General features: G+C 37.6%; 1 pseudogene; it reads right to left on the bottom strand.

Moving 5' to 3' along the window:
• Positions 1 to 42778: 42778 nt before the first annotated feature.
• LOC130464649 (uncharacterized) lies at positions 42779 to 42879 on the bottom strand (annotated as a pseudogene).
• Positions 42880 to 72089: the final 29210 nt, after the last annotated feature.

Raw genomic sequence — 72089 nt, 5'->3', positions numbered from 1 at the left:
CGCATTTATCTCTTTGTGTGAGACAACCTAATTTTTCTTTTCTAATCAAATAAGAAGAAGGTTTGTCGATACACAATTTCAATCACTAATACCTCTCATTATACATTAAACTTTATTTTTTAAAAAAAAATTAGATATTTTAGATTCTAAACAAGATTTCCCTATAAATATATTTTTCCTTACATATAAATCACAAAAGATGGACTATACAAGAGTATGTGAATAATGTCAAAATCCAAATGATGCAATAGTAAAAAATAAATAAAAAACAAGAAAGTGTAAACAAAAAAAAAAACTAATTCTTAATATTTTACTAACTCAGTTTCAAATGATCTATTCATATTATGTTATACTCCGCCAACTTTTCTACTTTTGTCTTAATCTTTATGTAAATAGTAAATGTAAACAGCTTTATGAAACGGATGTAGTAGATTATTATCCTGAATTATAAAAGGGCACAAGCTATTTGAGAATTTTATAAAAATTGAGAGTTTAAGTATTTATTACATGAATTGTATCATGCCAAGATACAACCACCGGTGGTATATAAAAATTTCTCACATACGCAACGAAATTAATTTAGAAACAAACAAAATTCTACTTCGTACGCAGTAATCCTAATTACCTTGTATATATGAAAAGTAGAAAAAACTATATATACCATTAAATATTAATCTAAATTATAATTATAAAACATAGATATAACCTATATGCGAATAATTTATATTTTTAGAGGGATAACTTGTACGTAGTATATATTTGAAGGGGGAGAGTTAAATACTGGTACAATAATAAAGGGAAAAGTCAACGGTTGAGTAATTGAGTTTCCATTGCGCATTTGCAGTAACCGTGTTCATCGGAGCAAAGAAAAACGCCACCAAATTGGTTACATCTTTCTTGGCAATTCCCAGAATCCTTACATCCCAAATCAATTCTTGGAGAAAACGGGTCGCAAAATTTATCACTCGAACAATCGATCTTGGCGTGCCCGTACTTGTGTCTTCTGCCCTCTACGCTACTAAACATCAAACCTACCAACACATATACAGATATCTTTCAATTAGGAGATCAAGTTAGGACATCTAAGCTAACACCGAACCATAAACCTTACTCTCTTTTTTTCCCCTTTTTAGGAGATCAAGTTAAGACGATATGGCTATTTTTTTACAAAAAAAAAAAAATCGATATTTGAAATAAAAAAAATCGGAACCTGAGGGGAGCATAACTGCATAAAAAAATATACAATTCATAAAAATAATGAAAAGGAGATAAAGAGATAGACATACCATTGATGAGGATGAGGATGAGGAGGAGCATGAAAACAGAAAAACTGGAAAAAAGTTTAGCCATGGCTCTGTTAATCTGTGTGTAAAAAAACAAGGATTCTTGTAGTGTTTTAATTAATTAACTTGTGTTTGGCTTATTGCTTAAATAAGCAGTTTGCATAGGGCGGGCGGTTAATTTCCTTAATTTTGCGAGTGATTTATTTTGGCAATAATAATAATAAGATTCCTCTCCAGAACAAAACAGCAAGAAATATATTACAACTATGAGATTTTCATATCTTATTTTATACGTTATATATACTACTACACTAATATTATCATATTTATTTATTTATTTATTTGTTAGTATAATGGAACTAGAAGTCTTGCATTATTTCCACTTAAGACTTGTCCACGTGATCAATTTCTGTTCAATATTTAGGAGTAAATGTGTGTAGTTGATTTCGTACTATGGAAATTTCGTTTGACCTTTTAATCAAAGGTCTATGATCGAGAATTTTCTTAAGAAGACCACTATGATCGCAAAGTTTTAAATAAGGCGACTATGCTATGAATATTATAATCGGTGTACTATTGTTTAAAATCTATCTATCTATCTATATTCTATATACTCTACTAAAACACAGGGCGCTCATTCTGGAGTTGACAAGTGTCCCTGTGTTAAAATTTTAATTATTTTTTAAAAAGCTAGATTCTTAATAGATACGTTATAATATAATTAGCAATCTAATATAGAATATTCAGATTATATTTAAATACGAAGTATAATATACTATAGAATATTAAGATCTTATGGTTCCAAATATAGAATACAATCTATTATAGAATATTCATATGATATAATTCAATATAATCTACTATATACTATTAAGATCTTATGGTTCCAAATATATAAAATAAGATCTACTATAGAATATTCATATTATAATTCAATATAATATACGGAGTACGATAGAATATTAATATTTTATGGTTCCAAATATATAAGATTGCAAATTAGTAGAGTATTGTGTTTAATATATAGCGTGCATGGCAAATCATTTGATTCCATAAAAGATATTGCGGATACTAGGATTTTATGCGTACTACATGCTCCCATCTAACTATCTATCTATATACTCTACTAAAACACAGGGCACCCATTATGATAAGTGACCTGGTGTATTTTATTTTATTATTATTTTTATTCTAATAAATTAATGTATTAGTTAATTGCCAATTAAGAAAATTTGTAAACAAATCGAATATGCCATATCTTGTACTTACGCTCACAACCAAAACCAACTATATATGGATATGTATTAACAATATTTTTATTATGGTAAAAATCTAGATTTTACTATCCTAAAAAGAATATCATTATGATAATATTGTATGACAAGTACATACTATAATAAAAGAGGAGAAATTAATGTGGAGATGACAAATGCCACTCTTTGATTTTCCTCTCTTACGATTAAGATAATATATTTGCTTTGTTTCACAAATATCACACCATGATGACTTTTGCACTATTCACGTTGTGCCTTTGACCATATATTGTAACATATACGTAAAAAATATGTAATAATTTAGAATCTTATTAGATTTATATCGATATATACTTTCTAAATATTATTTTTTTAATAATTTTTACTTATGCATAATTCGAGAAATAACGAGTCAAGGTCGTGTTCTAGAATTTCATATAACTATATTACTAATATACATACTTAATCCTTTAATCCTTTATACAATCTCATGATACATTCGCACACATTGTTACAATGGAATTATGAATATCTTTGCATATAAGAAAAATAAGACTTGTGCGATGCTTGGCTTAGACATTTTAACTGTAAGTGCAACGTTAAATTTTTTATGGAAAAATATATAAACCGATTTGACAACTAAAACAATTAGGTGTTAGTCATACTTTTCTATTGGCTACTTTAATTTTTATTATTAACGTTATAAGAAATATGTAGTTATCCAGCTATTTATTAACGTACTGGAAATACATCAATAAGATATGAAAACTGTCACCAAATAAACTCACTAATATATAAAATTTTATGACTTTACGAGTGCAGAACATTCTCAATTCCATGATATTATTATCTTTAATATCTCCATAAAATATTTTATATCACAATTAAAATAATAAAATAGGTGAAGCGTGTAGAATGAACATTTGTCTGTCTCCACGTTGTTAGACGTACAATAATATATAAGTAGTGATTCGACGAGTGATGACATTTAGAGAGATAAAAGTGTATTCTTCGTGGTGATGTGGTATGTAGGTTTTCTTTGGTTTTGCATTTTAGCAAACATAATTTCTTTCTTTCATAAATACTCCTCAAAGTAAAATCAATTATTTATTTATTATTTTGACCGCATATAATAAGTTAGTGGAACAAATAAAAATGGAAGTTGGGTGCGTTCTCTTCAACTTATTTGAAATAAATTTTTTGAATTTATCTGAGTTTATCTAAACTTACTGGACTTGAAACTGATTAAATCTAATGAAATTTATGGATTTGATCATACCTGATTTCAAGAGAATAAACTTGAGATTGGGAGAGTACTTCAAATGGGTACGGGTAACACAATGACAAAAAGAGATAGTATTTGAACTTAATATCGGATCTGAAATGGGTTGGGTTGAACAGGTATAGCTGGGGTACATCGGGTTCAAGTTTATCTCAGTTCGGGTTTTTATTGATAGGTTCTTACATGTGGATAAACCAGTAGTGGGATGAAATGGGTAGATGGTTGCACTTCGGGTCAGGTGAATTCGATTCCAAATTATAATATCACAATTTTTAATACATTTATAAATTCTAACATTTGAGGCCTTAATTAGGGGACAAAGGTAATAACTAAATTTTAAAAGTGTTAAGAATTTAAGATCAATAGCGGGATGAAGCGGGTTATGGGTTATAAACGATTCGAATTAAACGAGTTATGGGTTGTAAACGGTTTGGATTAAGCGGGTTACACGTTAAAACAATTCGTATTGTAAACGGGTTTTCCTCGAGTTCAAACGGTTTGGATTGAAACGGATTGGGTCAGATCAATTCGGTTCGGGTTGAAATGGATCGGGTTGTTGCGGAACGGGTTTGTTATCGAGTTTCGGATCTTAATCAGGTTTATATTTTTTCGGTCGGTTCGGGTTGAATATAATTGGATCGAGTATTGAGTTCCAACTCGCGGGTTACGTTATTAACAGTTTGAGTTCTAAACGATCGAACTAACCCAGCGGGTTCAACGGTCCAGCTTGAGAATTGACGTTTCTCATAATACAGGATGATAACTGATTTTTATACCTAACATGAAACTATAGGTGGTGCATGAAAATGAATAAAAAAGTCTACGTATTTTTCTATGTTTCTTATCTAAATTAATTTAACTTTGCACATAAAGTTAAAATATATAAACCGTGCATCACACGGGTCCTATACTAGTATAATATAGTAAAAGAGAGGAAATCAATGTGGTGATGACAAATGTCACTCATTGATTGACCTCTCTTTTAATATAAATAATTAAGTTTAATAAAAAAAATTATAGCAACAAATTTTTCAAATACAAATAATATCACGTAACTTGTGATTAACTTCCCAAAAAATATGGCTGATATTTACATATACTTATAAAAATATCTATTACATAAAATTTGTAAATTGATTGTGTAATTATTTTGTTAACTTTAAGATTTCATTATATACATGGAGAATATTTTGTAAATTACCTTTTCTATAGTTTGGTAACAAATCTAACAATATAAGATTATCCTTTTTTTATAAAAATGAATTCATTATAAAAATTTAAGTTCCTGTAGTGTACTAACTTGTACTTACATAATTACAATACAAATAACTTAGAAAATCAATCAAATATGAAAAAAGAGTGTATAAAAAAAATTAATATAGTAATCTATACTATTTAACAACTAAATTCGATAATTATAACCGTCATTGATTATACTATTTTATAATATCTATATTTTTTTATACGTCAAAAACACAACTACATCTATATAATACAGAGTATACTAAAAGAGAGGAAATCACGTGATGATGACAAATGTCACTCATTGATTTGTCTCTTTTAATTAAATAGTATATTAAAAAAATCCATATAACATAATGCCTAATCTTACAAAAAAAAAAAACAGTTAAAGCAAAAAATATTAAAATCTTAATTAAGGAGCAAAAATTACAGACGGAGTATATGCATATCGTTTTTCTAATTATATATACGGTGTACTAGCCATAAATAATATTGGGAGATTTTCTCGAATATCATAATTAAATTTTTTCTTAATTAATCAGTTTTATTTTCTATTTCCCTTCTTCTTCTCTTTCTCCTTAAGTTTTTTTAATAAGAGTATTACTAATCTCGCAGCTATATTCTCATACCATATTTTTTAACATCTTTTCAAATATAGTTTCCCTCAGAAAAACAACATCAAGCCTCATCATATCAAGGCAATGAAACAAATTTTCATTCTATAACATCGGGCATTGAGAAAATTATGTGCTTGCTTCAATTTCAAATACATAAGCAATCAATAAATTCCACTTTATCTATTTATATCTACATATACTATATTAATAGAGAGAAAATCTATACGGAGATAGACAAATATCACTCTGTGATTTGCCTCTCTTACTATAAAAAAAATATATTTAAACAAAATTCATCTCTATTATACACTACGTATGTAGAATATAATGTCAAAATCTTAACTATAGAGAATAAAATTACAGCATTTATACTAATAAAATATCTTTAACTTTATTATTAATTTACAAACTAACTAATGTGGAGCCAACACTATTACAAACATCATTTCTATATAAAATATTATCGAATGCAATACGGGGTATACTATATGAATATACTTTAAGCTAGGATTATAATTTAAAGAAAGACATATTTTATAGACTTACATAAAAATTGGAATATTACTAATAGAGACTAGGGAGTACATAACAACGAGTACCTATATGAAATTCAACAAACTTCCAAAATACAAAATACCTATATGAATTGCAACAAACTTCTAGAAAATAAATATCAACAATCTTTGACATAAAATATTGCATTTGTTCCAAAAAAAAACAAAAAATCTCTTATACAATATTATAGAAAAAAAAAGTGTACATCTATATCAAAAAATATTGAACAACATGTGTACTACGACCTATATTCACACTGATATATTATTGCCACTATTATTGTATAGATAGCTGAAATATATTTTTTATAGTTTTTTTTTATTATACCACATAAAAATAGATCATATGAACAATATAGCTCAATATGGAAAGATCCAATTCAATATATATTGCTCCGTATATATCAACCAAACAAAGCCTGTTTAAAGAGGCTATAATATGCAAATTAACAATTTAACTAAAAATTAAACATATGTGAGGAGAGTACATTATGTGATTCGGATTTTAAGTTATATGTTTATATTGGTATTTTTTTCTTTACCTTCTCTGTAAGTTGTGTATCGCGGGACTATGTTGCTAGTTAAAAAATATATATAAGAAATTATGAATTGGATTTACAATTTTTTGTTGTATAACACATAAATTGGTATATTAAAAAATGACACTAAACAGGGCAGGATATGACTTATTCATATTTTAAAAAATATTTGAATCTCCTATTTTGAAAAATAATTCAACTAAAATAGCGTAGGAAAAGTTGTATAGCTTTGTTGTTGGACATGCAAAAAAGAAGAAAATAGGAATGTTAAAGAGAATTTCAAAATCCATATGTATATTTATAATGTTATTAATATATTAATATATTCATGTTCATTAACACTTAAAAAAGTAGATTGATTTTATTTAGTAGGAAGTATATGGACTGATATTAAACTTCTATGAATCGTGTATCAATTTGGAGCTGAAAAGTGTCACTATCTAATTATATTTCTTTGTTGTTTGACATTCAAAAAAGAAGGAAATAAGAGTGCAAAATAGAATTTTAGAGTCCATACTCATATTTGTAGTTTATTAATATATTAATGTAAACATTTCCACATTAGTAAGTAGACTGATTTTCCAGTCAAAAGAATAGTAAATTTATTTTATATAAGTGCATAAATTGATGTTAAATTTTTTTAAAGCGTGAATCATACAAAGTGTTATACTATCTTTGCAAATGGTGGATTCAAATTACTTTATTTTTTGATACAGATGATGAACATGAGTGAAAATAATTTTATATACGTACCCTTAGTGGGGTTTTTTTAAATTTTTAAATAAGACACTGAACGGGTTACGGGGCCATTACATATCTATGCATCGTTAATTTTAATTAGAAAAATACCTATAAGCTTTTTGGATGATAATTGTCAATTGCTATAGTTAGTTTTCATTCAAAATTAATATGTATATATAAACCGTGAATCGCACGAGTACTATACTAGTTGATCACTAAAAGTTACTACGTACGCTCCATTCATTCCTTAATGTTCCTCACTTTTCTATTATGCGTGGCCTCCAATGCACTACTTCGACCATTAATAGTTTTAACTAGATTTTAGCCCATGTGATGTACGAATTCTGGAAACAATCTTTTAGATGTCCCTTCTTGACTCCTGATATTCATAAAGGGGCAAAAGTGAGATGGTGACAAGTGTCACGAATCTCACTTTTTCCCCTCTATAAATATGGGGTAACTCCTCATTTCGGGAAAAATAAGAGATAAGTTCAGTTAAGTTCAGATAAGATAAGTTCAGGAAAAATAAGGGTTGACCAAGTATAATTTATAAGTAAAATAAATTTTGATAAGTTCTAATAAATTCATATAAGATAAGTTCAAGAAAAATAAGTGAAAATCAGGTGAATAGAACGCATCCTTACACGTACTAAAATATGAAAGCTTTTATGCATTAATTGCATTCTAATTCCTTATTTGCAATATGACATTAAATAATCTGTTTTTAGAGTTATTATAATCCAGTTCTTTTATTTAATTTATCTAAATTGTGAACTTATCAAGGGTATTATAGTCTATTATATAGAGGGACACTAAAAGGCCATTTACTAAAATGACGTCAGGAGTTTCCTTATATAATAGAGATAGTTCTATTTGAACCCGATGCATCAATTACGTAAGAAAATTGATATTATATCTTATTTGTAAAATAATTGCATAAACATTATTGAAAATGATACACGATACACCTAAAAATACACATAAATACAAATGTAGAATTTCCTTTAATTTGAAAAAAGAAAATATATATCTATATTCCATGTAAAATAATTAAAATATATCTTTAACATTATATATTCTTTATTATACGGTAGTTATTTATATATACCCCCGATTAATAATGTTCTTCACTTTTTCAGTATACGCGATTTTCAATGCATTACTTTGACCATTAATAACTTTAATTTTACATGAGTAAATATTATAAAAAGTCCATATTTAGAAAATTTACATTGAAAATTTGAAAGGAGTCTAATGAGATCCCAAAAATTAATATTTTTTCAGAGTATTATTTATACTACTAATTACGGTCAAAATTTTTAAACATTGGCAATACAAATAGTAAACATGAAGAACATCATGGGATAGGGGAAGTATATAAGAAATCTTTATTAACTTTAAAAACAAAATGTAAAAGTTGTATTTTTATTTACTTAATACTCCCTCCGTTCCAAATTAGTGGTTACACTTATCTTTGCACAAAGTTTTAGGTAATAAGTGGTTGTTTGGTTATCAATTGTTATTTTATTGAAAAAATAGATGTGATAGGAGTTAGTGGGGTATTTTTTTAATTGAATGAGAGAGGGTGTGGGGACAAAACAATATAGTGGGAAGAAAGACAATATAATAATTGTGGGTCATTCCTAATTTAGAAGTGTAATAACTAATCTGGCACATACGAAAAAGGAAAGTGTAACAACTAATTTGGGACGAAGGGAGTAAAGGATAATGAGTACTCCTTCCGTATTTATTTAAGGGATACACTTGCCTTTTCCGGCCGTATTTAATTAAGAGATACACTTGCCATTTTTAGTAACTTATCAACCCCACCATCTAATTAAATAATACATCTAATTTACCCTATGACCCACCATCCTATTAAATAAATAATTTCATAGACCCATCCCACCTCTCACCCCACCAAAATGACATGGTTCCCACTTGTTTATTATTAAAATATCTACTCAACTCCACTTGCTTTATTATTTTATTTCATTCAATTCTTTTTCTTAAAACCCGTGCCCGACCAAGTGTATCTCTTAAATAAATACGGAGGGAGTATTCCGTAAGGGTACACTGCGGAGTATATTGTTTATTTATATTTTCCTCAGTAACATCAAGCGTTGCCTTTGCAAAAAATTAAAAAATTCACCCAATTAAAATTCTCATATGATTTTCTTTAAAGTAAAGATAATCTCATATGATTCTCTCACAAAACGTTACTTTCGGTAACAACCCGCGAACAAGTTCGGTCAAAGCTCGGCCAAAACTCGCTTATTAATAAATTAATGAACGAGTTTAAACAAAATTTCTTGGCTCGATAAGTAAATAAGTCAAGCTCGAACAACATCACGTTTGGCTCGTTAATGTTCATGAGCATTTGTTAATTTATAGCTCATTAATTACTCGTTTATAAGCTTGTTTTAAGCCCGTTTATAGCTCGCTCAAGCTCGAAAAAATAATTTAATGGAATAGAATATAAGTTTTTTTTATTAAAACTACGACCCTTAAATTTCAAGAAATTTATAAACCGGTAGCGAATCTATCATGTAGTATAATATCCCATAGAATATTACTGTCATACATATATATTGTGAAGTTTCTCCTTGAGTATATGATTTATATCAATTTCACGATTTCTCAAAGCTCGTTTATTAAGCTCGAATAAAGCTCGTTCGTTTAGCTCGAGCTCGAACTCGGGTTCAAGCTCGAGCTAAACGAGCGACCTCGAGACATCCTAATGCTTAGCGAACAAAGCTTGAACAACAAATTGCAAAACTCAATTAAGCCTCATACAAGTTCGAACAACAAATTGCAAAACTCAGTTAAGTTCGAGACAAGCTCGAAAAGTGAAAATCCTTATCAAGCTTAGCTCAAACAAGGTAAAACTCGGCTCGTTTGCAGCCCTATGGAGTACCTATTGTACATATATCCATTTTTTTTGTCATTCATGCTATATAGAAGCTTTCAAAGAGTAAATGAGAAGAAAAAAAATTGCACGTATTATACCGGTATCTAATACTTGAATCAGTAACACTTTGGAAATAATAAACATGACTTTCATTTAATTATGACTTAAAGATATGTTATATTCAACTGATTTTCACTTATTTTTCTTGAACCTATCTTATTTGAACGTATCTGAACTTAACTTATTAGGACTTAATTTAGTTATACTTATGTAACTCTTATTTCCTGAGTTTATCTTGTTTGAATTTAACTTAACTTAACTTAACTTAACTTAACTTACTTGAACTTATTTTCCCTATAATAAGTAGAAATAAGACGAACCACAATTGCATTTTGGACACTATTTACACAAGCTCGTTTGACTTCCTTTTGTGATTTATATTTACGAAAAAACATAGTTGTGTGGAATCTTGTTAAATTCGTCTCAGTAAATATTTTTTAAATATCAACTTTTTCTATGGTGCACATAGAGCATGGTGCACCATGTGCACCAAAAGAACACATGTGCATAAACAAAAGAACATGACACTACGACAAAAGAACATGCAATATAATGTTTTACTTTTTTGTTATAAAAAATCACAATTTATTAAAAATATAAAAAAATATATGTCCATGTTCTTTTTACGTAACCAGATGTTCTTTTAATTATATACTAATGTTCTTAAGGTGCACCATGCTCTATGTGCATCATGGTCCACCTTCTAAATTGCGTCTGAAATCGTACATTGACAAACGTGACTAAATAATCATATCAAGGAAGTAAATAAGAAAAGATGAATTATTTTTTTTTGAAAAAAGAGGAAAACCCTTTACCCTTCCAGTACGGGACAAAGGCTTTTCCAAAAAATTGAAAGAACTAGAAAATCTATTTACTCTCACTTTACCTTTACATTATATTATATCCAACACGATTAGTTTTTAATTCTCATTTTATTTTTACGCTATGGTTCTAACCCGAATTCGAAAATGGTCCGACTGAAAAAAAAATTGACCCGAAATAAACTTGGCTCGAAAAATAAATTAACCCGAGTTAAATGATCAAACTAAATGGACTCCAATATTCGATCCCAAAGTTTACTATTTTTTTATAAGTATAATAATTTATTATTAATCACTAAACAAAATGTTAATACTCATATTTTCCTATTATTATTGAATATTTTAATTAACGACGGCGTGATCAGACCGAAAACCGTGATCCAATATGAAACCATCCGACATAATTCGAACGGAATTGACCCAATCCAAAACCAATCCATATGAATTCGTTTGCAACCAAACTCCAGTACTCCACAGTTAATGGGTTGATCCGCAATGCACGCCATGTTCCACATTTGGGCACGAAGTCAACTACTAACACAACTTTACAAGTCAACTAGACGACCTCTATAACTCTATTACATTTACTAATGCTGGTAGCATTCTTTATTTGAATAAGATGGGGATATGGGATCGCCTTTATTTGACTTGCAAGAAATTTTGAACAACTTCCTTTTCATTTTATCTACACTTCTCAGTTCCCACCCAGGCAACTTTATGTCATGTTAATGGTTAAGTGGATTAATATCAAACTTACTCACTATACTTAAGGATTAATCTAGGTTATCTTATTTTATATGTTTGATACTCCTTCCATCTCTTTTTGTTTTTTACGTTTTCCTTTTTGGTGTTTCCAAATGTTCTTTACATTTCCATATCATCACATAAATGCTTTAATATTCTATCAAAATTTGTGTCAAATGATTATTTAAACCAATTAAATTCATTGGGTAATTTAATTTCTCACACCTTTTTATTAGGACATTAAATTTTTCTCATATTCTCAATATCAGAATTTTGATAAAAGTGAAATTATTATAAATAAACGTAATTTTCCTTGTTTAAATAAAAAAATAGAGGAATTTCAACGCACATTAATTAAGCGTTAAAACGCGTGAAAAATATTAAACGTAAAAAACAAAAAGAGACGGAGGGAGTATTTGCCATCAAAATACAACCTTTTAGTGGCGGTTTTTTTGGGTATAGAGTGCGTGGTCACGTGTTTGACATTTTTCCGATGCTAAGGTCCAGCGTGTCTCATGTGAGACAACTCCTATTCAGTTGTATGTCGTTACTGATGTATGTATCTTGTTGCAGGTTAATATCATTATGTGTTGCTTCCTCTATTATTGTTGTTTTCAATGTTTGTTGCGTATATGGGGTAAGCTGGCTTAGATAAAGCCTTGGGAATTCAGGTGTTGCAAGGAAAGTCAAAAGGCCCGTTCGTGACATACTGACAGCGTGGTCTAAAACTCCGTTTGGTAGGGTGTAAAACGTTTTCATGGGAATCCAATTTTCTCTTTTCAATCATTTTACGTTGTTTAGTTTGGCAAGGGATGGAAAACCATTTTCCATAACTCCCTCAAAGGTGGAAAAACCTTGTCCATTTGAAAGGGAGTGAAACCACTTTTCCACCTTCCTCCATACCTCCCTCCCCCTTCTTCTCCTTAATCTTCACCATCTACTCCCATTTTCTTTTAAATAACCAAACAAAGGAAAACTAATTTGAAATTGTGGCCCTTGAAAAATATTTTTTGTGTAAAATTATTTTACACTGAACACGTCTTACACCAAAGATTCCTTGGGACAACACTTAGACCCATTTCTAATCATACACTTCATCTAGTAATTCTTAGCAAATACTAAACTTCATCTTCATTTCAAAGATGGAGAATGACCAACCTTTGGTTAATTACTTTGGTCATCTCCATATCCTTTCCAAATTCCAACCAACAAAATATGGACATGAATTGTCAAAGATTAGACCCATTCTTTGACCCTTAGCTTTCGTGTTATCATGTACGCACACACAATTTCAACATTTTATACATAGTACGATATACTACTACGTACTCCCTCTGTCCCTTAATACTTGTACCATTTTGACTTTTTGCACTATTCACATAATTCACTTTGACCCTATTTTATTTCTATTATATAAAAATAAATGTTAGTATATAATATATTGTTGGCTTCATCTCAATATATATTTTCAAAATATTAATATTTTTATAGGTTTTGTAATATGTAGTTAAAGATATTGGTTGTCAAAGTTGTGCATTGGCAAGCGTGTTCAGTCAAAACGGTGCGAGTATTAAGGGACGGAGGGAGTAATTAATAACATGACCGATAGAGATTGACAAAGTCGATCTTGGTCATGTCCATCATGATATCAATACGCTAATCGCTAGACACTGCTAAGGAATAACGTAAATTATCTAGGATTATAATTCTATTTAACTTTTGTTGGAAGAGATAGTGAGGAAGATGACAACCCAACATTAAGTTAAAATCATAGAGTAAGTTAAACTTCATTTTCCCCAAGTATCAAAAAGTTAATCCGCATGCCCAAAATTGCTTCATCTAATTTATTAATTCTATTTTAAAAAGACAACCCTCTGGGGCGGGAACCAACATCAGCGTGAACATTCTCTCTTAGCAGCAAAAGTCTCAGCAACTAACAGCGGTAAAGCAATAGTGGCATCACAATGCACCTGGTTGCAAGAGAATATGCAAGCATCAGATGCGTCCGAAACATATGTCTGGGGGCATGTTGTTTGGGCTCCCAATTGAATATTAATTGGGCCACTAAGTCCAAAGTCCAATGGCTCTACACAACAACATCAAACCCACTGTTCGCTCAACATGGCTATTCAGCCACCAACAAGGCCCACGGCCCAACAGTAATAAATGACCTATGTGCACATTTATTACACAAACACTATAAATAGGCCGCCATGGCTCACACCTCAAGGTACGTCCAATTTATCGCCTTAAAACTACTCTCTAGAGAACTTCTCTCTAGAATCCGAGCATCGTTCTTACTTAGGCATCGGAGGGGCTTTCCTCTGAAACACCCCCGAGGCTAGTAACTTTGTCTTTGTGCAGGTGAATTCGGACATAACTCATTCAAGCTAGCAAGATCTTCAACACACACGAAAGGTCCTTCATTCGAAGCACATTGTTTCCACCGTTACAACACCAGAATAATTTGGCGCCGTCTGTGGGGAAGAACACTTCAAAGCCTTGAAAACACAAGCAATATTTTCCTTGAAAATGGTTAACGATAATGTCAACAACAATGATGACGGAATGATAGTACAATCAGATTCAGAATCTGATGCGGAGGGGCAACCTCAATCGTTGGCGAGGTCACAGCCCATCAGAGCTACGGCAACCACGATCGCAAGACCACCAATTCCATCTCGAGAAGAACTCAATGCGGCCATGACCATCATGCAAAACTTCCTCTTCAACGAAAAAGAACAAGGACTGGCAAGGGACCGCAGAGAGGAAATGAGACCCAAGCGACGGTTGAACGAGCCGCCCAGTGAAGAGGTTTCCAGACCCGAACGAGAGCTTCCTGAAGGAAATAATGCCTTTGGTCCAAGTATGCATTCAATGTTAAGTCTAATAAATGCGGTTCAGTATTAATTAACAAGTTAATAATTCAGTGAGATCAAGTGAGCTGAATGCCTAGCTAGAGGCCGCTTCAGTTCAAGTGGAATTAATGATATTAATCCACAGCTTACTCTTGACTGAACCCGTAGGGTCACACAAATAGTACGTAAACGGATCAAGTATTTAATGGCATTAAATACTCCATCTATGGATATTCGGAATCGACGGATCTTGGTTTCAGTGGGAGCTGAGATCGTCACAGGCAAGAAATGAATACTCCGGAAACGATGATATTGCCGGAAACGGAAATATGGATCGTATCGGAAATATAAATATTATCCAAGTCGTAGATGTTGCCGGAAACGGAAACATGGTACGTATCGGAAAATATTATCGGAAATGGAAATATTGCCGGAATCGGAAATATTGCCGGAAACGGAAATATTGTCAGAATCGGAAATATTATCGGAATCGGAAAATAATTCCGGAAACGGAAATATTAAATATTTGTTCGAAACGGAAATTGATTCCGGAATCGGAAATATTGAATATTGTTCGTATTGGAAATGAATTCCGGAATCGGGAAATTAATCGGAAGCGTATCGTACGAATTAGCATCGGACGAGGCCTGCCAGACGAAGGCCCAGCACGAAGCCGGGCCATCGCCCAGCAAGCCAGCGCGCCACAAACGCACCAGCCAAGGCTGCGCCAGGCCCACCGCAAGGCAGGCCCAGCGCGCGCCAAGGCTACGGCAGCGTGTGGGCTTGCGGCAGTGGGCTGCGAGCTCGCGGGCTGCGCGCGCGCGCATGGCGCCCCTCGTGGGCTGCTGTGCGTGCGTGTGTGTTTGTGTGCTACTCGAATCCTAAAGCTGCCGGGATTTGTCATATGATTAAATCTAATCCTAAAAGATTTAGTTTATTTAATTAGAGTCCTAGTAGGATTATAATTAAATAAAATTAGTATCCTAATAGGATTCCAAATCCTTTTCCATAACTCTATAAATAGGTGCCTAGGGTCACATATTTACAGAGAGAATTCAAGTATTCAAAGTGAGTTTTTGAGAGCAAAATTCAGTCATACAATTGCCTATAAAGTACCGAAAATTCAGAGTACCTTAAGGGCGATTCTAGTTGGTCAATCTTAAGGCGGATCCGGACGTGCTGTGGACTATCTACGGAGGGACGACACTTGGAGTCCTAAAGACTTGTTCTTGTTCGGTTCGGGCGCAGTTAGGGAAGGCACGCAACAAAGAGTATGCATCTAAACTATGCTAAATGATTATGTGTAAATAATATGTTTTCCTGGCTTTATGGTTTTTCCGCATGATTTATGAATTGTCATATGTATCATAACCTAACAGTGGTATCACGAGCCTCTTATTATTTTCATAATCTAAATTGCATGAACATGGTTAAATATTACAAATTTGCAAGAATTAAAAGGGGTGATTAATTTTCGTAATTGTTAATTAATTAATTTTCATGGTGTTAGGGAAAAGAGAGAAAAAGAAAAGAAAAGAGAAAAGAAAGGGAAAAACAAACAAAATTAATAAATTATAATGGACTAATGGCAGCATGCCACGTGGGCATATGACCGGCTTTACCGGATATTTTACCTGATGGGTGCAATAAAAGAAGATGGGGTATAAAGGTTAGTTTATTAAATAATAATCGATAGGTTGGATTATTAACGGAAAATCGTCGAAATGTTGGATTATTTAAAGTAATTATTCCTTTATTTAATTATACGTACGCAGTTTTTCGGCAGTTTCTTCGTTACTCATCCAAATCGAGTGATTTTTGTGTCAATTCTGCATGTAAAAGGCATTCTAAAATTTTGACAAAAATAAATATTTTTCTGCCGAACCCAGAATTCTCAAATTCGAAGCCTAACTATGACTTTTCGGAGGTTTTAGTTTTTCGAATGCAAAATTTCGTAAATTTAAGATGTTAAATTAAATATTTGCGATTCTTGTTGATAAATCTTGAATTTTTGATTGACCTACTGTATATGTTTAACAAATTTGAATGCCTAGCCTTGTTAATTATGCAATCTAATTTGTAATTATGATTAATTTGTTGAAAATTAGAATAATTTAGAATTAATTTGATTTTCATAATTAATTATAATTTAATTAGATACATATGATTAAAAACCACCATAAAAATTGTAAATTTATGATAAATTTTAAATTTTTATGACCTAGACTTGAATCCATGTTAATCGGAAATCAATTGAATAATAAATTTTCGATTTTTCGCCCTAAAATTATGAAATTAATATTATTTATTAATTTGTCATTAATTTTAAATATAAATTTTTTAAATTTTATGCGATTCGTTCATATAACTTGCACGCACAAAGCAATGGACGCTACGTGTTACCCTTAAGGGGTGTTGTATAGTGCGGGCATGTGACGACGAGCAAGGGAGCTCGTCGTCCATGCGGCACGAATGCAATGAGCAAGGCCATGGTGCACGAGCACAAGGCAGCAGCCCTAGCTTGTGTCGTGGGCTGTGAGCAATGGACGAATGGGCGAAAGCAAGGCACAACAGTCGCGTGTGGGCAGCAAGCGAGCCGCGCCACAACGCGCACTGCCTCGCGCAAGCGTGCGGAGCCTCGCGCGCAGCGAGCGCAAGCTCGCGTGCCACGAGTGCTATGCCCAGCGTCGATGCCTCGCGCAGCGAGCGATGGCTCGCAGGATCGAGCGCTGGCAAGCGCGCGCAGCAAGCGCTGGCGAGCGCACGCAGCGAGCAATGGCCCGCATAAAGCGAGCGCTGGCGAGCGCGCTGGCGAGCGCTGGCTTGCATGATGCGAGCGCTGGCGAGCGAGCGCAGCGAGCGATGGCTCGCGTGCGTCGAGTGCTGGCGCGCGCAGCGAGCACCATGCGTGATGCCTTGCGATGGTGAGCAGCAGCGATGCAAGGCAGCGCATGGGCTGCGCGCACATGGCCAGCGATGGCTGTGTGCGTGTGGCCCATGGGCGTGCGTTGCGTGGGGTTGTTGCGTTGCGATTAGATCGTTTTGAAATTTTAATTTGAAATTTTCAGTTTACGTAATTTTAATTAATTTTAAAATTAATAATTTAAATTATTTTCTTGGATTTTAATTTTGAATATTGTAATTATAATAAATTTTATTTATTCTAATTATTTTACTAAAATTAAAATTATGAATTAATTTAAATACGACTGAAATTAAATTAAACTTTTTGGATTCAATTATAAATTTATATGAGCTTTAAATTTTAATTAAATTTGTATGTTTCCGGTTAGACTAGAAATACATTTTTATGTTTAAAATTAGTAAAGCATATGAATTTATTGGTTTAAGTGGGAGCCCTTTTTAGTCATAAACTCTTGATTAGGTCTACAAAACCTTAAGGTTAAAACAACTTGATTAGAATTAATAAGGACTGAATAATTGGTAGATTATTGGTGCCCTTGATTAATTGCTGCAAATATTTACGTGATGCATGATGTGTTTTACTAACCAGCTATGTGGGCCATTCATGATAATGAATGGGTGAATGGTATATATTGTATATGTACTGTTTTGCAGGTTATGAAGTGACTAGTATGGCCCAAATAGGATAGAAAATATGGTCTGCGTACCATTAATTTGAATGTAATTGGTCTAAAGTACCAAGTTGTTTTTCAATTCAAATATGGTCTGCGTACCATCAAATAGTTGTAATTAAGTTTTAATTATAGCTTATCCTATTTGAAGAAAATGGTGCCTCCCACGGAGATTTTCAAGACGGACTTTGAAGTTAAAACTTCAAGATGAAGTCGGGCCATACTAGATCACATTTATCTTATGCATGTTTTAAGTTATTTATTGCTTTTAAATATGTCTTAAAATGCATGAGATCAAAAGCTTGATTATGTTGCATGATTAAGGATTTTAGTTCACTTAAAATCTAACCAATATAGTAAGAGCCTTAAGTTCCAAACTTAAAAATTGAGTTAAAAGGTGCCATGCCAAAATATCCACTTGCTTGGATATCCTTTACATCAATCTAGTAATAGTTTTCGCTCAGCGAGGTGTTACTTATTGGTCCTAAAGGGGCAAGGTACACAAATAATTGTGAGTACATGTTAGTTTTGGTGAAACTCAACGATATAAGTAAGGAGTCCTTTTATGTCGTGGCAAAATCGATAGGTTTACCTAATAAGTTCTTAGACGTACCTATCAACCAAGAATAGTTTCTAGACTATTAGCAAAAGGCTTTTGCTTACCTAAGATGTTTTAGGATTAAGTCGACAAACAGTGCTTAGTTCTTCAATGATTTTAGGATCTTGGAATCATTTTATTCACACATGCCGGAACACATAACTTGAATAAAATGCTTAATAAACATTGAATTATGCATGTATGCTAGAATTTAAGTTTATTAAGAGAAACTGTGAATGGTTATTTATTTGTTTATTCTTTTCAATTGTAGTTTTAAATATGGCAAACAACAATTCATTCAACATTCGATCAATTCTCGAAAAGGAGAAGTTGAACGGGAAGAACTTCCTTGACTGGCAAAGGAACTTGCAAATAGTTCTTATGCAGGAAGAAAAGGAGTATGTCCTAGAAGAGGCGATGCCCGAAGCCGCAGGCGACGGGGTCACTCAGGCAGCCCTCAATCGTTGGATTGATGCCAACAAGGATGTGAAATGTCTAATGCTCGCCACCATGAGTGCGGATCTGCAGAAAACGTTCATCAACTCATATGCTTTCACAATCATTAGTGAGTTGAAGAACATGTTCCAAGATCTGGCTCGAGTCGAAAGATTCGAGACTCATAGGCAAATTCTTGAGACCAAGCTTAAGAAAGGCGAGCCCGTAAGTCCACATGTTCTCAAAATGATTGGACTCATTGAGAATATGAGTCGGCTGGATCAGCAATTTTCTCAGGAAATGGCTATAGACACCATCCTCCATTCTCTTCATAGCGGGTATGATCAGTTCAAACTGAACTACAATATGAATAGTCTGGACAAAACGCTCACTGAGCTTCACGGTATGCTGAAGACCGCTGAAAAGACGCTCAAAAGTGATAAGCAGGATGTGCTTATGGTGCGTGGGGGCAAGTTCAAGAAATCTGGAAAGTAGAGGAATGCTAAGAAAGGTGGCAACAAGGCCAGCCCAACTAAGCAAACTGGCGCCAAATCTGTAAAGAGGAAGGCCAGTCAACCCACTTCTGAATCCGAATGATTCTACTGCAAGAAGAAGGGGCATTGGAAGAGAGATTGCTTGAAGCTAAAGGAAGATCAGAAGAACGGAACAGTCGTTCCATCTTCAGGTATTTTCGTTATAGACTGTATACTTGCTAATTCAACTTCTTGGGTATTAGATACAGGTTGTGGCTCACACTTATGTTCCAATCCACAGGGACTAAGAAGAAGTGGAAAGTTAAGCAAGGGTGAAGTCGACCTACGAGTGGGAAATGGAGCACAGATTGCTGCATTAGCTGTAGGAACTTACTATTTGTCGTTGCCCTCCGGGCTAGTTTTGGAACTGGAAGAATGTTTCCATGTTCCAAGTCTTACTAAAAACATCATTTCAGTTTCTTGCTTAGATGCTAAGGGATTTTCCTTTTTAATAAAAGACAATAGTTGTTCGTTTTATTTTAAAGAGATGTTTTATGGATCTGCTAGATTAGTCAATGGACTTTATTTATTAGATCACGACAAACAAGTATATAACATAAATACCAAAAGGGCCAAAAAGGATGATTCAGATCTCACCTATCTGTGACATTGTCGATTGGGCCATATAAACTTGAAACGCTTAGAAAGACTTCAAAAGGAAGGAATTCTAGAACCATTTGACTTAGAGGATTATGGTAAATGCGAATCATGTTTACTTGGCAAAATGACAAAGCAACCTTTCTCTAAAGTTGGAGAAAGAGCAAATGAACTATTGGGTTTAATCCATACAGATGTATGTGGACCAATGAGTACAAATGCTAGAGGTGGTTTCAGCTACTTTATCACTTTCACTGATGACTTCAGTAGATATGGTTATGTCTACCTAATGAAGCATAAGTCTGAATCCTTTGACAAATTCAAGGAATTTCAGAGTGAAGTAGAGAATCAATTAGGCAAGAAGATTAAGGCACTGCGGTCTGATAGAGGCGATGAATATCTGAGCTATGAATTTGATGACCATCTGAAAGAATGTGGAATTCTATCAGAATTGACTCCTCCTGGAACACCACAATGGAACGGTGTGTCGGAACGGAGGAACAGAACCTTGCTAGACATGGTCAGGTCAATGATGGGTCAGGCCAAACTTCCATTAGAATTTTGGGGACATGCACTAAATACAGCTGCACTCACTATAAATAGAGCTCCGTCTAAAGCTATCGAAAAGACTCCATATGAATTATGGTTTGGAAAGCCTCCAAATGTGTCTTTTCTGAAGATTTGGGGATGTGAAGTATACGTCAAACGATTGATTTCAGACAAACTTCATCCAAAATCTGACAAATGTATCCTTGTGGGCTATCCAAAGGAAACAAAGGGGTATTACTTCTACAATACATCTGAGAACAAGGTGTTTGTTGCTCGAGATGGTGTCTTTTTGGAGAAAGATCACATTTCCAAAATGACAAGTGGGAGAAAAGTAGACCTCGAAGAAATTCAAGTCGAACAACAAACTCTAGAGAATGCCCAAGATGACATTCAGGATGTAACTCAGAGATCTTTAGAAGAATCTGGTGAGAATCATGGTCAAACTAGAAATGTTACCCCGCGTAGATCGCAAAGATATAGATCTCAACCGGAAAGGTACTTAGGTATTTTGACCAACGAGAACTATGACGTTCTATTACTTGAAAGTGATGAACCTGCGACTTACAAACAAGCTATGACGAGCCCTAGCTCCAAGCAATGGCAAGAAGCCATGCAATCTGAATTAGACTCCATGTCTGAAAACCAAGTATGGGATTTGGTCGATTTGCCAGATGGCTACCAAGCCATTGGAAGCAAATGGGTTTTCAAACTGAAAAAGGACAAAGATGGGAAACTTGAAGTTTTCAAAGCTAGATTGGTTGCAAAAGGTTACAGGCAAGTCCACGGTGTGGATTACGATGAAACCTTTTCACCAGTTGCAATGCTAAAGTCTATTCGGATAATGTTAGCAATCGCTGCATATTACGATTACGAAATATGGCAGATGGATGTCAAAACTGCTTTCTTAAACGGCGTTTTAACAGAAACTGTGTTTATGACACAGCCTGAAGGTTTTGAGGATCCAAAGAATGCTAAAAAGGTATGCAAGCTAAAGAAGTCAATCTACGGATTGAAGCAGGCATCCAGGAGCTGGAATATACGTTTTGATGAAGCAGTCAGTGACTTTGGTTTCATCAAGAACGCAGACGAATCTTGTGTATACAAGAAGGTCAGTGGGAGAAAAATTGCTTTCCTAGTATTATATGTCGACGACATATTACTTATCGGAAATGACATTCCTATGTTGAACTCTGTCAAGATTTGGCTTGGGAAATGTTTTTCGATGAAAGATCTAGGAGAAGCGCAGTACATATTGGGCATCAAGATTTACAGAGATAGATCTAAAAGGATGATTGGACTTAGTCAAAGCACTTATATCAATAAGGTGCTTGATAGGTTCAAGATGGCGGACTCCAAGCGAGGCTACCTACCCATGTCTCATGGAATGACTCTAAGCAAGAATCAGTGCCCAAAAACACTTGATGAGCGTAGACGAATGAATGGGTTTCCATATGCATCATTAATTGGTTCAATAATGTATGCTATGATATGTACACGCCCGGATGTTGCGTACGCACTCAGTGCTACGAGCAGATACCAGTCAGACCCAGGAGAGGCACATTGGACTGCTGCCAAGAATATTCTGAAGTACCTGAAAAGGCACAAAGATGACTTCCTGGTCTATGGTGGAGATGATGAATTAATTGTTAAAGGCTATACGGACGCAAGTTTCCAAACCGACAAAGATGATTTCAGATCACAGTCTGGTTTTGTCTTCTGCCTCAACGGAGGTGCAGTAAGCTGGAAAAGTGCTAAGCAAAGCACCATTGCAGATTCTACAACTGAAGCGGAGTACATTGCTGCACATGAAGCAGCAAAGGAAGCTATATGGCTAAGGAAGTTCATAGGTGAACTTGGTGTAGTCCCCTCCATTAAAGGACCAATAGCCCTGTATTGTGATAATAACGGAGCTATTGCACAGGCAAAGGAGCCTAGACACCACCAGAGAGTCAAGCATGTACTTCGTAGATTTCACCTTCTACGAGAGTTCGTTGAAAGAAAAGAAGTCGAGATAAACAAGATTGGAACTGATGACAACATATCAGATCCATTGACTAAACCTCTGCCGCAGGCGAAGCACAACTCGCACACTGCAGCTATGGGAATCAAGCATATTGGAGAATGGCTTTGATGACCCTGTTTAATGTTTTAAAGTTTTAGAGTTTAAATCTTTGTAAAACATTATTGGTTAATCATTCACAATAAATGAAAAGAATTCAATTTTCCATTTAATTTGTGGTTTATTAAATGATGAGTCCCTTCAATTTGACGATATATTCAAGATAGACTGTCAGGACCAGTCCTGTGACTAAGAAATGTCTATCAAGTGAACTTGAATGTCAAAGGTTGAAAATGGTCCCTAGTCGGAGTTTTCTATAAAATTGGACGCATAGAAAACGTTAGACGACTAGAATGCAAGATGACTAGTAGTTCTGTTTCTTGAACTATGTGGACATGGCAATGTCATAATCATTTGCATAGATACTTACTTTGGGAAGACTAGTATCGGACAAGACCTATGAAACTTTACTGTAAGAGATGAAAATCTGTCATAAGTAAATTTCATTAAAATTATTAGACACTAAATCCTCAATACCTGAGTGATTTGAGATTACTTGTTTGAGAACTGGTTGCTTTGACGTTGACCAACCGTCGCACCGTAAAAGGAGGCTATAAAGGCAACGCTCAGGTAATCACCTATCAAACGAAGTCTAATCTCAAGATCGCAAGATTGGGATTGTCCTCCCATAAATCGGGATGAGATGCTTAAAAGTTGTACAAGGCCACTCGGAGAGCTAGAAACTGTGAAATGCATGGCCGTGCTCGGATGAATCATAGGCTATGATTATCTGTTTATTTGATCAGTTGAACTCTGAAACCGAGAAACACCTCTGGATATAATAAGGATGACAACTCTTACCTTATGTTCAAGAGCAAGCATCGAGTGACAAAGGAATTAGGAAATGCACACTTGTCCCTAAGGAAAAGTGGGAGACTGAAGGAAATAATGCCCTTGGTCCAAGTATGCATTCAATGTTAAGTCTAATAAATGCGGTTCAGTATTAATTAACAAGTTAATAATTCAGTGAGATCAAGTGAGCTGAATGCCTAGCTAGAGGCCGCTTCAGTTCAAGTGGAATTAATGATATTAATCCACAGCTTACTCTTGACTGAACCCGTAGGGTCACACAAATAGTACGTAAACGGATCAAGTATTTAATGGCATTAAATACTCCATCTATGGATATTCGGAATCTACGGATCTTGGTTTCAGTGGGAGCTGAGATCGTCACAGGCAAGAAATGAATACTCCGGAAATGATGATATTGCCGGAAACGGAAATATGGATCGTATCGGAAATATAAATATTATCCAAGTCGTAGATGTTGCCGGAAACGGAAACATGGTACGTATCGGAAAATATTACCGGAAATGGAAATATTGCCGGAAACGGAAATATTGTCAGAATCGGAAATATTATCGGAATCGGAAAATAATTCCGGAAACGGAAATATTAAATATTTGTTCGAAACGGAAATTGATTCCGGAATCGGAAATATTGAATATTGTTCGTATCGGAAATGAATTCCGGAATCGGGAAATTAATCGGAAGCGTATCGTACGAATTAGCATCGGACGAGGCCTGCCAGACGAAGGCTCAGCACGAAGTCGGGCCATCGCCCAGCAAGCCAGCGCGTCACAAACGCACCAGCCAAGGCTGCGCCAGGCCCACCGCAAGGCAGGCCCAGCGCGCGCCAAGGCTACGGCAGCGTGTGGGCTTGCGACAGTGGGCTGCGAGCTCGCGGGCTGCGCGCGCGCGCGCATGGCGCCCTTCGTGGGCTGCTGTGCGTGCGTGTGTGTTTGTGTGCTACTCGAATCCTAAAGCTGTCGGGATTTGTAATATGATTAAATCTAATCCTAAAAGATTTAGTTTATTTAATTAGAGTCCTAGTAGGATTATAATTAAATAAATTAGTATCCTAATAGGATTCCAAATCCTTTCCATAACTCTATAAATAGGTGCCTAGGGTCACATATTTACAGAGAGAATTCAAGTATTCAAAGTGAGTTTTTGAGAGCAAAATTCAGTCATACAATTGCCTATAAAGTGCCGAAAATTCAGAGTACCTTAAGGGCGATTCTAGTTGGTCAATCTTAAGGCGGATCCGGACGTGCTGTGGACTATCTACGGAGGGACGACACTTGGAGTCCTAAAGACTTGTTCTTGTTCGGTTCGGGCGCAGCTAGGGAAGGCACGCAACAAAGAGTATGCATCTAAACTATGCTAAATGATTATGTGTAAATAATATGTTTTCCTGGCTTTATGGTTTTCCGCATGATTTATGAATTGTCATATGTATCATAACCTAACACTTCCTCCCATGACAGGAACTCACCTAATGTCGAGGTGGATGGAAAGCACGTGGGACACCCAGAAGAAGGGACAACAGCAACCAGATTGGTTTGCAAGGCCAACACCTACTCCAACAGCTCTCCAAAGCGAATCGACAGCTCCCAACACTCGGATTCAATACTCGGTACTCAGCAGGTTGAGGCCCTCGGTCCACTCAAGGTTAAGGCCTTGGGTCCATTCGAGGCTAAGGATAGGTGAATCCAGCAGATCCAGCGAGCGACCCGAGGTCAGCAGCTGATCAAGGAGAAAAGACAGGAGGCATGATCGAACCCCTAGCCCCCCAACGTATACCCGAGCGTTCTAACAGCAGAACCCCGGCAAGCGAAGGCATCAGGGCTAGACTCGGGAAAAGAATCATGACCCCAACGTCTTCCCCATTCTCGAACGAGCTGATCATGGAAGAAATCCCAAAGGTTAGGCTGCCAGCGCACCTGACATACAACGGGACCACGGATCCGAGGGATCATGTCATCTCTTATGAGCAGCAAATGTTCTTGAGCCCCTACTCCGAAGCATGTTGGTGCAAGTACTTCCCAACCACGCTGACCGGAGTGGCGGGAGAATGGTTCAGATCGCTGCCGAAGGGATCGATCAGAAGCTGGAAGAAGTTGAAGAAGAGGTTCTGCACACAATTCGTGAGCAATAATCGCCTCGAACGAACCACCGCAGAACTGACCTCCATCCAACAAGAAAGAGACGAGAGTCTAAGAGACTTCATGGCCAGGTTCATGAAAGAATCAACAAACATATATACCGAATCTGCAGCCGGATGTAGCCATCTTCGCCTTGAAGCACGCCCTCCAGGAGGGGAAGTTCCGCGATAAACTATCCATGAAAAATCCCTCCAAAATAGCTGACGTTCTCCAAATGGCAGATGCGTTCATCAGAACCGAGGAGTTCCACAAAGCCACTGCAAGATTGAAAGGATCCTCGGATCCGAGAGATACAAAAACTAACCAGAGCAAGCCCGAGGGCAGCTCAAGGAAAGGGAAAGAAAAAGTGGGTGCTAGAGATACAAGCCCGAAGAAAGACGGGAGAAAGGGTGAACTTCAGCCCAAATATACTAACTACACTCCACTCACTCTACCCTGAAAAGAAATTTTCAACCTCCACAAGAATGACGAGAAATGGAAATTTCCAGGGAAGCTCAAGGCCAACCCAAATCGGAGGAACAAGAACAAATGGTGCGAGTTCCACAATGACTTCGGTCACTATACTGAGGAATGCAACTCGCTGAAAGATAACATCGAGGACCTCGTTCGCCGAGGCTACCTAAAACAATACTTGTCAGACCGAAGGGAAGAAAAGGAAAAGGCCGCAGGCGGCAAACCGCAAGAGCAATCCCAGAAAAGGGTCTACGAGGCCACAGGAAAAAAGAAGAACGACATCCTGGTGGTGTTCGGAGGGCAGAGGTCTGGCCACGCCAACAAGAAACACCTGCGAGCTCTCTCTCACCGAGTGAACTTCAGCACCGAGGGAGAACTCAGCCCCACCCCCCGAACATGACCTTCACTGCCGATGACTGCCTCGGAGTCCAATACAAGCATGACGATCCCCTGGTAATTTCCATGGATCTCAATAACCACAACGTACACTGAGTATTAGTTGACGGGGGAAGCGCCGTTAACATCATCTTCAAAAACTGCTTCGAACAACTGATCCTCGAGGAATCAGAAGAGTCGCTGACGAAAGTTAGCTATCCCCTGATCGGATTTAACGGATCCGCAGCAATTCCCCGAGGGAAGATCACCCTACCAGTCACGATTGGCGAAGGCCAGGCAGCGAAAACCCTCGGAGACGAATTTCTAGTGATGGATTGCGATTCGGTATACAATGTCATCATGGGACGAACCATGATCCACAAGATGCAAGCAATCCCATCCACATACCATCAGCTGATGATATATGTCTCGGATGCAGGATGTAACACCCCGTATTTTTAAGCCTATTTTATTATTCTGTAAATATGATCATTAACGTAATTACGTCCTAAATTTTTCCGATCTATTTTAATTATCCTATTATGTCTATCTTTTTATTGTGACATAATACCGATTATTTAAGCCCAATCCTATTCATTTGATAAATCTGATTTCTATTCTTGAATTTGGAAATTCCATGTTTGACCCTAGTCAAACTAAAAGACCCAAAGATCATTTTATTTTGTTTTCCTTCTTCTTCCTTTTCACGTTTCTTTTACCATGAGAGTCCAAGTTAACTATCCATTTGTCATCACCATTTTAAATCTCAAAATGACTCACCAATTCATTGACACTAATCTGATTTCTAATGCCTTAGTCATCATATTCTTGATATCTTCTTTACATTTGTCACCCAATTAAGCTTCAATTGATTTTATAACTTATGTCAATCAACCCCTCATTAATCCCTATAAACAGCTTCTGCTTTTTGGTTGTTTGCAACACCAAAATCAAGCTCAAACATGAGATAAAACTCCATTGTTATACACATTTTAAGCTAACATTTCTGGTTTCTTTTCTCTATTATTTCGGTTCTTCAATTCAACCATTAATTTTGCTACCCAATTTCTCTCTCCTCTGGTTGACCACCGCGGCCCTACCGCTGATCCACCACCATTTTCCGGCGAACCTTTCTTGCCGCCACCCAGCAACCCTTCTCGGCCTCCCAGTTGTGTGTCGTCGAGATAATGAAACTGCCATGGGTTCCTCTTATTTTTCTGTTGTTTCTCTGTTATTGCTTATGCCTCTTTTATGTCAAACCAACCAAATTAAAGGGGGAAGAGAAACTGCTACTTATTACTTGGATTAAACTGGGAGTGGGCCAAAGGATAAAAGTAGGAGTTAATTTTCTTTGTGGGCTTTGACCAAAGTAAGAGGAAAGCTACGTAAGTGCTCCATAATCCCTAAATTGTTAGTGATATTGGAGATTGTTAAAATAATTTATTAAGCAAATGATTAACTTTTACTATTGTTTAATCTTGAGGTTTATTGAGGTTATGGCCAAAGGAGACTATTAATACTAAGAGATTATGGATGTAGATTATTGGTGGCAAATACGGTGGTTAAATGATGAGTTATAGAGGTAATTTTTATGTCCAGCAATTAAGCTTATATGCCCGTATATGAAATGTGTGACTATTATGTGATTATATATTTATTATGTGTTTTATGTGATAAATGATATGATATATGTTTATTATTATGATCATGATGTTATGATGTTAAAGACGTTGTTCGGAAATAATTATAATATTTATAAAGTTATTTGAAAAAGAAAGACGATGTTGCTTTTGTCGGCATGGAAAAGTGAACTGAACTAGTAATTGGGCGAGTTACAGGTAGAGGCCATGTTAAAGTTAAAGTTGGGAAACAGTTCCCCCCTGAATGATGATGTAAGAAAAGTCCCGCCAAAGCCTGTACTTGCCAATGAGCTGTAAAGGAAATGATTCCTTGCCGACACATGTTTTCCAGATAACGAGATTAAGTTATTTCCGAACAATAAATGCTAATGATTGATATGTGCCAAATGATTTTCAAAATAAAATCGTTTTGACGGGCTGGAGTAATATTACTGAGTTTTCCACTCATTTTTGTATTTTCTGTGTTTTTCCTATTTTATATTTTTATGATGATGCACAGGTTCGATTAAGGAGCTCAAGTTGCTCAAATGAGAGTTATTACTGGAGTTGGTTATTTATTATGGAGATATCGAGATGAGAAATTATTTATAATGGAAATCCTATTATTGGGTTTTTAATTATGAGAATAAAGAATTTTATTTATTTTGGGAATGTTGTATAATTTATGAAATGTTATTGGAGGATTATTTTATTTGTGGGCCCATACCCACAGGTCCCAAGATTAACTATGCCTAATTCCGCTGCTAATGATGAGCTAAGTGCGATATATTATCGCTAATTAAGGAGCCGAAAAGTCGGGGCGTTACACAGGATACGCCGAGCGAGTCAGGGGCGACCAAGAGGTCGCAAGCAGAACCCGCCACACCGCCATCCGAAAGCCAAGGCTAGGGGACGGTCCTCAAGATGAGGAAGAAAAAAAGGATCCCTCGAAAGAGGAGAGTGAGGCGAAGAAGAGAAAGGCAGGCACGAGCAGTCCGGTGAAGCCCGCAGAGGTTGATGCTCGTCGCGAAACCTTATCTCCCGAGCCAGACCAAGAAATGGAGGATATCTTCCTCGAAGATGACTCAGACAGGAGCATCCGAATAGGCAAAGGCCTTAGCTCGGGGCTCCGAATTGATCTGATCCAATTACTCAGGGATCACAAGGACATTTTCGCATGGTCGGCAGCAGACATGCCAGGGATAGATCCGAAGATGATCTGTCACAAGCTGGACGTCAATGCCGAGGCTCGACCAATCAAGCAGAAAAAGAGGAATTACTCCTCAGAGAAAAAAAATTTATCGCTGAAGAGGTGAAGAAACTACAAGAGGCAGGCTTCATTGAACCATGCATGTACCCCAAGTGGCTGGCCAATGTGGCGATGGTCAAGAAAGCAAACGGCTCGTGGCGCATGTGCGTTGACTTCACAGATCTGAACCGAGCCTGCCCAAAAGATTGCTACCCCCTCCCGAGGATAGATCAGCTAGTAGACTCTACGAGTGGCCATGCATTGCTTAGCTTCATGGACGCCTTTTCAGGGTACCATCAAGTATTCATGCACCCTGACAATAGAGCAAAAACCGCCTTCATCACAAGCGCGGGAGTGTTCAACTACAGAATGATGCCTTCGGATTGAAAAATGCCGGAGCTACTTACCAAAGGCTAGTTGATCACATCTTCGCCGATCAGAAAGGAAGGAACGTCGAGGTTTATGTGGACAATTCCATTGTAAAAAGCATCAAGGAAGAGGACCATTTCAAGGATTTGGCCGAGACCTTCGGAAATCTGAGGAAATACAACATGAAGTTGAACCCGAAGAAGTGCGTCTTCGGGGTCAAGTCAGGAAAGTTCCTCGGATTCATGGTAAGCGAAAGAGGAATTGATGCAAACCCGGACAAAGTCCAAGCAGCAATGGATTTGCTCGAGCCGAGGACCAAGAGAGACGTGCAGAGGCTAACCGGCAGGTTAGCTGCATTGTCAAGATTCATATCAAAGGCCTCGGACAAGGGAGCTCCTTTCTTCAAAGCGCTGAAACCAAAAACCCTCCCCGGAGGAGAAGAAGAGCCCATCAAGAAAAAGGGCTTCCCAAGGAAGGTGGACCCCGAGCTGATATGGGAACAGGAGCAAAAAGAGGCGTTCCAACAACTCCGAGCTCACCTAGCCCAACTGCCGACATTGGCCAGGCCAAAGGAAAGGGAAACCCTATACCTATACGTTGCAGTTAGTCCCGGGACAGTGAGCGCAGTACTCCTTCCGGAGGAGGAGAAAAGCAACAGCCAATCTATTTCACCAGCCGAACTCTAACAGATTCTGAGACTCGGTACCCACTCATTGAGAAAGTAGCATGCGCAGTGGTGGTAGCTGCCCGAAAATTGAGACCCTATTTCGACTCTCATCAAATAGTGGTGCTAACCGACCAACCACTGGAAAAAGTGCTAGACAAAATAGAGAGGTCGGGAAGATTGGCTGCATGGGCATTTGAGCTATCTGAGTTCGACATCAAGTATCAGCCGAGGACAGCCATCAAGGCGCAGGCACTCGCTGACTTTTTGGCCGAATGCTCATATCAGGAAATGCTGGATGACACCAAAAGAACAGGGGAGGTCTACACTGACGGATCTTCCACAGTGAATGGCTCGGGAGCCGGAGTGGCGCTGATACCACCAATAGGGAAAAGCATTGAATATGCCCTGAAGTTCAGTTTTAAAGCAACCAACAATGAGGCCGAATATGAGGCCGCGATCACAGGGATAGAGCTCTGTTTGTCTCTGGAGGCCGAACATGTTTGCCTCAAAACTGATTCCCAGCATGTAGCCAATCACATCCGAGGGGAGTATTGTTAGGTTATGATACATATGAATAAACATAAATCATGCGGAAAAACCATAAAGCCAGGAAACATATTATTTACACATAATCATTTAGCATAATTCAGATGCATACACTTTGTAGCGTGCCCTCCCTAGCTGCGCCCGAACCGAACAAGAACAAGTCTTTAGGACTCCAAGTGTCGTCCCTCCGTAGATAGTCCACAACACGTCCGGATCCTCCTTAAGTTTGACCAACTAGAATCGCCCTTAAGGTTACTAGGAATTTCGGCTATTTGGGTTGCAAGTGTTTGGCTGATTTTTGCTTGAAAATCTTACCTTTTGAATACTTCAAATCTCGATGTAAATATGTGACCCTAGGCACCTATTTATAGAGTTTATGGAAAGGAACTATAATCCTACTAGGATATGGATTTATTAATTAGAATCCTATTAGAACTCCAAATAATAAATTTAATCTTTTAGGATTAGGATTTAATCAATGCACGAATTCCGATAGGATTAGGATTAGTTACGAACACGAGCGTCGCACGACCACGAGGGAAGCACGCACCGCGCAGGCCTTGCGGCCCACACGCATGAGCGCTGCCTCGCAGCCCACGAGCACGCTCAGCGCGCGCGCCAGCAGCCTTTGCTGGGCCTGGCCTTGCGCTGGGCCTTGCGAGGCTTGTGGCCTTCGTGTTGGGCGCTCGGCTTGCTGGGCGTGGGCCTGGCTTCGTGCTGGGCCTTCGTCTAGCAAGCCTCGTCCGATGATAATTCGTACGATGCGCTTCCGATTAAATTCCCGGTTCCGGAATTCATTTCCGATACGAACAATATTTAATATTTCCGATTCCGGAATTAATTTCCGTTTCGAACAAATATTTAATATATCCGTTTCCGGAATTTATTTTCCGATTCCGATAATATTTCCGATTCGACAATATTTCCGTTTCCGGCAATATTTCCATTTCCGATAATATTTTCCGATACGTACCATGTTTCCGTTTCGGCAACATCTACGACTTGGATAATATTTATATTTCCGATGCGATCCATATTTCCGTTTCCGGCAATATCATCGTTTCCGGAGTACTCATTTCTTGCTTGTGACGATCTCAGCTCCCACTGAAACCAAGATCCGTCAATTTCGAATATCCATAGATGGAGTATTTAATTCCATTAAATACTTGATCCGTTTACGTACTATTTGTGTGACCCTATGGGTTCAGTCAAGAGTAAGCTGTGGATTAATATAATTAATTCCACTTGAACTGAAGCGGCCTCTAGCTAGGCATTCAGCTCACTTGATCTCACTGAATTATTAACTTGTTAATTAATACTGAACCGCATTTATTAGACTTAACATTAAATACATACTTGGACCAATGGCATTATTTCCTTCAGTCTCCCACTTGTCCTTAGGGACAAGTGTGCATTTCCTAATTCCTTTGTCACTCGATGCTTGCTCTTGAACATAAGGTAAGAGTTGTCATCCTTATTATGTCCAGATGTGTTTCTCGGTTTTAGAGTTCAACTGATCAAATAAATAGATAATCATAGCCTATGATTCATCCGAGCACGGTCATGCATTTTACAGTTTCTAGCTCTCCGAGTGGCCTTGTACAACTTTCAGCATCTCATCCCGATTTATGGGAGGACAATCCCAATCTTGCGATCTTGAAATTAGACTTTATTTGATAGGTGATTACCTGAGTGTTGCCTTTATAGCCTCCTTTTACGGTGCGACGGTTGACAACGTCAAAGTAAGCAGTTCTCAAACAAGTAATCTCAAATCACTCAGGTATTGAGGATTTAGTGTCTAATAATTTTAATGAAATTTACTTATGACAGATTTTCATCTCTTACAGTAAAGTTTCATAGGTCTGTCCGATACTAGTCTTCCCAAAGTGAGTATCTATGCAAATGATTATGACATTGCCATGTGCACATAGTTCAAGAAACAGAACTACTAGTCATCTTGCATTCTAGTCGTCTAACGTTTTCTATGCGTCCATCTTTATAGAAAACTCCGACCAGGGACCATTTTCAACTTTTGACATTCAAGTTCACTTGATAGACATTTCTTAGTCACAGGACTGGTCCTAACAGTCTATCTTGAATATTTCGTCAAATTGAAGGGACTCATCATTTAATACTAAACCAAGATTAAATGGAATATGAAAATACATTTCATATATGATAAATGTTCAACCCCTAATGTTTTACAACCATGGGCCTCGAAACCATCTTTAAAACAACTAGTGGAATTCAAAACTATGCTTTGATTTCCAGTGCCACAATGTGAGTGTTGTTTCTCACTTGTTGCATAGGTTTAGTTATCATGCTTTGCCAATCTTAATATCCTTTTCATCGAATGTTCTTCGAGATAGGATGATAAGATCGTTTGAGTTTGTTTATTATGTGATCTAGTCTTTCTTACTTCGATAGTGGTTCTACGCATTTTGTAATGAAGAACCATCAAGTCAGCAGACAGGTGATCTACACAAGTTCAGTGAAGAACTCTTTAAAACAACCCTGTTTTATTGCTTCTTAGGCAATAAGTACTTTTACTTCAACTGTTTAGGTTGCTAGTGATGCTTTGTTTGGATTTACTTATCCAAGCAGTTCACAGATATGCGGAAGACTTTCCAACTATATCTTGGAACATTATTATTTTTAATTTCCCACGCAACAACTCATGGTCTCCAATCCATGTTGCCATTTCAAAACACGATGCTCTTTAGCTCGTCCTTGTCAATGGTTAACTCCAAAGGAATCTTGCTTGATCCATTGCCAGTGTTTATGCGTGTAGCATCAATATTTAGCATATCTTTATTTCCTTGCATCAAGAACTATTCCTATGTACATTTTCAAGTACCATAAGTTTTTATTGATCTCAATCTAGTTGATCTTCACTTAGAGCAATAGAGATTGGTATATGTTCGTTATGCCTAAAGCCATACGATACATTTTTGGCGATCCTCATATTATATCATACACGATAAATTCTTTTGCAGAATTATTCTCAATTGAATTCTATTCATGTAACTTTAGCTCATTCAATTTCAGCAGATACTGAATTCAGCTAAATTTTTTGACATATAATAAAGGTTTAAGAATCTCACTTGGATCCTTTGATGTTTAACTTAGTAAATTCTTATACATAGTTCAAACATTCATTACTTAGATTTATTCACATGGGTCGAATATCTCCAATGGAGTCTTTCGTGTTTTATTTTGTAAATGCCATTACTTAATCTAAAACAATATCATAAGATCTTTGTGAATAGATCTTAATACCCAGTATGCACTAAGTTTCGCCTTGGTCCGTCATTGATGAATAATTTCAAACCTAGGTTATTAGCATTTGAATTTTATTTCACAATAGAGAGATATGTGTGTGATACACATAGGACCAATTAAGTTTTTATGTACTCCCACTCAGTGGCGGATCTTGAACCTTTTTCTTCCGGGGCCAACTAAAACTTGCACATGTGACATAAATATAGCTCTACACTAAATATTACGGAGTACTCCGTAATAATAATAAAAAAAAGAAGTAAGATATCATTTCCAAATTTATTGAAAAAACTATTACTTCATATTATAAAATATTAAATAAATATTATAAAATATTAAATAAAATAGTAACTTCTACTCAAAAAATAAAATAAGACACAAAGTTTATGAGTTGAGTATTGACGAAAGCTGCTACTCTGTACGTATTACTCCAGTTCTCCTTCTCAAACTACCACAAAGTACAAAAATTAACAAAAGTAAAAATTTTAAATATGGCTACTACTAGACTAATAGGACTATAGGAGTCTAAAAGATGGGTGTGTCTATGACAACACATGTGGCCATGTGGGTCCCAATGTCCTATATACTGCATAATCATAGTGGAGAAGTTGGAATACGCAAATAACAATGAAAAGTTTGGGCCGCTTTACTTTTTTCTGTTCGGCTATTTACTACTCAGCCTATATAACTATTTTTCTTTTTGGGCTGTACCGGGGGCCAGGCCCCAGATGGCCCCCGTGGATGGTCCGCCTCTGCTCCCACTAAACTTCTTATATATCCATAAGAATCATGTACATTTTATGAAACTAAAATACTTATTAGTTACACTAAAATATAGTTCCGATTCCCAATTGTTTGCTTAAATCTGTACTTAGATTTCATAAGCTAGCTTTCCTTTTCAAGCATTTATTTGGATCCATAAATCCTATGACATACCATGTACATAGTTTATTCCAACACTTGATTGAGGAATACGTTTTGTCATCCAATTGCCATATTTACCAATATGCAATCATTGCTTGAATTATAGACTTGAGCATTACGATTATGCATGAGGTTTCAACACAATCCACGCCGTGAATTTTCTTGTAACCTTTAGCAACTAATCTAGCTTTGTGTTTGATTTTTTTTATCCTTAAAACCAATTTGCAACCAATTGGTGTAAACCATTCTTGCAAATCAACAAAATTTTCAATTTTGTCATCAAAACATTGAGTATGTTTTTATGGACTTTAACCAATTAAACATTAAGTCTATATATGGCCTCTAACCATTTTAGGGAATATGGGTTTCGTCATAGCTTTCTTACAAGTCACAAACTCATTAATCTACGTGATAATAGTTCGATTGCAAGTTGTAGGTTTCTTTACTATCTAATAGAAGAATCTCATAGTTTCATTGACCTGAACTCTATGTTTCTTCACTATCTAATAGAAGAATCTCATAGTTTCAGTGACTTGAACTCTATGCCTACTTGGGTATAGAACATCAAACAATAGAATATCAACAGGCACTTTGAGAGTCCTTTGAATATTCTGTTCCCCTTGAAGCACTTGTAAGTCCTCTAAGAGATGTCTATTCTTTAAAGCCACTTCTAAAGTCCTTAAAGAATAAGTTCGGATTTTCTGAAGCACTTCGAAAAGCCTCCGGAATGTCCGTTTATGTTTGTTGTTCGCCTCGAAGACTTTCGAGGTCTATTTTCTCCCACTTGTCATTTTAGAAACGAATCTCCAAAAGGACATTATTTCGAGCAAACAAACATTATGTTCTCAAAAATTCGTGGTAGAAACAATACCTTGTGTCTCATTTGAATAAATCACAATGAAACATATATCTATACTTGGGCCTTAGTTTGTCGAATGACAAACACTAAGCTCCCACTAAGTTTAGCAACTCTCTAGATATATATTATGAAAAGATATTCTGAAATTACTTTTCAATAGCTTTGACGAATTTGGTTTAGTTTGGTGGTAGTTGAGCATTAGAAATTATAGGAAAGTTCTTTATGATTCATCATTGATCGAATCAAGTACTAATTGACTTCGATCATTCCAACTTAGATATGCCATATCTTATGGAGCTAGATCGTGAAATTACAACACACAATCATTGATGATCATATTTTGTCTTAAAGTAATCATCGACATGATCTAACTTAGATCTTTATGATTTCTTGCCAAGTGGATTTTACACTTCTGAATCTTTGAACTAGCTAAACAGATTCAAACTTATATCACATTTGAGTAAATAAACCTATATTCATTCAAATCTATGTGAAATAATAAAGCCATAAAACCTTTCTTTAGCTTTGAACTCTATCGTCTAGGCGTTCTAACAATAGTTCATATCTTTTGTTACTTTCAACAAGTAAGACTAGCTTGTCTTGAATTGATCTAGAAATCAATCAACTTTCAAAAGTCCATCAAAATAGAGCTTATGAATGTTAACTTGTTGATATGGTCTAAGCAATAATGCCAAAGTTTAGTGGAACTCAAATCAAAGGTTTGATTTGAACCTAGTAAAGTTTTTATTGTTAAAGAGTTGTTTGTTTTAATCAAGCATATTGACTCAACCCGTAAATGACCATTTCATTCAAAAAAACAAACAAACATTGTTTTTGTTCTTCTGAATGTGAGTCTTTCTGTGTTTGAAAACAGAACTTTGTGTATGCTGATTGTGGAACAAAATAGCCATTAAGTTCCAGCCTTTGAAAGAACTTAAAACAAACTAGATGACCCTACAACTAATGTAGCATTGCCATGCTTCATTTCCCACTTGTAGGCCATTAGTGTAGCTTAGCTTCCATAGTTTGAGTTATTACTGAAGTAAGAACCTCAAGCGGTATATGATACCAAGGAAGTTTGATTGCTAGGTCACTTCTCTTTAAACATAAACTTATAGGTAGAAACGAAATCGTAAAATTTCTTTCATTTGTTCCTTGTTTTCCTATTTCTTGTACCCTTTCTTATAGTCTTAAGAATTGTATTCTTTAGTGTTGACTTTTATATTTTGTTTAGACATGTCCAATGTCACTCCAATAAGGTTCTTACCATTTTAATTTATGTTGAATATTTTGTTTCAACTAGATGATCTTACCAGAAGCTTCTAAAGTTCTCTAAGCATCGATCTATTCGAATGTCTAGGTACTAGACTCATTCGAGAATTAAATGGACAAAGATGTTAGGTTGTTAACCATTGGTAAAGCTGAGCGTTTAAGCTCAATGCTTTATGATCTCAAAACTATAGTGTATTTTGAATTCACAAGCACCAATTGGTTTGCCATTCGATTTTGATACTCGAAAACAACCATAAAAGTCGCTATAAGAAACGTACATTTTAAATTGCTCATTTTCTCTCATTTCCGTGAATAGTTCTTCGATTCACTACCAATCGAGGAAATTTACTGTTACCTTTCTAAAAGGGTTTACTGCAGTGCAAGATATTTAATTATAAACAATAATTAAAACATACATTGAAGCATGCAAAGTCTAAACATTTATCATGAGTAATAACTTGAAAATTAAAGCATTCATGCAATTTAAACAAGTTATTAGCATTTTATTCGAATTTAATGTTCCGGCAGGTGTGAATAACATGATTCCAAGACCCTAAAACCATTGAAGAATTAAGCACATTATGTATTTTGACTCAATTCTAAAACATTTTAGGTAAGAAAAAGCCTTTTGCTAATAGTCTAGAAACTACTCGTGGTTGATAGGTACGTCTAAGAACTTATTAGGTAAACCTATCGATTTTTCCACGACATAAAAGGACTCCTTACTTATATCGTTGAGTTTCACCAAAACTAACTTGTACTCACAATTATTTGTGTACCTTACCCCTTTAGTATCGATAAGTAACACCTCGCTATGGCGGAAAACTATTACTAAGATCGATGTAAAGGATATCCAAGTAAGTGTTATTTTGGCATGGCACCTTTTAACTCAATTTTTAAGTTTGGAACTTAAGGCTCTTACTATGTTGGTTAGATTTTAAGTGAACTAAAATCCTTAATCATGCAACATAATCAAGCTTGGATCTCATGCATATTTAAGACATATTTAATAGCAATAAATAACTTAAAGCATGTATAAGATAAATGTGATCTAGTATGGCCCGACTTCATCTTGAAGCTTCAACTTCAAAGTCCGTCTTGAAAATGGATTGGAAACTCCGTCTTGAATTTCACCGTGGGAGGCGCCATTTTCGTCAAATAGGATAAGCTATAATTAAACTAATTACAACTATTTGATGGTACGCAGACCATAATTGAATTGAAAAACAAATTTGGTGCTTTAGACCAATTACATTCAAATTAATGGTACGCAGACCATATTTTCTATCCTATTTGGGCCATACTAGTCACTTCATAACCTGCAAAACAGTACATATACAATATATACCATTCATCCATTCATTATCATGAATGGCCCACATAATTGGTTAGTTAAAACACATTGTATGCATCACATAAATATTTGCAACAATTAATTAAGGGCACCAATAATCTACCAATTATTCAGTCCTTATTAATTCTAATCAAGTTGTTTAACCTTAAAGGATTTGTAGACCTAATCAAGAGTTTATGACTAAAATTGCTCCCACTTAAACCAATAAATTCATATGCTTTACTAATTTTAAACATAAAAATGTATTTCTAGTCTAACCGGAAACATACAAATTTAATTAAAATTTAAAGCTCATATAAATTTATAATTGAATCCACTTATTTAATTTATTTCAGTTGAATATAACGAAATTAAATTAATTCAAGGTTTAATTTTAGTAAAATAATTAGTATAAATTAAAATTTATAATAATTATAATAATCAAAATTAAATCCCGAGAAAACAATTTAAATTATTAATTTTAAAATTAATTAAAATTACTCGAACTGAAAATCTCAAATTAAAATTTAAAACGCGACAATCGTAACACGACGAGCACTTGGGCTTGCGCCCAAGCCCCGTCGAGTGCACGACCAATCGTTGGCCTATGGCACATCGCAGCAGCAGCCACGCGCAAACGCAGCAAGCCAAGCCACGCTTGCGCGCAACCTGCTTGCCCGCATGCATCGCAGCAGCTACGGAAGGAGCGCTTGCTCGCTCGCGCGCAAGCAAGCCCTCGAGGCATCGCGTGTTTGTGCGCGGAGCAGCGATAGCTGGGCGACCCAGCTCTCGCCCTCGTGCGCGCGCCTCTCCATGTGCCACGCCATCGCCCTTCGCCCATCCCCCAAAGCACACAGCACACACGCACAGGCTCCCTTGCCTCGTGCGCGCGCCATGCGCTAGGTTGCTCGCTGCATTCGTACCGCACGAGCGACGAGCTCCCTTGCTCGTCGTCGCGTGCCCGCACTATACAACACCCCTTAAGGGTAACACGTAGCTTCCATTGCTTTGTGCTTGCAACATTCATAAGCGTTTTCATAAAAATTTAAAATTTTTAATTCAAAATTAATGGCAAATTAATAAAACATATTAATTTCATAATTTTAGGGCGAAAAATCGAAAATTTATTAATCAATTAATTTCCGATTAACATGGATTCAAATCTACGTCATAAAATTAAAAATTTAACATAAATTAACAATTTTAAAGGTGGATTTTAATCATTAGTGATGAGCGGCATTTATGTCGCTCTAGGCTAGGATTTTATAGAGTTTTATTATGCTTTTTTGTTAGTTTTATATAGTTTTGCTGTTTTTTTATTCCCCTTTTCCATCTTTGTGGTTTTCAGGTGATAATGTTGAAAATGATGGAAAAACAGCTGAGATTTGCTCGAGCAGGTGCCGTGCGATCGCATGGACATTTTGTGCGCTCGCACGGGTCTACAGAGTTGGCTCCAAAAGTCAAGGCAGTGTGTGCGCTCGTGCCTCAAATTCGTGTGTTCGCACAAATCTGGAAAATCGATGCAGGTTCTATGAGCGAAATCGTGCGATCGCACCACAGAGGAGCCCGCTCGCACGGAATTTCGGTGGGCTCGCACTAAATTCCTGTGCGAGCACACAAGGATTTTCTAAGATTTAGCCAAGTTACAACCGTGCGATCGCACGGTTGTTGAGCACGATCGCACGGCACGAAGGAGAAGAATCGTCGCAGGGCCCGTTCGCATTGATGCACAGCACGATCGCACTGATGCGATCGCACCTGGGTCTGCACGTTTGCACGGCTGCGCGGGATTCAGTTTTCGAGTTTAAAACTCTTATTTTTGGGGTTTAGTATAAATAGGATTTTTGATTATTTTCATTTTACGCTTTCATATTTTACATTTCATATTTTTACACTTTCAATTCTAGAGGTTTTGTGATTTTGTTCTTCAATCTAGAGAGAGAAACTCTTCAATTCCAAGCATCAATTCAATAATTTTCTTCAACTCTTCTCTTCTTTATGCAATTGAATTCTTAGTTCTTTAATTCTTTCACTTGCTTAGTTGATAATTGTTTTGCAATTCCTCAATACCTTGAGTTCTTGATTTCAATTTTGCTTGTTACTTTGATTTTCAGTTTTTGATTTGATTGTGCAATTGAATTTCCTATTCTCTACTTATCCTCCTTTAATTTCATGATAGCTTGTTTTGAACTAATGGATAGCTTGATTGTTAGGATGATTAGTGAGTAGTTTTAGGTTAGGGAAAGGAGAGAAACTAGGGGATGAATTAGGGGAAATAGATTATTGATTGTTGGTTGATTCATGTGATTAAATAAGATTTGATGATAGGAAATCCATGCTAGTTGAGTGGTAGTTGCAAATGCTATTCGATTAGATTTCCGTGGAACCATAGGATAGGTTTGGCAAGACATTGTGGACCTATCTTGTGTTGATCAAATGGCGGTACCTATTATATGCTAGTTAGTTTAGTCTAAGATTAGGCGAAAGCTCTTCCGTGGATTAGACGCTTAGCGTTCCCCATCCGAGAGGTGGCGGGTTCGTCTTTAGATGCCGTTTGCCTAATCACCATTTCGTTGCATGATCACCATTGCTAAATAGTTGAATTGATTTCCCCCGGTTTCCCTAGGCTATCCCCGACTCCCTAGAATTTCCCTTTCTTGATTCAATTTTACATAGTTCTTTATTTGTTTTTAGACTCTGAAAAGTGACAATTACAAATCCTTGATCGAACTAGATTGACTTCCAACTCAATAATTCACCGTTTCTGTGGGACGATCCCTTTGCTTACCGCTTGCCGGTAGTTGAAGTGGTTTTATAAATATTGTTGGCATAGGTGGTTTTCTATCAACGACGGAAAACACGCTTATCAAAATGGCGCCGTTGCCGGGGAACGATCGTTGTTATTGAGTTTAGTTGAGACTAGTTCATTAATTGAAAAATACAAAAATATTCCATTCTTGCTTTAGTTTTTCCTTTGCATTGCTCACGGTTTTCTTGAGTGTTTATGCTTGATAGGGGACGTGCTCGTCAAAGGATCCTTCATCCTCTTGACCTTGAATTGGAAAGGACTTTAAGGAGACTTAGGCGTGCTCGTTCTAGCCCGTCAAATCATAATAGGTTTGAGGCTTTGAGTGTTGACACGGAACAAGAAGTGAGTGAGCAAGCTAGTGAGAACATGGCTCTTCCGGTTAAGAACTTGGGAATACCGGGAGCATTTGAGGCTACGTGTGGGATTCAAGCACCAACAACATGTGCTAATAATTTTGAGATCAAGCCCGCCTTGATTAATTTGGTGCAAAGTCATCCCTTTTGTGGGAAAAGCAATGAGTCGCCTCACGAGCATCTCAAGAAGTTTGAACACTATTGTGACACAATAAAACACAACGGTGTGACCTCGGATTATGTGAGATTGACTTTGTTCCACTTCTCTTTGCTTGGGCGTGCTAGTGATTGGCTTGACAAGGAGGTCAAGCCCAACTCACTTCGCACATGGAACGAAGTAACTAGTGCCTTCTTGAACAAGTTCTATTCTCATGGGAAGACGGCGGAGTTTCGCCACAAGATTCAATCATTTGAGCAAGGCCGTGATGAATCGCTTTTCGAGGCTTGGGACCGATTCAAGGAATACCAAAGGGAATGCCCTCATCATGGGATTCCCAAGTGGTTGTTGCTACAAACTTTTTACCTAGGATTGAGTCCAAGCTCGAAAACAAGTTTGGATGCGGGCGCGGGAGGCCCCATCATGAACAAAACGGAAGATCAAATTGAGGAGATAATTGAAGATGTAGTTCAAAACTACCAATCTTGGCACGTAGGTGCAAGAAGTTATGATGGGAAAAGTAGGATTGAGGATGGAAAGGATTCGGTGTACGCCATAGAGCAAGCACGGATGATAGAGAAGCTTAGCTCGAGATTAGAGAAGCTTGAGAATACACCATTTGCGGGAAGTGCAGCAAGCAAGCCACCATCTCCGTCCATAATTCCATCTCATTCGGCCACTCTTCTCAATAAGGGGAAGGGCAAGGTTAGTTCTTATGGCTCGATGCCTCGGGGCACATTCTTTTGTGAAAATTGCCAAGACTATAATCATTCCCCCGATGCATGCCCTTTAGTTCATAACTTGTCATTTGTGGATTATGGCCCTTCGTATGAAGGAGATTTTGATGTAGAGTATGCTAATGCCATCAATGAGAGGTCTAGGAATGATAACCCTAACAATCCTAATTTTGCTAGGCAACCTAGAGGGCCCTCCATGTATGGTCCCCACCAAGGCTATGGCCAAGGAAGTGGGTATGATAACCAAGGACGAGGAGGCTATAGAGCACAAGGCTATCAAAGCCAAGCGCCCTACGGTCAACCTCAAGGTTTTGGCAATCAAGGCCAATACAACCAAGGGGGTTATAATCCCAACCATCAAGGTGGAGGGGGTTATAATTACTCTTATGGGAAATTTAGGGGTGCCTCAAGTGGGGGTTATCCTTTGAACTCGGGAGTTCCTTATGGTGCATCTCATTTGCCACCTCCCGGATTCAATGGACCGAGGACCTTTGGCAACCAATATCAATCCAACCCAAGTGGTTATGGCGTTGCACCTCCACCACTCCCGCCTCTCAAGTCGAATCTTGAGGCTCTCATGGAGTCGTTTGTGGGGGCGCAAGTCAAGAAGAACATTGAGTTTGAGGATGGATTCAAACAATCCAACACTCAATTGAAGGTGATTGAAAACCAATTAGCTCAACTTTCTAGTACCGTTAGGGAACATCATGCGCTTACCATTCTTCCACCCAAAAGTCATACTCTAAGGCAAATGAATGCTATAGTGACAAGGAGTGGAAAAATCCTTGATGACGTTCCTAGAGCTAATAAGGTTTCTAAACCCAATGGGGAAGATCAAGAGGGAGTCATTGAGTCGAGTGACAATGATGTGGTAGAAGAGGAGCCTCTCATTAATGATGAAAGTGATCCTATCACCCCCAAAGTGGCAACTCTTCTACCTCTCCCCACTCCTAAACTTCCCTATCCCCAAAGATTCATAAGACACAAGTTGGATGTGCAATTCGCAAAATTTCTAGAGGTCCTTCGGAAATTGCATATCACTCTCCCCTTTACGGATGCGTTAAAACAAATGCCTACCTACTCACGATTCCTTAAGGAAATCTTGAGTGGGAAGCGAAATTGTGACGTAAAGGAGATGGTGAATCTCACCGAAAATTGTAGTGCTATTATTCTTAACAAAATGCCACCCATACTCAAAGACCCGGGTAGTTTTACTATCCCTTGTGCTATCAAGGAGCTAGAAATAAGCAATGCCTTGTGTGATTTGGGGGCTAGTGTTAGTCTAATGCCCTATTCGGTATTCTCCAAGCTTGATGTTGGTGATCTTGTCCCAACCAACATTACATTGCAACTTGCCGATCGTTCGGTCAAATATCCTATCGGCAAGATTGATGATGTACCTTCTAGAGTTGGTAGACTTGTGATCCCCGTTGATTTCGTGGTCCTAGACATTGATGAGGACGTGCATGTCCCTATTATTCTAGGCCGCCCATTCTTAGCCACGGCGGGGGCTATAATTGATGTCAAGCAAGGGAACATTACCTTGAAAGTAGGGATGGATTGCTTGTTCTTTGACTTGAATAAAACCATGAGCTACCCTAGCTCTACCAATGAGAAATGTTTCTTGGTAGACTCTTTTGACCCTTTGGTGCATGACATCCATGAGCATTTGCTCACCACTAACGACCCGCTTGAGTTTTCTCTCTTGAATAGAGATGGCTTAGGTGATCAAGGAGTTGAAGCGGCTAAATACAAGAGACTAATGGATTCCACCCCACCTTGTGATCAATCGGAACATTGCATGCTTGTGCTTGATGGAAAGAAGGCTTTGGATGATCATGCCTCCCAAATTGGTAAGGAAGCTCCCAAGGTAGAGCTAAAACCTCTACCTTCGAGCTTAAGGTACGTCTTTCTTGGTCCAAATTCTTCTTACCCCGTCATTATCAATTCCTCTTTAGATGACGAGCAAGTGCTCAAGCTCATTAATGTTTTGAAACGTCATCAACGGGCTTTGGGCTACACCATTGGTGATTTGAAAGGTGTTAGCCCAACCCTTTGCATGCATCATATTGAGCTTGAGGACAATGCTGTCCCACATCGTGAGAGGCAAAGAAAACTTAACCCACCTATGGGAGAGGTGGTTAAGAAGGAAATCATGAAGCTTTTGGCAGCCGGGGTTATCTATCCTATCTCGAATTGCCGATGGGTATCCCCGGTCCATGTGGTTCCAAAGAAAGGAGGGATGACGGTAGTCAAGAATTCACATGGGGAGCTTATTTCCACCCGGACGGTGACCGGGTGGCGCATGTGTATCGACTATCGTCAACTCAACCTCTCTACCAAAAAGGATCACTTTCCCCTCCCATTCATTGACCAAATGCTTGAGCGTCTAACCAAGCACAAGTACTTTAGTTTTCTTGATGGTTATTCCGGATTCTTTCAAATCCCAATTAATCCGAAAGACCAAGAGAAAACTACTTTCACTTGTCCCTATGGAACGTTTGCTTATAGGCGGATGCCATTCGGGCTTTGTAATGCTCCCGGAACGTTCCAAAGGTGTATGATGAGCATTTTTGGTGATATTCTTGAAGAAGAGATGGAGGTGTTCATGGATGATTTCTCGGTGGGAGGATCCACCTATGACGAATGCCTCATCAATCTTGGGAAGTGTCTTGCAAGGTGTGAAAAGGTCAACTTGGTTCTCAATTGGGAAAAGTGCCACTTCATGGTGGAGGAAGGAATTGTTCTAGGGCACAAGGTGTCTCATCGTGGGATTGAGGTTGATCGAGCAAAAATCGAAGTGATAGAGAAATTACCTCCCCCGGTAAATGTTAAAGGGATTCGGTCTTTTCTTGGGCATGCTGGTTTCTATAGGCGGTTCATTAAGGATTTTTCTTTGATCGCCCGGCCTCTCACCAACCTCCTCCAAAAGGAATGTGACTTTCATTTTGACTCCGCATGTCTCAAAGCCTTTGACACCATCAAGAATGCTCTCATCTCTACCCCTATAGTTCAAGCTCCGGATTGGTCTCTACCTTTTGAGTTAATGTGTGATGCAAGTGATTTCTCTGTTGGGGGAGTCCTTGGTCAAAGGAAAGACAAGAAGCTTCATGTGATCTATTATATGTCTAAAACCCTCAACCAAGCACAAGCAAATTACACCACGACCGAGAAAGAATTTCTCGCCATAGTGCATGCTTTTGAAAAGTTTAGGACTTATTTGGTAGGGTCAAAGACAATTGTGTACACGGATCATGCGGCCATTCGTTATCTTATGGCAAAGAAGGAGGCCAAACCGAGACTCATTCGTTGGGTGCTTCTTCTCCAAGAGTTTGACATTGAGATTCGAGATAAGAAGGGAGCCGAGAATGTGGTGGCCGACCACCTTTCTCGGTTAGAACTTGGAAGTGTAGCTAAAGATGATGTTCCTATCGAGGATGCCTTGAGAGATGACACTTTGTATATGCATGGTTGGGAGCACTCAACTCCCGTGGTTTGTTGATATTGTAAATTACTTGGCTTGCGGGACAATTCCGGAAGAGCTCACATCCCAAGAACGCCGCAAGTTGAAGCATGATTCTAAACGCTACATTTGGGATGAGCCCACTTTGTTGAGAAGGTGCCCGGATGGCCTCTTACGGAGGTGTGTTCCGGATGAGGAGTTCCCCAGTGTTCTCCGTATGTGCCACTCTTCCCCTTGTGGTGGGAATATGGGGGGTGATCGAACCGCCTCCAAGATACTTCAATGCATGCTATGGTGGCCCACTCTTTTCCGGGATGCTTGGGTATTTGTCAAGGCTTGTGATCGTTGCCAACGGACGGGGAATATTTCCAAACGCCATGAGATGCCTCAAAATCCAATCTTGGAATTAGAGGTGTTCGACGTATGGGGCATTAATTTCATGGGCCCTTTCCCCTCTTCTTATGGAAACCTCTACATCCTTGTTGCGGTTGATTATGTCTCCAAGTGGGCGGAGGCCATTGCTTCGCCTACCAATGATCACAAAGTGGTTCTCAACCTCTTCAAAAAGGTCATTTTTCCGCGTTTTGGGTTTCATAGGGCTGTGATTAGTGATGGCGGATCCCATTTCGCCCATGGAAAATTCAAGGCACTCTTGCGGAAATATGGAGTTCATCATAAGGTTGGTGTTGGCTATCATCCCCAAACTAGTGGCCAAGTGGAAGTTACTAATCGTGAAATCAAGTCTATTCTTGAAAAGTCGGTTGCCAAGAACCGCAAGGATTGGTCCGTCAAGCTTGGTGATGCCTTATGGGCGTATAGAACGGCTTTCAAAACACCTATAGGCATGACTCCTTACAAGCTTGTCTATGGCAAGAATTTCCACTTGCCGGTGGAACTTGAGCACAAGGCTATGTGGGCCATCAAAACCCTGAATTTCGAATTGACTAGTGCGGGAGAGAGACGCTTGCTTGACCTTCATGAGTTGGAGGAACTCCGCATGAATGCTTATGACTCGGCGAGCATCTACAAGGCCCGGTCTAAACAATATCATGATGCCCGGATCGAGAAGAGAGAGTTCAAGGAGGGGGAGCAAGTCCTCCTTTATAACTCGCGGTTGAAATTGTTTCCGGGTAAACTCAAGTCCCGGTGGAGCGGTCCTTTCATTGTTGTTCGGGTTTTCCCGCACGGTACTATTGAGATCCGGAATGATAGTACGGCTCCTTTCAAGGTGAATGGTCATCGCCTCAAGCATTATTACTTAGGCGATCCCATTAGTTCCATTGCTTCCATAGATCTCCATGACCCCCCATGAATTTGGGGGGATTCGTCAAGCTAATGACGTTAAACGAGCGCTACCGGGAGGCACCCCGCGGTTCTTGAGCACTGTTTTGGTATGATTCTTTGCGGTGGGTTCTCACTTTCCACCTTGTGCCTTGTCCGTCCATTTTTGGTGAGTTTGTTCGGGTTTTACCCGGGTCTTTGCGGGACTTGCTCCCACGATACTTCCGGTAACATCCTTCCGACTCTTATGCATTCTTTGGGACGGGCATATATCATGTTGGGGCATTTGGGTGGATGGGTAGATGTGCCCCTCCTTGCTTAGTTTTAGGCCTTGGGGACATGGCCTAATTCTAGCTTGGGGGGAGTTTTGTTTGTGGATGCCTATTTGTTGATGCTTTGCTTTGAAATCATACCAACACATGCTTGTTTCTTTGTTTTGTTAGTTTGATTTAGCTTGATTTTTAGTTTCTCTTCTTTTTCTTTGTGTTTGTTTCTTTTCGTTTCCTTTTTGGTGTGTTTTCTTATTTTCTTCCTTTTCTTTTTGTTTTGATTTCTTTTTCGTCAAGGCAAGTTTTCTAGGTTTTCTAGGCAATATTCTTGATTGGGGCATATAAAATTGGAACTTGTAGATTAAAATGCTTTTATTCCTAGTTGGTAGATTTTTAGACGGTTCTTAATGTCTTGGGTCGAGTCTAGGATTTGGTGTCAAGAAAGTTGGTTGAACTTTGGGTAGCATGCGTCATGAACTCTTGGCTTGTGGTAAGATGGTGTTGAATTCTCTAGTGATTTGAATCCGGAGAGAATGGTATTTGCTCCCTTGTGAGGTTCATGTTCAAATTAGCCCAAACACATATTCATATATTCATTTGAGTGGCATGGATCCTTAGCATTGACTTTCTTGTCTCCAGAGTTTGACCATTTCTTTCCCGAGACCGCGACCGAACTACTTTAGGGGACGATAAAGGCATTTCTTTCGGTGACTATTTTTCTTTTTAGTTTAGAACTTTATTTTCTATTTTTCTCATATGTTTTTGTTTGCACTTGCCCCATTGCCAGCCATTTGAGCCTTGACCCTTCATTTCTTATGAGCACAATGCAAGCCTAATAGCCTTTGTTTTGTTTTCACCCTTAGAAGTGATAGTGAAGCTTAGAGTTATGATGCTTGTTGTTTTGGATTGATTATGCAAAGTTGAGGAATGAATGTTGTTTGGTGTGAATGTCAAAGTTTTGGAAGAGTGTTGTACATAGTGAATAATTGATGCAAAAAGCAAAAAAAATATAGAATTAAGTTCTGAAAAAGCCAAAAAAATAGAGAAAAACAAGGCATGAGAAAAGTTTCAATTGAAACACAAAAAAGAGGAAAATCAAATCAAGAAAAAAAAGAACAAAAAGAGTTGTAGTTTAGAGTTGTTGTTGAATAAGCTTGGGGGTATCCCAAATAAGTGGAAAAGTTTGTTTTCAGTTGATTATGCTTGAGTTGAGTTCTTATTACGCTTCACTTTAGGTATGAGCACCACATCCCAAATTTATTCCGCACCTTACCCCTAGCCTACGTTACACCCTAAAAAGTCCTCTTGACCCTTTTGAGTTGAGTCATTGTCGGTGGAGGGAGGATTTGGTCAAGTTTATGGAATGGGATTGTCATGCTAGATTTCGGGTAGCCTAATCTTGATTTTCTGGCGCCTTCGCGGTGTCTCGAGACGCTATTCTCAAAGGTGAATAAGATCTAGAGTTTTGACGTGGTATGCCCGGATGTAGGGGGATTGACTAGTGTTTGCCTTTAGTTCGCTTTGCTTGATGCTCGAATCTTTCACTCGATTTGGGACATTTGTTAGCGTGTACTCATTCATTTGATTAGTAATATTAGTGTTCTTCTATGCTTGTTCCATAATAAAGCCCCCATCTTGGATTTTGTAGTTTAATTTCTTTTCATTTCTTTTCTTTTCTTCTTTTCTTTTTTCTCTTTTCTTGATTTGCGTTTTCCATTTTTAGTCTTGCCTTGATTAGATTTGCTAGATTTCGATTTTGGTAAATTTTAGAACTTGATAGGTTGCTCTTTCTTCCCTAGTTGAGTTTTGTTTGCTAGAGACTAGCAAACGCTTAGCTTGGGGGAGTTTGATGAGCGGCATTTATGTCGCTCTAGGCTAGGATTTTATAGAGTTTTATTATGCTTTTTTGTTAGTTTTATATTGTTTTGCTGTTCTTTTATTCCCCTTTTCCATCTTTGTGGTTTTCAGGTGATAATGTTGAAAATGATGGAAAAACAGCTGAGATTTGCTCGAGCAGGTGCCGTGCGATCGCATGGACATTTTGTGCGCTCGCACGGGTCTACAGAGTTGGCTCCAAAAGTCAAGGCAGTGCCGTGCGATCGCATGGACATTTTGTGCGCTCGCACGGGTCTACAGAGTTGGCTCCAAAAGTCAAGGCAGTGTGTGCGCTCGTGCCTCAAATTCGTGTGTTCGCACAAATCTGGAAAATCGATGCAGGAACTATGAGTGAAATCGTGCGATCGCACCACAGAGAAGCCCGCTCGCACGGAATTTCGGTGGGCTCGCACTAAATTCCTGTGCGAGAACACAAGGATTTTCTAAGATTTAGCCAAGTTACAGCCGTGCGATCGCACGGTTGTTGAGCACGAAGGAGAAGAATCGTCGCAGGGCCCGTTCGCATTGATGCACAGCACGATCGCACTGATGCGATCGCACCTGGGTCTGCACGTTCGCACGGCTGCGTGGGATTCAGTTTTCGAGTTTAAAACTCTTATTTTTGGGGTTTAGTATAAATAGGATTTTTGATTATTTTCATTTTACGCTTTCATATTTTACATTTCATATTTTTACACTTTCAATTCTAGAGGTTTTGTGATTTTGTTCTTCAATCTAGAGAGAGAAACTCTTCAATTCCAAGCATCAATTCAGTAATTTTCTTCAACTCTTCTCTTCTTTATGCAATTGAATTCTTAGTTCTTTAATTCTTTCACTTGCTTAGTTGATAATTGTTTTGCAATTCCTCAATACCTTGAGTTCTTGATTTCAATTTTGCTTGTTACTTTGATTTTCAGTTTTTGATTTGATTGTGCAATTGAATTTCCTATTCTCTACTTCTCCTCCTTTAATTTCATGATAGCTTGTTTTGAACTAATGGATAGCTTGATTGTTAGGATGATTAGTGAGTAGTTTTAGGTAAGGGAAAGGGGAGAAACTAGGGGATGAATTAGGGGAAATAGATTATTGATTGTTGGTTGATTCATGTGATTAAATAAGATTTGATGATAGGAAATCCATGCTAGTTGAGTGGTAGTTGCAAATGCTATTCGATTAGATTTTCGTGGAACCATAGGATAGGTTTGGCAAGACATTGTGGACCTATCTTGTGTTGATCAAATGGCGGTACCTATTATATGCTAGTTAGTTTAGTCTAGGATTAGGCGAAAGCTCTTCCGTGGATTAGACGCTTAGCGTTCCCCATCCGAGAGGTGGCGAGTTCGTCTTTAGATGCTGTTTGCCTAATCACCATTTCGTTGCATGATCACCATTGCTAAATAGTTGAATTGATTTCCCCCGGTTTCCCTAGGCTATCCCCGACTCCCTAGCATTTCCCTTTCTTGATTCAATTTTACATAGTTCTTTATTTGTTTTTAGACTCTTAAAAGTGACAATTCAAAACAAATCCTTGATCGAACTAGATTGACTTCCAACTCAATAATTCACCGTTTCTTTGGGACGATCCTTTGCTTACCGCTTGCCGGTAGTTGAAGTGGTTTTATAAATATTGTTTGCATAGGTGGTTTTCTATCAACGACGGAAAACACGCTTATCAATTAGTACCTAATTAAATTATTAATTAATCATGAAAATCAAATTAATTCTAAATTATTTGAATTTCAACAAATTAATCATAATTACAAATTAGGTTGTATAATTAACAAGTCTAGGCATTCATAATTGTTAAACATATACAGTAGGTCAATCAACAACTCAAGATTTATCAACAAGAATCGCAAATACTTAATTTAACATCTTAAATTTACAAACTTTTGCGTTCGAAAAACTAAAACCTCCGAAAAGTCATAGTTAGGCTTCGAATTTGGGAATTCTGGGTTCGGCCGAAGTTGACACAAAAATCACTCGATTTGGATGAGTAACGAAGAAACTGCCGAAAAACTGCGTACATATAATTAAATAAACGCAATTTGCAATTAATTACGAAAATTAATCACCCCTTTAATTCTTTGCAAATTTGTAAAATTTAACCATGTTCATGCAAATTAGATTATGAAAATAATAAGAGGCTCGTGATACCACTGTTAGGTTATGATACATATGAATAAACATAAAATCATGCGGAAAAACCGTAAATCCAGGAAACATATTATTTACACATAATCATTTAGCATAATTCAGATGCATACACTTTGTAGCGTGCCCTCCCTAGCTGCGCCGAACCGAACAAGAAAACGTTTTTAGGACTCCAAGTGTCGTCCCTCCGTAGATAGTCCACAGCACGGCCGGATCCGCCTTAAGCTTGACCAACTAGAATCGCCCTTAAGGTTACTAGGAATTTCGGCTATTTGGGTTGCAAGTGTTTGGCTGATTTTTGCTTGAAAATCTTACATTTTGAATACTTCAAATCTTGATGTAAATATGTGACCCTAGGCACCTATTTATAGAGTTTATGGAAAGGAATTATAATCCTACTAGGATATGGATTTATTAATTAGAATCCTATTAGAACTCTAAATAATAAATTTAATCTTTTAGGATTAGGATTTAATCAATTCACGAATTCCGATAGGATTAGGATTCGTTACGAACACGAGCGTCGCACGACCACGAGGGAAGCACGCACCGCGCAGGCCTTGCGGCCCACACGCATGAGCGCTGCCTCGCTGCCCACGATCACGCTCATCGCGCGCGCCAGCAGCCTTTGCTGGGCCTGGCCTTGCGCTGGGCCTGGCGAGGCTTGTGGCCTTCGTGTTGGGCGCTTGGCTTGCTGGGCGTGGGCTTGGCTTCGTGCTGGGCCTTCGTCTAGCAAGCCTCGTGCGATGCTAATTCGTACGATGCGCTTCCGATTAACTTCCCGGTTCCGGAATTCATTTCCGATACGAACAATATTTAATATTTCCGATTCCGGAATTAATTTCCGTTTCGAAAAAATATTTAATATTTCCGTTTCCGGAATTTATTTTCCGATTCCGATAATATTTCCGATTCTGAAAATATTTCCGTTTCCGGCAATATTTCCGATTCCGGCAATATTTCCATTTCCGATAATATTTTCCGATACGTACCATGTTTCCGTTTCCGGCAACATCTACGACTTGGATAATATTTATATTTCCGATACGATCCATATTTCCGTTTCCGGCAATATCATCGTTTTCGGAGTATTCATTTCTTGCTTGTGACGATCTCAGCTCCCACTGAAACCAAGATCCGTCGATTCTGAATATCCATAGATGGAGTATTTAATTCCATTAAATACTTGATCCGTTTACGTACTATTTGTGTGACCCTACGGGTTCAGTCAAGAGTAAGCTGTGGATTAATATAATTAATTCCACTTGAACTCAAGCGGCTTATAGCTAGGCATTCAGCTCACTTGATCTCACTGAATTATTAACTTGTAAATTAATACTGAACCGCATTTATTAGACTTAATATTATATGCATACTTGGACCAAGGGCACTATTTCCTTCAAGTATGAGGCCAAATGGCCAAGTATGACAGCTTATCTAGCAAAAATTAAATCCTTGACGTCAAAGTTAAGATCCTTCGAAGTCATCCTCATCCCCCGAGGTCAGTACACATAAGCAGATGCCCTGTCAAAACTTGCAAGCTCAACGCTCATCGACCTAAACAGGTCGGTCTATGTGGAAGTACACCAAGAAAGAAGCATTGATATGCCACCCCCTACAGTCTGCAACCTGCATCCCGAACCAAGCTGGATGCGCAGTAATCGCATACAAGGAGAGGGGAGAACTTCCCGAAGACAAGCTGCAAGCAAGGAAGTTGAAAAGGTTCAACCAATGGTTCATCATCGATGCCAACGGAGAGCTCATGAGGAAATCGTATTCTGCCCCATTGCTGAAATGTGTTGGTCCAACCGACGCTGACTATATCCTAAGGGAAATCCACCTCGGAATATGTGGAAATCACATTGGAGGCAGGGCGTCGGCACACAAGGCTCTTCGGGCCAGATATTGGTGGCCCACCATGGTTTCCGAAGCAAAACAGATGACGAGTAAGTGTGAGAAATGTTAGAAATTCGCACTGGCTATCCACCAACCAGCTCAGACCTTACAATCAACGCTCTACCCCTTACCATTTGCACAATGGGGGTTGGACATCATTGGTCCCTTCCCTTCGACTGCGAACCAGAAGAAGTGGCTGATTGTAGGAATCGACTATTTCAGCAAGTGGATCGAAGCCGAAGCAGTTTCTACCATCACTGAACCACAAGTCCGTAAGTTCAGCTGGCAGAACATCATCACAAGGTTCGGCATACCAAGGCTGATAGTCTTCGACCATGGAAAACATTTTGATAACACCCCGCTGCAAAAGTGGTGCAAGCAATACGGTATCCACCTAGCCTACTCAGCAGTCTGCCACCCTCAGAGCAACGGACAAGCCAAAGCCGAAAACAAGCTAGAGGACGAGAAGAGAAAATGGCTAGAGGAACTCCCTGGAACGTTATGGTCCCTTCGGACCACCGAGAAAGAAGCCACAGGGCAAACACCATTCCATCTGGTATACGGTTCTGAAGCTGTCATCCATGTAGAAATCGGGACAGAAAGTTTAAGGATCCAGGCATACAACAAGTATGATGGAGTCCATGGGGAAAGCAACGACCAACTTCTGTCCGAAGCTCTCGATCTACTAGATGAAGTTCGGAACTGTAATACCCCGAATTTTTAAAACTTGATTAATTATGCATAATTATTTTTATTTAGCTTAAAATCGTTTTAAATCCTTAATTCGAACTTTATTTTAATTAGCAAAGTTTTATTTCGCTTGAATTTTTAATATTGTTACGCGATTTATATTCAGATTTTATAATTTAATTTCAGATTTACGAGCTTAAGCTACTTTTTAAATATTCATTATTTCATAATTTATTCGGATTTTTAAAAATTTCGGAACGTTTTTATTTTATTCGAAAACTAAATTTATTTTTCGTTAACGATATATTTTACTAAGGAATTTTAAAACTTGTTAAAGATTTCTACTTATCAATTCCTAAAATAGCAACTAAAATTCTGAAATTTACCTATTCTAAGATTTACAAAAAATATACTCATTCAAAGCCAAAATACATATTGCTCTCCCTCTCTTCTCTCACGTGTCAACCAAATCAATGACAGACAAATTTTTCTTACATTCTTGACCACTCTTTCTCCCTAAATCAGTCAAAGTTCATTTCCTTGGTCTCCAAGTACTACAGCTTCTTCCTCACTCTACTACCATGGTGAGCTCATGAATGATGTCAATGGCATCCCCTTCACCCTATAAATAGAAGAGAAATTTGCTCCCTATTACCCAACAATTCAGTGGATATATTCACCCAAACTCTCAAAATTCTCCAGCTCTTTTGGTGTTTCGAACAAACAACCACCAACGTCACCTCTCGTGGCCACCGCAACCACCCCTTATTTTCTCTCCTCTCCTCACAACTCCGCACTCCCCTGCTTCCCAGTTTTCGCACCCCACCCCTGCCTTGCTCTCCCCTACGCTCAGCCGCCGACACTGCCGTGCCACCACGCTCCACCTCCCTTCTTGACTATGCAGCCACCACACCCCCCTGAACCACCCAAGCTATCTCACAAAAGTCCCCTGCCCCCCTCTCTTATTTTCGCACACTTTTCCCTCTTCTTTGGTTTTTTTTCGCGAACACCATTCCTCCACCACCACAGTCGCATTCACCGGCGCGCCTTGCTGCGCCACCCAACCAGCCAGCCAGCCGCCACCTCCCTTTCTTCCTCCTCTCTTTCCTCCTCGTGCCCTCCTCTGTCTCGTGCACCCTTCCCCTGCTCCGTACTCCTTTGTTTCCAGAAAACAAAGTTCCAGTTTGGAACTTAGTTCTCCTTTTATTTCCGTAACAAGCCCAAATCCCTTAGCCCAATTTTTCAATGTAAGTTTTGCTATCTTGGTCCATTTACTAATCCTAATGTTTTATGAAATAAAATGGTTACTTAAAATAAAATAGATTTTTAATTGTGATTTAAAATATATATATTTCGACATAAATCTAATTTAAATAATGTTTTCGTTAAGTTATGAGATTCAAGTAATATATTTCCTGAAAACCGATTTATGAAATTATATATTATTTTTAAATTCGTTAGTTATAAATTCATTACTTATAAAATTTATTATTTATAAATACCGATTAAAGATTACTTATCGTTTTAGTACTAATTCAATAATTTAATATTTTGAAAGAATCAGACTCGGAACTCAGGACGAACGATTCATCAAACAGGAAATATAATCTACGGTTGAGGTAACATCTATTGCTAACACCCACAATCCATTTATGAAATGTGTTTTATGAGATTATGAAATGTGTTTATAATGATATGTTTTTATTGGATTGTGGGATATGAAATGTATTTATAAAGTTTGTTTTATGCATGATGATATTCAAATATGTTTATGAATGATTTTATAAGAATGATGTTTATGAGTTACGAATAAGGTACGAAACATGATAAATAAAAGTGTAACCGGTTCTGAGAGTTAGTGGGGTTACTATTTCTAGGTCGTGCACATACCACCGTACCGCGGGACACCCAACAAGGGAGAGTGCTCCTTGAGGGTTACCGCAAGCTAAAAAAGAAAATAATTAGGTACGGGCGTATGTCCAACAAGGGAGAGTGCTCCTTGAGGACTATCGCAAGGTGGGAGACGTCCCGCAAGGCTAACTTGCCAGTTACCAAGTAAAATGATGGTTTTATGAAAGATAATGGGAACTATTAAAGTTACAAGTTATAAATGATGTTTTATTATAATGCTTTTAATGAAAGTGATTGTTCTATTCTCCCTGTTTGCAAAGTAAATAAAATGAATTGAAATGAATTTACGTTGTTAGGGTAGTATGTTACTGGGCCTCGGCTCACGATGTTGCTTTTGTTTGAGGTACGAGGAAGATCATGGAATGCCTTAGAGTGAGGATGCAACCATCACATTCACGATCGACGTTTAGTAAAGATAATTATGTGTCACTATTAATAATGGATAAACTAATTAAACTCTAAGTTAAATTTCAATTATCGAGTTAGATTTTAATATTAATGTTTAATCAATGTTAGGAATTTTTTTAAAAGTTTATTTATATTTCAATGTAAATATTAAAGAATTAATCGAAGTTAAATATATTTACTGTTACTCAACAGTAGTAAGTAAATTTTAAAAGGTTATGTCGCCTTGTATTTCCCAAGAGGGAGATACGGCATGTGACGCTCCGACGAAATTAGGGTTTCATATGCTAATTAAAGATAATTAACCTAATTAATGGTGTTTATAAGTCGGGGTGTTACAGTTTGGTATTCAGAGCAAAGGTTCTGGATCATAAGTGCTAAACCTTACGGGTTTTGCACGTAATAGAATTCAATGGGCTTTAAGCGAAGAATTTTAAGGAATAAGTTAAAAAGAATATTTTAAAATCATGCTAAGTTAAAGTGAAATGAGTGTGAGTGATAGGAACGGGGAATGTGACGGGCTTGTTTTCTTTATTATGATTTACAAAATTTCTTAGTCTAGTTCATGAAGAAAAGATTATCTTAAGCATTGTATATATCCTTGTGATCAGATTGACGATGGCTTCAAGCGGAAGTATTCCTATTAGTGGCGCTAGAAACGATGACGATTTTAACGTTAGAAATGGTAATCACAAATCTGCACTAACGCTGGAAGGGATTGAAGAATTGCGCAAGGATCCCATTTTTGGTGACACCCCAGAAGAAACGAGTGATAATCGAATGGACTTAATGAGATTGATAATTTCGGAACTTCTACAAGGAAATCGTCAGAAGCCAAGGTCAGAGCAAGAAGAATGCTCCAACATGTTCAAAAAGTTCGCTTCTCATAAACCCCCTACTTATGATGGCAAGCCAGACCCTACTGAATTTGAGGAATGGATTAGCGATATGGAGAAGTTATTTGATGCAACTCAATGCCCCGAGAAATGGAAGGTCAACTACGTCGTCTTTTACTTAAAAGGACAAGCCAACCTGTGGTGGAAAAGTGTTAAAGGAATCCAAAATGAGCCTGGTTTTGGTTGGGAAAAGCTGACGGAAGCTATGCGGGAACAATTTTATCCCTATTCTCTGCAACTGCAAATGGAATCGGAATTTATCAAATTGAGTCAAGGAAAGAAGAATGTTCTGGAATATGCGGTGAAATTGAATGAGCTTGCTCGATTTGCCCCTGACCTGGTGACTACTGATAGGCAAAGGATGAATCGATTTGAAGGAGGATTAAACATTGAAATCCGTGATCGTCTCTCGAGTTCTAGTATTCCCACTTTCCAAGAGTTGTACGATCGAGCAATTAACGTCGAAAGAATTATCAAGCTTCGAGATAAAACATATGGAAAACGAAAAGGAAACTTCAAAGAAAATCAACCGAACAATAAGAAACAAAATGTTAGCTATGAAGGAGGGAACAACGGAAACCAAAACTTTAACAAGAATCGTGGATGCGCCAAGTGTGGAAGATGGAACCATACTGAGAAAGAATGTCGAATTGGTACGCGAGATTGCTTCAAATGTTGTAGCAAAGATCACCAAATCAGAGATTGTCCGCAAATACATCGAGAGCAAGGTGATAGGAGAAACGACGTGAACAAAGGAAATGGTGGCACTACAAATTTCAACCGTAATCCCCCACGTGGACCAACTTCGAATGGAAGAGTGTTTTTAATGCAGGGAAAAGACGATGATGCAAATGACAATGATGACTTCGCTAGTATGGAGTGAAGAATGAAGCAGAATGACCTTTTGAAAACGCGTGATCGAACATTTAGAGGAAATAGTTTAGAATAAATGATGGAAAATTTGAAAGTAATATGCCCTAATCAAGTATCAAACCAAGATGTATTACCATCATTAGTTATATGAATGTTATGTTTATGTTAAATGTGAAATTTTCAAATAAAGAATTATGTGTTTATGATATTCTTTATTGATTATGTTTATGCTGACATGATTGTATTGGTAATAACTAATCGTTATACATGGAAGCCGTCTTCGATGGAAGTTCTCCTGAGCTCAGAGTACGAGATTGTTATAATAAATGATTTTTATAAAATACTTGACTAGTATAATTGTTAGATAAATATTGATTTTCATCATATATCTTCAGAATTATAATTTTGTATTAAAAATTACTATTTTTGGTGGAAATTATTTTCAAACGGGATCTCACAAAGTAAAATGGGAGCCTAGTCTATGCTAACAAGTTTGTCCCTTTTATGTTCTTTGCTCCTCGATCCTATTTTATGAAGTAAAGTGGAGATAGGAAAGACGATGGCGGAATGTAATTGACCTTAATGACGATTAAGGATCAACATATAATTTTACCCCTTTTGTATTCTTTACTCTTCAATTCTAGGTTTCGAGTTGAAGCGGAGTCATGAAAGAAGATGGCGGAATGAAGGCTAGACATTGTCGGAATTGAAATAAAATTGTGAGATCTTGGTTTTAAAATAAAATATCATACTTTTATTCGAATGTTTTCGATTTTCAACAATCATTTTATACAACTAAATTTTCAAGTTTCGAGGACGAAACTTTTTCTAAGGGGGTAAGAATGTAATACCCCGAATTTTTAAAACTTGATTAATTATGCATAATTATTTTTATTTAGCTTAAAATCGTTTTAAATCCTTCATTCGAACTTTATTTTAATTAGCAAAGTTTTATTTCGCTTGAATTTTTAATATTCTTACGCGATTTATATTCAGATTTTATAATTTAATTTCAGATTTACGAGCTTAAGCTACTTTTTAAATAATAATTATTTCATAATTTATTTGGATATTTAAAAATTTCGGAACGTTTTTATTTTATTCGAAAACTAAATTTATTTTTCGTTAACGATATATTTTACTAAGGAATTTCAAAACTTGTTAAATATTTCTACTCATCAATTCCTAAAATAGCAACTAAAATTTTGAAATTTACCTATTCTAAGATTTACAAAAAATATACTCATTCAAAGCCAAAATGCATATTGCTCTCCCTCTCTTCTCTCACGTGTCAACCAAATCAATGACAGACAAATTTTTCTTACTTTCTTGACTACTCTTTCTCCCTAAATCAGTCCAAGTTCATTTCCTTGGTCTCCAAGTACTACAGCTTCTTCCTCACTCTACTACCATGGTGAGCTCATGAATGATGTCAATGGCATCCCCTTCACCCTATAAATAGAAGAGAAATTTGCTCCCTATTACCCAACAATTCAGTGGATTTATTCACCCAAACTCTCAAAATTCTCCAGCTCTTTCGGTGTTTCGAACAAACAACCACCAACGCCACCTCTCGTGGCCACCGCAACCACCCCTTATTTTCTCTCCTCTCCTCACAACTCCGCACTCCCCTACTTCCCAATTTTCGCACCCCACCCCTGCCTTGCTCTCCCCTACCCCCAGCCGCCGGCACTGCCGTGCCACCACGCTCCACCTCCCTTCTTGACTGCGCAGCCACCACACCCCCCTTAACCACCCAAGCTATCTCACAAAAGTCCCCTGCTCCCCTCTCTTATTTTCGCACACTTTTCCCCCTTCTTTGTTTTTTTTTCGCGAACACCATTCCTCCACCACCACCGTCGCATTCACCGGCGCGCCCTGCTGCGCCACCCAGCCAGCCAGCCAGCCGCCACCTCCCTTTCTTCCTCCTTTCTTTCCTCCTCGTGCCCTCCTCTGTCTCGTGCACCCTTCCCCTGCTCCGTACTCCTTTGTTTCCAGAAAAAAAGTTCCAGTTTGGAACTTAGTTCTCCTTTTATTTCCGTAACCAAGCCCAAATCCCTTAGCCCAATTTTTCAATGTAAGTTTTTCTATCTTGGTCCATTTACTAATCCTAATGTTTTATGAAATAAAATGGTTACTTAAAATAAAATAGATTTTTAATTGTGATTTAAAATATATATATTTCGACATAAATCTGATTTAAATAATGTTTTCGTTAAGTTATGAGATTCAAGTAATATATTTCCTGAAAACCGATTTATGAAATTATATATTATTTTTAAATTCGTTAGTTATAAATTCATTACTTATAAACTTTATTATTTGTAAAAGACCGATTAAATATTACTTATCGCTTTAGTACTAATTCAATAATTTAATATTTTGAAAGAATCAGACTCGGAACTCAGGACGAACGATTCATCAAACAAGAAATATAATCTACGGTTGAGGTAACATCTATTGCTAACACCCACAATCCATTTATGAAATATGTTTTATGAGATTATGAAATGTGTTTATAATGATATGTTTTTATTGGATTGTGGGATATGAAATGTATTTATAAAATTTGTTTTATGCATGATGATATTCAAATATGTTTATGAATGATTTTATTAGAATGATGTTTATGAGTTACGAATAAGATACGAAACATGATAAATTAAAGTGTAACCGGTTCTGAGAGTTAGTGGGGTTACTATTTCTAGGTCGTGCACGTACCGTCGTACCGCGGGACACCCAACAAGGGAGAGTGCTCCTTGAGGGTTACCGCAAGCTAAAAAAAGAAAATAATTAGGTACGGGCGTATGTCCAACAAGGGAGAGTGCTCCTTGAGGACTATCGCAAGGTGGGAGACGTCCCGCAAGGCTAACTTGCCAGTTACCAAGTAAAATGAAGGTTTTATGAAAGATAATGGGAACTATTAAAGTTTCAAGTTATAAATGATGTTTTATTATAATGATTTTAATGAAAGTGATTGTTCTATTCTCCCTGTTTGCAAAGTAAATAAAATGAATTGAAATGAATTTACGTTGTTAGGGTAGTATGTTACTGGGCCTCGGCTCACGATGTTGCTTTTGTTTTAGGTACGAGGAAGATCATGGGAGGCCTTAGAGTGAGGATGCAACCATCACATTCACGATCGACGTTTAGTAAAGATAATTATGTGTCACTATTAATAATGGATAAACTAATTAAACTCTAAGTTAAATTTCAATTATCGAGTTAGATTTTAATATTAATGTTTAATCAATGTTAGGAATTTTTTTTTAAAAGTTTATTTAGATTTCAATGTAAATATTAAAGAATTAATCGAAGTTAAGTATATTTACTGTTACTCAACAGTAGTAAGTAAATTTTAAAAGGTTATGTCGCCTTGTATTTCCCAAGAGGGAGATACGGCATGTGACGCTCCGACGAAATTAGGGTTTCCGCTGCTAATTAAAGATAATTAACCTAATTAATGGTGTTTAGAAGTCGGGGTGTTACAGGAACGATGCCAGAACTCTCAATGCTACCTACTTACAGAGGGTCAACAAGCATTACAACCGAAGAGTCAACGCCAAAACTTTGATGGTTGGCGATCTAGTACTCAGAAACTGTAATACCTCGTATTTTTATAATATTTATAAGTATATTTTATTATATTTATAAAGCATTTTACGATTTATTAACATTTAAATAATATTTAAATGCTTTTTATTTAATGTATTTTAATTAATTAGAATATTTATTATTTTAATTAATTACCAAACGAATTTAATTCTTGAGTCGGGAAATTAAATGAGTTGCAAATTATTTTTAAAGCTTCGGGTTTTAAATAAAAAGTCCAATTCGTTTTAATAAACGAGCCCAATCAATAGCATTTAATTTAAATCCTAAGCTAGCCCAATTCATTTAATTCCTAAGCCCAACTCAAATATCCTAAGCCTAGCCCATCAAGGGATTAGGGAGCCTATAAATAGGACTCCCCCATCATTAAATGAGCCCCTAAAATTCATAAACCCTCTTATGTTTTTCTTGCCCCTCACTCCATCTCTCCCCTTCTCTCTCTTTGCTCGGGACCCGCACGCCCTCCAGGCTCGTGCCCTCGTGCTGCACCCGCACGCCCGCATGCCCTCGTGCCCGCCTCTCGCCCACTCACACTCTCGCCCCTTCTTCTTTTAGAGCCCGTCCAGCCAGCGCGCATAACTGCTGGTGATGTGCTTGTGTGTTGTTGCTTCGTGTGCATCGCACACCCACACCCTCGCTCGCCCTCTCGCTCTCTCCTTCGCGCCCAGCGCGCTCGCGCCCCTCTCTCGCTCGCGCCTGTCGCTGCTCGTCGCCCCTTGCTGCGCTCACACACACGGACGTGTGTGTGTGTGTGTGTGTTGTTCGTGTTCGTTTTTCCAATCTCTTTTCGCCCAATCACATTAATTTGTGGTTGTTCCGTGCTATAGGCCGGATTGGTATAATTCTCTTCTTCCTTACCTATTCTATTTAAATTCCGTATTTTAAATTATTATATTAGTATTGTTTTGAGTAATTAAAATGCTGGGAACCGATTATGAATACCGTGGTTTGTGGATTTGCGTGTTGTGATTCATTAGGCTTGTTTTAATTATTAAAGGATGAATTTTCAGATTTGTTTATTGAATAAAGCATCGATTTTTATGATAATAAACTAGTGTTAATGGGATTTTCAAGTTAGGGTTTTAACCTAGACCTAATGATTCAATTGATTAGCATAATTAGGTGATGATTTTAATTATGATGATCAATTATATTTTCAGATTTGAATAAAGGTTTAAAGTGTCTATGTTTATTTATTTTAAAGGCGGAAAAAGTATGTTTTGGTACTAGGGATTGATTTTGCAAATTGAGACGATTTTATTATTGAAAAACGATTGAATTCTAAAGTTTAAAGGAGGTTTTAAATTTTATAAAGTTGCTGGAAATTTAATGAACATGGAAATAATTTAAGTTTCATTATTTTGATGATAGGAGGTGATTTCTAGTTGAGTGCTCGTTATTGCAAAGTAGCCCCTACGCTTAGGTATTCAAGGTACGTACAAGTCTAGGGCGACCACACCTTTTTGTCAATGACATTACATGATTGTTGATGATGTGAATTACATTATGTGGAATCATGTTTATTTTGGTGAACGAGCATGTGATTTGTGATGTTGGATTTATTGGATTAATTGTTGAACAAGCATGTTGGAATTATTATGAGTATGGATTTCATTGTCAATCATGTTGGTCAATATTTATGCATGTATGGTTTATTTCACATGCAAGGGATGGATTATTTATTTGTATGCTATTGTACGGGATGTCTAGCATACTTTGAGCCAATTATTCGTACCTCGTTGTACTATTTATTTTACCACATGTGAAGGGTTAGCTCACGTAAGCCACCGCACATGTAGGGTTCAGTTGGGAATGTTACGTATGAAATGAATTAGGATTTGTCGTGCAAGGGCACAACCCTCATGTTAATATGCATGATGTGGAGTCTCACTTTGGTGAGGAGGAACATGGTAGTAATATCACAAGTGTCTTGCTTGGTTGATCACAAGTCTTAAAGCATTAAAATAAGATTGTTTTGGTTGTTGTTTATTAATTGTATGTGTGTACATTGCCGAGTCTTGAGTTCGCCTTTAATAAAATATTAATAAACGTAAAGTGTAACCCGAACAAGCTTCAAAACTCTTGGAACGTATATACCTTGAGTATGAACAATGGGGGGAGTCTTGCCGGAAAGCTCGTACTCCTACTAATGATACAAGACGTTGTTTCATTTATATTATGCGCAGGAATTCCGTCGGTATGGCCCGACACTCGGTATGGCCCGATTTTATTATTATTATTATAATTGGTGTATGGTTGGCTCCCATCGCCTTTCCTTTATGGTATATTTCTTTGGCCCGTTCGAAGCTTATTCTAATTAAATTGTGAGTCAAGAGTCGAGTCAAGAGTCGAGTCTTGTATTCATGATTGATTGTTAATTATTATATGGCTTTCGCATGTTGATTAACACTTAGTGAGTGATGCATGTTTTAGTTTCATTCACCCTATGCTTGTAAGTACTCAGCTTTTGCTGACTACGTGCTTTGTGTGTTTTGGTCATGGCCTTTGCCCTAATGACCCTATGATGATCTATCATTTGCACTTGCATTGATGGGGAGTAGAATAAAATAGCAGGTTGGTAGATCGTAATCATGTGGCTTGGGATGATCGAGAGAGTTGAATGTTTTCGTATTTTGAACTATTTAACTTTACTTTAATTATGTTTGAAACGTTTGAATTATTTATATTTTGGGTTTTGGGCCATTATGGTTCCAAATTGCAGGAGGCCTCAATATTTCATTAATTATGGTTTTTAAAAGTTAGTTGACATTTAATTCCGCTGCGTAATTCTGGTAATAGCCTTAACCGTTATCACGGTGGCGGTAATACTTTATTAATTTCTTTATTTTAACTTTGAAAATGGTTTTATAAAAGCAAAGAATTATTAGGGTGTTACAAAGTGGTATTTGCAGAGCTCTAGTTTGAGAGCTGCTTTGCATTAACTAATAGTGCAAATTGGTAAATCCTTAAACTACGATTGCGGAACTTTAGGATTTTCGAAAATTATTTTCCTAAAGTCAAAACGTATTATTTTGAGTACTCAATATTTTAAAGGCCAAATAACAATTATTTTGGGTCGTTTGAAATTAGTTGAAAAGTCGGATTATTATTTAATATTAATTAAATTTTTCGAATTTTTTTTTATTCGAAATTTTCGAATTAATTTCGAATTTATTTTAATAATTTCGGAAATTATTTTATTTAATTATCCGAATTATTTTAATTATTTATTTATTTATTTTTTATTCGAATATTATTCCGAATTTATGTTTAAAATTTTTTCGGATTTCTTTTTTTTAATTTATTCGAAATTTATTTAATAATTTATTTAATTAATCAATAATTCTTATTAATTTTCGATTTTAATTTAAATAATTTAAACAAAGTTAGGAGTTATTTCTTAATTAATTTCGAAAATTAATATTATTTTCAAGTGAGAAATGGGTAGATTAAGAAAGGGCATATTAGTCTAAGAATGCATATTATGTCACAATGTGATTTATTAAGTGCCATGTATATGTTCTAACCATGTCTTATCTTGCTTTATGTGATTAATTGCATCATATTTCATGTTGAGCATGTAATTGTGCATTGAAATTGTATGGCTCCACGAACTATTTATTGTATCCTTTTGGGGTTGGAATTTCTATGGAAACGCGTTAGTAAGACTCTTGAGTTGTGAATTTTCAGGAATTAAGGATGCTACCTTCTAAGTTCACCAGTCTAGGATACTTAGAGAAGATGAATAATGAGACTCCTCGCACGTATGTTCAGAAGATCGTGTTTGCTTGTGACTATTTGGCTTCGATCAAGAATATGCCCCACCTTAGGCACAAAGATATGATGGCTAGTATGGTTATACATTGTTTACCCCATAAGAACCTTTACATAGACCTCAAGAACAAGTTCAGTGACATGCATTTTGGTGATGGTACCCCTAATTGGTACAAATATGGGACTAGTGATGGTAGGTGGAAGTATGACTCTGAGGTTCTTGCTACTATCTTAGAGGTTGCAGAAAATAGCTATGAGGATGGGAAGTATTCTGCGGGTCTAGGTATGGGCTATGGAGGAATAGAAAGTGACGGTGAGGATGGCATGATCCATGATGAGCACACTAGTGAGGTTGAGGAGGATAGTGATGATGATGTGGTAGAGATTGAAAATCCTAACCCTATAGTTCCTGAACCCACTATTGAGATATCCAGTGGATCTGAAGATGAGTTTGAAGAGAATAATGTGGTTGATAGTGAGCCACAGCAAAATGATGAGGCTATGGATGAAGATTCGGATCCGGAAGAAGACTTGGATGATCCTAATGATCAAGACTTTACTCCAGAGCAATACAAGGAAAGAAATGATCGTCGTGATGACGTTGGTCTCTAGAGAAATGTAATCCTTAGTTTTATTTTTCGTTGATTAATAAAGTGGCAAGGCTACTATTTATGGTTTTAGTTTTTATAGTTGGAGAATAAATGCTATGGCATTAGTGGATGTAAGACTTACTCATTGAAGTTTTAATAAAAGATTATAATTTCCTTTTTCGTTATCCTTTAAGTTCAATTTTTAATTCTAAGTCTTGTGGGTATCGCAAAGGGATTACTTGTTATTTCTTCAATGAAATTTTATGTGCAAGGTGGTTTAGTAGCAACCATCTAAATTTACTTGCATCGAATAGTGGGGTGAGAAGGCCCAAGAATGGCGCCAAATCTTCCCCTAGGTTGCGCCTAAATGTGCTCTTGTTGTGAGTAGGTTCGATGTTGAACTAGTGCCTTAGAAATGTCATGTCCAACCAATATTAAAGTTAGCCTTTTTATTAATTCAGGAGAAGGGATATGGCTAATCAAGAGATTTCTGAAGTGGTTAGACAACTAGCTGAGGTAGTTCGAGACCTAGCTCAAACCAGAGCCAACGCAATGCATGATCCGGCTGGGGAAATGTTTAAGAAAATAGCTCAAAGCAAGCCTCCACTCTATAGCGGAGAGATTGAACCCAGTGTGCTTGAGAACTGGTTGAGAGAGTTTGATAAACTCATTGTAGCTGTGAATTGCCCCGAAAACCTTAGGGTGAATAGTGCTGTGTACTATCTAAGAGGTGAAAATGATTTATGGTGGCAACGATGTGAAAATACCCTTAAAGCCACACCTAACTTTGGATGGGAAGCATTCAAAACTGCACTAAGGAACAAGTTTTACCCACCTTACCTGAAGAAACAAAAGGCGCAGGAGTTCATTGAACTCAAAATGGGAGGTCTGTCTGTGAAGGAATACTATTCTAAGTTTATAGAGCTGTCTAGGTTTGCACCTGAAGTGGTGGCAACGGAAGAGCTCAGGGCTCAAAGATTTGAGAATGGTTTGACCATGGACTTACAGCTGTTGTTGTCTGGAGAGACCTTTACCGCATTAGACACCCTGTACGGAAAAGCTGCTCACCTGTATGGGTTACAGCAAAGGAAGAATGGTAGTGCTGAAAAGAGAAAGGATGGTGGAAGCTCGAATCAAGGGAGTAACCATCAGAATCAGGGGAATTTTAAGAAGCACAAAGGGAATGGGAATTTCCAGTTTAGGGCTAACAATGGTGGTAATCTTAACAACCAAGGTGGTGGACATCAGTCTGGAAGGAATGGAGTAATGACCTACGAATGTAGGCGCTGTAACATGAATCACCCTGGAAAGGATGGCGATGGAAACTTGGTGACTTGTAGGTTCTGTCAGAAGTTAGGCCATAGGGAGTATGAATGCTATTCTAAGAATGGAAAGCCTAACCAAGGTAACCACCAAGGAAATAACCGGAACAATCAGAACCGGAATGGGGGGAAATAGAGGTGGAAACCAAAGAAACCACCAAGGTGGTAACAATGGCAATCACCAGAACCATGGAAAGCCTGGAGGGAACCAACAGGAGAATGGGAACCGAAATAACAATGGGAACACCAATGGAGGTGGCTATAACAATGGAGTTGCCCAAGGAAAGTTGAATGTGATATCTAGGCAAGAAGCGGAGACTTCCTCTGACGTCATAGCGGGTACTTTTTCTATTAATTCCGTTTTAGTTAAAGTTCTATTTGATTCTGGTGCGACTTATTCATTTATATCAGTAGATGCTTTGGGGAAACTAGGGTTGAAAGAGCCTGAACCAATTGAGGTACCCATAGTCATACCTACTGGTAGTATAGTGAAGTGTACCAAAATTCATAGAGATGTGCCTTTGACCATAGCCAAGACCGTGTTCTTATCTAACCTAATCGAATTTGAGTTAGGAGAGCTAGATGTAATTCTAGGGATGGATTGGTTGGCCAAGTTCAAAGCCAAAATAGATTGTGAGAAGCAGAAGGTTCACTTGAGGTCTAGCCTAGGCAAAGTAGTGTCATATCGTCGTTTTGGTAAGCCTAAGAACATAGGAATCATCACGGCAATGGAACTCGTAAAGCTAGTCAATAAAGGGAACCCAACCTTCTTATGTAATGTGAGGAACCTAGAGCATGTGATCAAGGATCAGCCTGAGGATATTGCAGTGGTCAATGAATTCCTTGATGTATTTCCAGAAGAGATCCCGGGGACGCCTCCCAATCGACCTATCGACTTTACCATAGATTTAGTGCCTAGAACCGCCCCTATTTCAAAAGCAACTTATCGAATGGCTCCAGCAGAAATGAATGAGTTAAAAGGCCAACTAGAGGATTTATTGGAGAAAGGTTATATTAGGCCAAGTGCATCACCTTGGGGAGCACCAGTGTTGTTTGTGAAGAAAAAGGATGGAAGTATGAGGCTCTATATAGACTATAGGGAGCTCATTAAGGTCACAATAAAGAACAAATATCCATTACCTAGGATAGAAGACCTATTTGACCAACTAAAAGGAGCAGGAATCTTTTCAAAGATCGATTTGCGTTCGGGTTATCATCAATTGAGAATCGCTGACCATGACATACCAAAGACCGCATTCAGGACTAGATACGGACATTATGAGTTCACTGTTATGCCTTTTGGGTTAACCAATACCCCTGCAATATTTATGGACTTAATGAACCGTGTATTCCATGCATATTTAGACAAGTTTGTAGTGGTTTTCATAGATGACATCCTAGTGTATTCAAAGAGTGAAGAAGATCACGCGGAACACTTGAGATCGGTGTTGAGTACCTTGAGAGATAACCAGTTGTATGCCAAGTTCTCAAAGTGTGAGTTTTGGTTGGAAAGAGTTGCATTTTTGGGACATTTTGTGTCAAAGGAAGGAGTGGCAGTTGACCCTGCCAAGATCAAAGCTGTTAGTGAATGGCCTACACCCAAGAGTGTGACTGACATTCGTAGTTTTCTGGGATTAGCTGGCTACTATAGGCGCTTTGTGCAAGACTTCTCTAGGATAGCCAAGCCCATGACTACCTTGATGAAGAAGGAAACCAAGTTTGAATGGAGTGACCAGTGTGAGGAAGCATTCCAAGCCTTAAAGACGCGATTGACAACCGCGCCAGTATTAACCTTACCAGATGAGAGTGGTGCATACGATGTGTATAGTGATGCCTCTAAGAATGGTTTAGGGTGTGTATTGATGCAGAACGGGAAGGTTATTGCGTATGCATCAAGGAAATTGAAGCCATATGAATCCAATTACCCTACCCATGATTTAGAGTTGGCTGCTATAGTGTTTGTATTGAAGATATGGAGACACTATCTGTATGGTGTGAAGTGTAGGATATTTACGGACCACAAGAGTTTGAAGTACATCTTCACACAGAAGGATTTGAATATGTGCCAACGAAGGTGGTTGGAGTTAATTAAGGACTATGATTTGGACATCCAGTACCATGAGGGAAAAGCCAATGTAGTTGCGGATGCCTTGAGTAGGAAATAAAGTCATAATGTTAATGCGTTAGTAGTGGCTAACGAGCTGTGTAAGGACATGCAGCGTTTGAACCTTGAAATAGTAAGTGGTGAAAGCCTTGTGGGAATAATGAATGCCTTAACCATCCAGCCGTCGATATTTGATGAGATTAAGGAGAATCAGGCAGGTGATGTAAAGTTGGAGCGAATCAAGGAAAAGATCTCGCAAGGTAAGGAGTTAGATTTCCGAATCCATGATGATGGAAGTTTGAGGTACAAAGGCAGGTGGTGCGTGCCTCAATAGTGTGGAGAATTGAAGGAGAAATTGATGAAAGAAGGGAATAATACGCCATATTCAGTGCACCCAGGTGGTGACAAGGTGTATAAGGACTTGAAAAAGGTCTATTGGTGGCGAAGGATGAAGAACGAAGTGGCTGAATTTGTGGCTAGATGTCTGACTTGTCAGAAAGTTAAAATTGAGCATAGGAGACCTCAAGGGAAGGTCCAACCTTTAGAGATTCCAAGCTGGAAATGGGACTGTATTTCTATGGACTTCTTCACTTGTTTACCTAAGTCAAAGACTGGGAATGATACAATTTGGGTTGTGGGAGATAGGTTGACTAAGTCAGCAGTGTTTATAACAATGAAGGAAACTTGGAAAATGGAACAACTTGCTAAAGCCTACATTAAGAATGTTGTGAGGTTACATGGAGTTCCTAAGGATATCGTATCAGATAGGGATTCAAGGTTTCTTTCGAATTTCTGGAAAAGTGTGCAGAAGAGCTTTGGTACGACATTGAAAATGAGTACAGCCTTCCACCCAGCCACGGATGGACAAACTGAAAGGACTATCCAAACCCTGGAGGACATGCTTCGGGCATGCGTTATTGATTTCCAAGGAAGTTGGGAAGATAGCCTAGATTTGATTGAGTTTTCCTATAACAATAGCTATCATGCTAGCATTGGAATGGCACCATTTGAGGCTTTGTATGGACGAAAGTGTAGAAGTCCACTTTGTTGGAACGATATTAGTGAAACCATAGTGTTGGGACCTCAAATGATAGAGGACACCATGAACCAAATCCGAACCATCCAATTAAAGATTCAAGCGGCGTAGGATCGCCAAAAGAGTTATGCATACTTGAAACGTAGGGATGAAGAGTTCAACATAGGTGATAAAGTGTTGCTCAAAGTGTCACCAATGAAAGGTGTCATGAGATTTGGAAAGAAAGGGAAGTTAATCCCTAAGTACATAGGACCATTTGAGATCATAGAAAGAATCGGAAAGGTAGCCTATAGACTAGCCTTGCCTATGGACTTGCATAGAGTGCATAATGTGTTCCACATATCTGAGTTAAGGGAATATATCCCGGATAAATCGCATGTGTTGCAACCGAAGACCATAGAATTAGACCAAAGTCTAACCTTTGAGGAAAGACCTGTCAAAATCCTTGATAGCAAAGTGCGTAGTACGCGTACTAAAGATGTGAAAATTGTCAAAGTGTTGTGGTCTAATCAAGAATATGAGGAAGCCACTTGGGAAGCGGAGGACGAAATGAGAAAAAAATATCCCGAGCTTTTTACGGGGTCGTAACTCTTGTCTTTTAAGGGGGGTTAGTTGAGTTACGGGGTCGTAACTCGTGTCTTTTAAGGGGGGTAGAGT

Source organism: Spinacia oleracea, chromosome 6 (genome assembly GCF_020520425.1).
Source record: "Spinacia oleracea cultivar Varoflay chromosome 6, BTI_SOV_V1, whole genome shotgun sequence".
In the NCBI taxonomy this organism is placed as follows: Eukaryota; Viridiplantae; Streptophyta; class Magnoliopsida; order Caryophyllales; family Amaranthaceae; genus Spinacia; species Spinacia oleracea.
This window is presented reverse-complemented; position numbering and strand designations above follow the sequence as displayed.